The sequence below is a fragment of the Lactuca sativa genome, chromosome 9 (genome assembly GCF_002870075.4).
Source record: "Lactuca sativa cultivar Salinas chromosome 9, Lsat_Salinas_v11, whole genome shotgun sequence".
Taxonomy (NCBI): domain Eukaryota; kingdom Viridiplantae; phylum Streptophyta; class Magnoliopsida; order Asterales; family Asteraceae; genus Lactuca; species Lactuca sativa.
In genome coordinates this window covers 164,433,497-164,505,585 of record NC_056631.2, presented here as the reverse complement: position 1 = coordinate 164,505,585, position 72,089 = coordinate 164,433,497, and the positions used below count along the sequence as shown (strand labels likewise).

The window sequence follows — 72,089 nt, the reverse complement described above, 5'->3', positions numbered from 1 at the left end:
CTCCCATCCAGCCAGATCTGCGGCTTCTTTTAGAGTCTCTTTCCATTTCCCAGCAGCCTCATCATTTTCATGTTTAGCAAAAGCTTTTCCGACTGCCCCGCTTTGTTTCCGGACCTCTGTCGGTTCCACATCATAGAAGATGGGGTATGCAGTATGCTCAGTCGTCTTGTGACACCCCATTATCATCACAAGCTCATCCAAGCACCAAGCTGAAGATGCATAGTTCTTCGAGAAAACAATTATATAGAATTTTGAGTCTTTAATGGAACTGATGAGCTCATCACTGATCCTTTTCCCTTTTCTAATTGCCTCATCATCCTTGTAAGTATAAATGCCTTGCTGCTGAAGAGCATTGTAAAGATGATCAATGAAATTGGTGCGTGTGTCTTCACCTCTAAAACTCAAAAATACATCATATGTAAAGCTTTTCTGAATGGATGCAATCGAAGAAGAGGCCATTGAAGGTTAAGGCTTGAAGGATCTCCTATTCAGATCTTTGTTGCGTAAAGTTTATGTGAAATTTGGATGAGGTGACTAACCCTACCAAGAAGATAGTTGTGTGGTAATGCCAACGCCGAGATGTTGAAAAAGTGGTATTCTGGATAAAGGAACTAGGAAGGCCACTTTTTTGTAACTTCATCAGGACAAAATTAATTACATCGACCACGGGGAAATTGAGTTTTTTTTTAATATCATTAATTATTTATTTTTGAAAAATAACACTTGCTTCGGAATAGATCATTCGGGACTAGGGATAGCACAAAAACTCGAACCGACGGGGAAACCCGAAACCTAATTATTTCGGATCGGGTAACAGGTTGTTATCAGGTTCGGGGCAGGAAGTGGGTTATCCCCGCCCCGATTATATATATATATATATATATATATATATATATATATATATATATATATATATATATATATATATATATATATATATATATATAGAGGGTTAGGATTAAATGTGAATGATATATATTGTGTGAGTGTATGATAAGTTTTGGACCATTAGATTTAAATGTGTATGTAGCTAAGATTATATGGTATACCATAATTACAATGGAACACAACATACATAAACATATATTTATAATAAGAAATTAAAAATAATTATTATAAAGACATAATTTATATTTTGTTTAATTCTCAATAAGGAATGTATTGAATGAATTTTTGTAACCGATTGCAACCACATTTAATTTTTGTAAAAAGAGAAGTTTAATATTATCTGTGCGTTCTTTAAAAATACGATATAATATATTCTGCATATTTAAATTCTTTAAGAATAATTTCATCATTTAGCATGATTAAATTTTTTAATACCATCAATTGGAGTATATTCTTTTAGAATGAGTGCTACCTTCGTTATTGTATTTCAATTTTGTTTATTATTGTTTGTGTATTCTTTATGAATATGGTATAGTACAACATATATTATCGAAAATAATACTTTGAATAAAAAAGTCTGTAACATGATTACTTTGTTATAATTGAAGAATTCTTTGAGAATTCAATAACTCTTGAAGAATACAAGACCTAAAATTCTTTATGTTTCAACTTTTTTGGATCAACATCCATTAACAGTGACCACAACTAATATTCTTTAAGAATAATATTAACATTCTAGGAAAAAAAATTAACTGCAAATGGTTTGAAGAATAATTTAACATGGTCTATACAATCAAAAACAGTAGTTAATAAATAACAAAAAAGTAATTAGTATTCTTGCATGCTTGTAACCGAAACCATGATTTAAGGAAAATATACGACTTCATTTTTTGGTTAGTAAATAATTATATTTAAACTTCCAAAATTACCTTTTACTTATTTAATTAATCATTTATTGTTTTTCTAAATTCTCATTGGTTCACACATTCACACAATAATTAAGGTTTATATATGAACCTAACTCTATAAATAGAATAATTAAATGGTTAGTGGAGTGTTGTAACACCCCGTTTTAAATAGAATAATTAAATGGTTAGTAGAGTGTTGGTTTCGGGGTGCCCAATGATATACTTTTGATTTCTGAGGGATTAAAAGTGTAAATCCTGGACTTAAGTTGAAATGAATTATCATGGAAGGGCCATTTAGTAACAATTGGATATAAATTGAAAGAATTTGAAGGCTTAGGGGATTGATTGGTAATTTCGGGACTTGATTTGTAAGGATTTTCAGAAGGAGGGGTTAAATGGAAATTTATGGGTCTTAATTAAGAATAATTTGTAGAGGAGGGTTTGTTTTGTAAATGTTGGACTGGTATTGAAAAGAATTATGGGAGCAAGGGTTTAAAGGGTAAATTAAGGATTTGTTTTGTAAGAAAAGGGAGGAGGATGGACTATTTCCGTCAATATGGATCCTTGTTTTTATGGAACGGATACAACTGCTCCATCATTCACACCCTGACCCTAAATCATAAGCACCCATCACCCCTTCCCCTTATACCTCCCGTTCCCTCTTCCAGCCGCTGCACTACTCGTTAACCTCGGTTCTCCGCAACCTCCTCCGAGCTTCTCTGATGTTCCAACCTCCAACTGACTGTCGTCGCTGCTTCACCCTCCAAACGTCACAGTCGCTGCTGGTGACATCGTAGGCAGCCAAGGGAGAGTCGTCAAAGACCATTGGTGCCACCTCCTTGCCGTGTTTTTCTTTTTCATTTCCATTTCTATTCCGGCATGGTTGCACCGCCGTTGTGCCCAATCGTGAGGAGCGAAGCCACCGCCGCCATTGGTTGAAGACCACCATTTCGCTATTGTATTCGCTGCCACCAGCTATCACCGCTCCTATGGTGGCTGAGGAAGAAAAAGACCAACGTTGGGATGCCGGGAGTAAAGAGGGACAACCCTTGCTGTCGTTGTTGCCCGCCTCTTGGGTTTCCGCTGCCGCCTCACGCCACCAGGTGGGTGGCTGGGGTCATTTTGTGAACAGATAGGGTGTACGTGATCTTCTAGCCGGAACTCGCAAGAGTTGCCACCTCTGACCACCGCCTGTAGCCATGGGTGGTTGTGTGGGTGTGTGTGTATTAGTGTATGTAGTTATATTAGTATGTGTGTGTGTTTTGGATAGTGTTGTAACTTGTAAATGGTGCTGAAATAATAATAGGAAATCCATAACCACCACCATGAGGTGGTGGCTGCCGCTTCCTGCTGCCACCGGCCGCCGTGCTGAGTGGTGTGTGCTTGCTTCGTTAAGTTTGATACGTTTAGGGTGCTTGAAACCCTAATGGGCCTTGTAAACCCTAGTGGACTCTAATGAACCCCAATAAAACCTTAATGGGTTTAATGATATTTTAGTGGGCCTTATAGGCCCAATAAAGCCCTAATTGACCTAAAAGCCCACCCATTTGATTAATAGGCTAGTATTTGGTTGGAAACCCTAATGCCAATAAAACTCAATTTTTGGGAATTAATCGGGTCATTCACGAGAATTATTTAAGCTTGAAATATCAAATAATAATCATTGGCAAACTAACTTAAGGCAATAATGGACTTAATGGATTACGTCCTTAAAGGGTTAAGTAAGAAACACTTTACCCTAATCATCATTTCATTTGGAAACCCTAATTTTGGGATTATGAGCTTGGACTTATCGGGACCCACATTTGGGTCATTGGGATGGAATTGTGTATTAAACCTAATCCTAACATATAACTTATTTACTAAAGTAAGGGACTTAATGTATTAAGTCCTTAATGGGTTAAGTGAGAAACAATTAACCCTAATTGTCACTTTATATGAAACCCTAATTTCTTTTGGGCCTTCTATTGGGCTTTGGTAATTGGATTATAAATGGGCCATCCAAGAATAATCATAAGGACTAGAATATGTTGATAGGCTTAGGGTAAGGCCCATATGAGGGTATGGGCCCAATTTGGAAAATTGGGCCATATGTTGTACTTTGGAGCATTACTTGACTTTTGGGTCTTTGGAGTGTGAGTTGGATCGTGGACCTGGAACCAATTATTTATTGGGTATTGTTTGATGTTGACAGTTCGGGAAGCTGTCAACCAGCAGCTAGAGTTTTATCTGCGGGACTTCAGCAGTGCCATGTGAGTTATCATCACTATATTAACAGGGTCTACGACACCAAGGCCGGCCCTTTATGATTTACATCCTGGTTTAGGATGGTTGCTATGTTATTGATATGCTAGATTACATCCTGGTTTAGGATGGTTGCTATCTTATTGATATGATAGATTACATCATGGTTTAAGATGGTTGCTATGTTATTGATATGCTAGATTTCATCCTGGTTTAGGATGGTTTCTATGTTAGATTTTGGATAGATCGGTATCCTGGTTATAGTATGCTTTGTATGCTGTTATGATTTGTTAGATCGGCATCCTGGTAGATAGGATGTTGTTATGTTATTATGATTGTTATATCGATATCCTGGTATATAGGATGATGCTATGTTAGTGACCTGTTTAGGTCGGTATCCTGGTTATAGGATGTTGCTATGATTGGTGATCTGTTAGATTGGTATGACTGTTATGTATGCAAGTGTATGATATTTGTGTACACGTGCTTGTTTGATTTGGGGTTGGGTTGAGGCAGTCCTGCTTTGTGTGGGAGGCTAACATACCCAGGGCGGTTCGGATAACCTGAAGGCCCTGTAAAGGGATTCAGTCAGACCGAAGGCCCGACGAGCAGTCCGGATAGGCTGTAGGCCCTGCGAGGCAGTCCAGACGCGCCGAAGGCTCGGAGAACAGTCCATATAGACCGAAGGCCTGTGACGCGGTCCAGTCAGGCTAACGACTTATTATGCATGCTGTTTAATATTGGTTATATGATATGGTTATGTTGTATGGTGTTGGTATTTTGGGGTAACTCACTAAGCTCTCGGGCTTACAGTTTCAGTTTATTGTTTCAGGTACATCAGATGATCGCAGAAAGGCAAAGGCGTGATTGTACAAATCCTCATATTTTATAGTCTTATGAATTGATTCTGGGGATAGTCTAATGTCTAAACTATTTTGAAAAACAAACTATAATAACTTCATGGTTTTGAAATGTATTAAAAAGTTTTAATTTGGCTCAAATTTAATGGGTGTTTCAAGTTGGTATCAGAGCCTTGGTTTGAGTGAATTAAAGGAACATTCGTGTGAATCCAATCTCAAATCAAGGAAAGATTTTCGAAATGATTTTAAATGATTTTCAAAATAAGTAAAAGATGATGTGAAGTGTACGATCAGCCGGAGCCAGTAAGTTGACCCCAAAATATGATACTGATATTTGATATTGTGATATGCTAGAACAGCATGCTAGTACTAGGCTAGGGATCTTCAGGAATTGCATGATAGAATTGTGTGATTACATGATGCCTGTTAGCCTAGGGTTTCCTTATATGAGATTGACATCATTACTATAGATGTTTAGTGTATGCATCACGACTATACATAACTAAGATCTTATAGCCCAAGAATGTTTGATTCGGCCTTATGCTCTGTTCTTATTGATTGGGGCTTAGGGTAAGATTGGATATTCAAAAGTCTATAGGGTCCAGCATTATGTATGGCTAGCATACACTAGTGTTGTGGGGTTGGTGGAAGTTTCATGGATGGGTGGGTTGTGTAAGGCCGGGAGGCCAGTTATGTGATATTTAGCATTCCTCCAGGAGTGAGGATTGAGCGCTCGCTATGATTACATATATTTTTAGGGCGTTGTGATGATACTTGAGACAAATATGGGTAGGTGTGGAAGGTACTATGGGCCCGTACTGCTGATAGCACATGACCCATACGCGTAGCAAGGAAGACACAACCCCTAGGGTTTAGTTTGGAATTGGTTCTTTGTCATTATATGGGTTATCAGAGATCTTCCTGGTGTCTTACCAGAATGGTGGTTACGAGACGTCTAGAGACCAGATCCAGGTTAGGATCGGGAGCTGCCTGCCAGGATAGGCCAGCATTGTCAAAGGACCGTGTCAGTGAGATCATCCGGGAGGAGGTGATCGAGTTTGTCTGGGGACAGTTAACGGAGATGTGTGGGTCTATTAAGACCTCCATGGTTGAGTATTTCGACGAACGCTATGCAGCCATTGTTGAGACGGCTGCCGCAACAGCTTCAACAGTTGTAACGTCGGTAGGGGAGGAGCTGGTCGAGCTTTCCAGTACCGGGACTCGTTACTGGGGCATATTTTGATGAGCAGAAGAGGCTAGTACATGAGTTTCTAGATTTTAGGCTCAGGGGTTTGCTCAAGGCCGGAATGAGAGTCGTGAGGACTCCGGAAAGGAGTGATGACTAGGTTCAGTTGGGGTTTCGCAGCTGGAAGTAGAATGATTAATTGGTGGATTGGAATATCGTTTTATAGGGTAAGGATTATTCCCTTTCACTTTATGAGCCCGAAGGACTGAGCAGGCTAGTGACCCTAGGATCAGGCTGTATTCCAGCTCGGGGTCAGCTAGTCGTAGGGGTTGGCGACAATATTTCAGCATTGGTGAACGCGGGTGTGTTGATGTGGCATAAGTATCTTGTGAGATCCGATTCACCTTGGATCTCTTGCATCAAACGGTAAGGATTGATTGTGCGATTCTTTGCACTTTCGGGATCGGAGATTATGTCTTGGGAGCAGTTGTAGCCCAGTTTAGGATAGAGGTTGTTTCAGCTACTGCAGTTCAGCTGTGGATGATCGAGCTGGCGAGTGAGTCAGGGTGCGAGACCCTGAATGATATGATTTCTAGAGCCGAGAGCGGGAGATTTTTTGGAGCACTTTGGGGAAGAAGGGTATTATGTGGGAGGCCTGCGGATAGGATCCCACAGGATGGGTATTCTGTTGGATTAGTGTCTAAGTCTATAACTATTTTGGTATGTACTTGACCCGATGGTGCATGGTCCTTTTGGGTTGCCTTCACCAAGGCAACTTGCTAAGATGAATTATGGAGAGAAAGGATTAATTATGATTTATTAATATATTATGAGAATAATATATTAAAGGAGAAATCATATTGTTTAATTAGTATTAGTCAAGAATTAATTGATAATTAGTTTTGTGGCTAAAAGAGATTAATTAAACTTAAGGGACTGGAATTGTAGTTATAAGATAATTGCATTTCGGCTATGGATCACCTTGGAATAATAGGTTGGACAAATTCTATGGGGAAACCCATTAGAAATCGTCCAAGGGATATTCTAAAAGGGTCCATGGGCTGCTTAGGGCTTAAGCAATCAAATTAGGGTTTCCTAGTTGAAAACCCTAATAGCCTACATGTATATATAGTACCCTTAAGCCCCAAAAACGTGGCTAACAATTCATCTAGGTTTTCAAACCAGATCTTCACAAGACTTAACTGATCACTGCCACTTCTCAGCGTTTATGTCATCCGTCGAACCCCGATCAATCAAAGAAGCATTACTAGAGCCCGACTGGATTGCTGCGATGCAGGAAGAGCTAGCAGAATTCGAACGAAACAGTGTGTGGCAACTCATACCAAAACCGCAAGGTCACACCATTGTTGCCACCAGATGGGTGTACAAGAACAAGCTCGATGAAGTCGGATCCGTAGTCAGAAACAAGGCAAGGCTAGTTGTAAAGGGCTACAGTCAACTTGAAGATGTTGACTATGATGAAACGTATGCTCCGGTAGCTCAAATGGAAACCATCTGAATCTTTCTAGCATATGCAGCCTACAAAAACGTCAAAGTTCATCAAATGGATGTTAAGAGTGCTTTTCTAAATGTCGAATTAAAGGAAGAGGTCTATCTTCAGCAACCTCCTGGTTTCGAAAGTATTGAATTCCCTGACCACTGCTATAAACTTAAGAAGGTAGTCTACAGTCTGAAGCAAGCCCCAAGAGCGTGGTACGAGACTCTTTCTGAATTCCTTGTCTCGTCAGGATATAAAAGAGGAGTAATTGATCCCACTTTATTTAGAAAAGCAAATGGTGATCACCTTATGCTAGTACAAATATATGTGGATAATATCATCTTCAGATCCACAGATCAGAGGATGATGGATGATTTTGCTAAGCTCATGAGTAACACATTTTCAGATGATCTTGAATAGAGAGATTAACTTCTTTCTAGGACTTCAAATTAAATAGATTCCTCAAGGGATCTTCATCCATCAAGAAAAATATACCTCTGAGCTGCTAAAGAAATACTCAATGGATAACTACTCTTCAGCTAAGGTCCCCATGGCCTTTGGTTATAAGATTTATGTTGATCCCTCAGGAGAACCTGTTGATCACAAAACTTATAGAGGCATCATTGGCTCTCTCATGTATCTCACTGCCAATCGACCAGATATAGTTTTTGCAACGGGTGTATGTGCAAGGTATCAGGCTGATCCAAAAGTATCTCATATGACCGCAGCCAAACAAATACTACCGTACCTTAAAGGAAGCAAGTCTCTTGGCCTATGGTATCCTGCATGCAACGAATTTAGTCTGCAAGCGTTTACCGATGCGGATCATGCCGGATGCAAACTTGATCGAAAGAGTACATACGGTGGATGTCAATTTTTGGGAGGAAGACTTGTCAGCTGGTCCTCAAGGAAACAGAGTTGTGTTTCATTGTCTACCGCAGAAGCTGAATACGTGGCCGCAACCAGCTGTTGTTCTCAGGTGTTATGGATGAAAACACAACTGTTAGACTACGGATACAGAATGTTGCGGATACCAATTTACTATGATTCTGAAAGTGCTATAGCGATTTCCCACAATCCTATCCATCACTCGAAGACCAAGCATATTGAACTATGGTATCATTTCATCAAACACCACATTATGAAAGGTAACATTGAACTCATCTTTGTCTCTATTGCGGTTCTAAATAAAAGTTATTTATAATGTATGGTTTGGCATATCCTGTGTACCGCAGTCCATGTACTGCAACCACATATTATACTTATCTTTTATTGGTCCCTCATGTTTGTTATTACTAATCTATCTTACAAGTGCTCTTCTCAATTTCTTCTGCTATGATCATCAACAATGGCAAAGGATCCATCCACAATGATGTGTCCATCCGCAGTCTCATTTTTTTTTCAGATTAAAAAAAAAACAAAAAAAGATTCTTTTTCAAACCTTTAAAAAAAACAACAAAAACAACCTTTTAAAATTTTAAAAAACAAAAATAGTATGCTATTTAATGATAATTCATTAAATAAAACATTAAATAAAAACATTCTTTGAAGAAACTGTCACATTCTCCTTTTCTAAAACAATGTGTCGGATCTATTTTAGGTATGATGACAAAAAGATCGTTTTCCACAAACACAACCTTAATCTGTCCTTTCCTTATACCCAGCATGTCCCATCCGTTCCAACTTCTTCTCCCTATCCACATGATATCCAGACGTGATAACGCACGTCTGACTCTTCATTAAATGCACACCCCATTTGGAAAATCTCCCAAATCTTTTTAAAATCGTTTCATCATGTGTGGCTGAGATTTAATCCCAATTTCAAAGATTCCCTCCAAACAACCTTTTGCTCTTATCCCCGTTTTACCTAGGGTAAAATCCAGTTACCGTTCATCACCTCTCCTATATAAACTCTTCTTCTTCCCCATTACCACTTTACGCTTTCTGAACCTTGAACCTTCAAAGATCTCAGTGCATTCACAAATTCCTGTATCCTTCTTGCTTTCTCAAAATTTCTACAATGGTGAAATCAGGTGTTTCAAAGAAACACTCAAAAGCTTCTGGATCAGTAAACCCAACTGGTTCAGATTCTCCCACAATCGCATCGAGTAACTTCAGATCCATATTCGAAGAACACCCTTCTTACAATGCTCCCACAAAACTCATCATCAAATATCTGAAAAATCACCTTTTGTTTGGTCCCTTTGATGCATTCACAGATGTTATTCCACTCTCAACCCTATACAAATGTGCCTTCTCCGCATATTGCCCAATCGATAACCCTCAAGAGGTTCATCTGAACCTGATCAATGATTCCTTGGTTATCTTGACCAAAGAAAAATTTCTCAACGCCATTAACCTGCTTGTCCATCCCTCTATTAAGTTTTTCTCTCCTTCCATGGCGGACATCACTACAGCTCTATATCAGATGGGTTACCAGAAAAGGATCAAAGGTATTGGCGAATTCAAAAAGAACTAATTGCTTGCGGTCTGACAATTTGTATGCCATTTCATTATCCGCAGGCTATCCGGCAGAACCGGAGGAACGGATAACATAGGTCTCAAGCTTTTGGAATTATTATGGAGCATCTTCACCGGCCGAGATGTAAACTACGGAAAAATTCTTTGGGATGATTTTCTACAATATATTCCCAAAGAAAGTCCGAAGCAGAACCCAACTGAACTTACTTTTGCTAGATTCCGGTCTCTTTACATATCAGACCTACATGCGGATGCTGGAATAGACATAGGGAGTGACATCAAATTCTTTGTCACAAAGGATCTCAAAAGGTACACTCCTTCTTTTGATCAAACTATTTTTGGCCCAATCCGTAGACTTCCCACTCATATTCTTTCTACCCTCGGTCTTGAGACTGCTGATGTCTCAGACCACATTGAGGCTACAGAGGGTATTGGCCCATACCTTCCTACCCCGCCTCTTCCATCCGATGCTCTAAACCCTGAAGGTACCACAATCCCTTCTTCTACCACTCTTTCTAATGTCTCTCAAAGACGAAAGCACAAAGTTTCCTCTCTCCATGGTCCCCGAAACACAAATAAATCAGAAACTTCCAAAAAGGATGCACCCAAACCCTCCAAGAAAATGAAGACCCCACCTGTAATCATTACTGAGGAACCAAGTCATCATGACTCCAGCAGTCCCTCTGAAGAGGATAACCAACCCATATCAATCCTCAAGAAATGAAAACCTGATCCTTCTAGCTAAATGCATGCCCGGACCGATACCTCAGCCTCTCAACAGGCTCTGGTAGTCCTTGGAATGCCTGCGCATCCATTTGATACTACCATCCTTTTCCTTTCAGACTCAGAAAGTGAGTTTGATTCACAACAAAGAGGAGACTCCCCCCATTGTTATCCCAAGAGGATGATACTGGTTCTCACCCTAAAGTCTCTAGGGCCTCCCGACTACATATTTTTTCTCCTGAGGAGTTGAACTTTATCCTGTTGAGCGTCACCCAAACACTACAAACACCTTCCCAACTGCAGGGAACTTCTTCTGCCCATGCCAGAACTGAGCCAAGGCCATACTTGACCACGGGTCAAGGAGACCAAGGAGGCTCAGGAAATCCTACTCTGCTTACATTAGTAACAAGTGGTTTAGGAACAGTGAGCACAATTGTACAAGGATCCGTGAACCCAAGGGACACCTTGGTGTTGTCACAACTAGAAATTTTGTGTCATGTAATCTATACACTCAAGTTAATGTGAATCAAAACTTAAGAGCATGTGTGATACCTACTATTATCACATCAAAAACTTCAATCAAATACATCCTACAAGTGCTACAAATGGTCATCAAACAATTAGAAACCCTAGAAGTTCTTGTTTAGATCCACTTTGGACTAGGACTTCCTTATTGGACCCAAATGGACCAATAAGCTTCCAATTTGACTATCATGGGCATAGAACCCTAATTGGGCTCTATTTGGACCCACATTAATTTATTTCAACATTTTGGGCCATATTGGGCCTAGAATGAAATGAATTAAAAGCTATGATCCATGAATAACCTAAACTAGTCCAACAAATATGTAAAAATCATATTATATTCTTTTATGTTAAAACTCACCCAAACTAACTCTAATATTGGGCTTAGGGGCAAAAAGCCCAAATTTTCCTTTTCCTTCAAGATTCTCAGCCCAAGGCCCAAGTCCAAGAAGAAGTGGTGAGGAGTTGACTTTGGGTTGCCACCTCATTATTGTCTTTTGGATTTCCATGCAACATATCACATACCTCCATGCAAGTATCACTTCAAAGATCACTTCTTCTTTCCTCTTTCCCCCTCTCGGCCGAATCCCAAACACACACATAAACATTTCACTCATCTTTTCTCTCAAGGAGCTCTCTCCATTTCTTTCCAAATTTTCGAAGATCTAAGAGGAATTCAAGGGAGTTCTTCCACAAAAATCATCATCTAAGGTAAGGTTTTGCTTGGATCTATGACTTATATTCTTTGTTTTATCAAAAACCTCTTCCTAATCCATGCAAAAATCGTGATCTTGCACCCTAGAAAACTCCATAAACTCGAAAACTTCATCAAGGGGTGCTAAGGCCAAAAATCACTTCATTTCTTCCATCCTTTCTTCAAAAACCGAATCAACACCCAAGGTGAGCTTCATACCCCCTATTTTCCGTTTTTATGAGTTTTGTGGGGGGGGGGGGGGGGGGAATACAAGTGAAAGTGTAGATCTATATATGTTTTGTATGCCTTGTATGATTTCCATGCTTATATGTGTGTTTTTGTGTGTTATAATGTTGGATCTAGCCATAAAACCCCTCAAGACCGAGATATATCTTATGTTAAATGATACTAGCATCAAGTATATTCCTACATACAAAGTGTTCCAAGAAAAATAGCTAAATGGCTTAGTAACATTTTCTTTGGGCTAAAAACTAAATTTTTGGACATAAAATGCTAAAAATATAAAGTTAAAGGGCCCAAATTGAAATATTTCGAAATCTGATGGGGGAGATGAGCCAAAACAGTTTCCATAATGTATTTTCTGAAAAAATGCTTGTTGGAGGATTAAAAACATAAATTTCAAGCTTAATGGGCTAAAAATGACATTTTCGGCCCAATAAGGCCCATTATGCGAAATTTTCTGTTTTGGAGGGCCAAAACTGTGTTTTTCTGTAAAACAGTGGACTATTAGTGTTCCAAGTCCTTTTCCAAGGTTTAAAATGCTTTTTAAATTTAAAAAGGACCAAAGTTGCAAAATTTTTCCAATTTGGGCCAAAATTGTCAAAATTGCGAAAAAGAGGGGTTATAACCGAGAAAACTGCATTTTCAGGGACTTAAACTGTTTTCAATGAAAAATATGCTGAAAAATATTAATTTAAATAATTTTTGGTGTTAAAATGTCAAGAAAAATGATTTAAGGACCAAACCGGAAAGTTATTTAATTAAAGAGTTGAAAAATGTAAATTTTACAAACAATGAGGGGCTGAAAACAGAAAACTTCCAAGGCTAATTCAATACACGCAATTTGATCAAATAATGGCACTGCGACTATCGACGAAATACAATACACAACAATACCAAAAGTCGTTGCTAAACGAATTGGTTCGGTCTCGAACCAATAAAAACCCGAAACTACTAACGCGACGATATCTCGATTCATACAAGTAACGTTTGGGAATTCAATATACATGCGAGTGTGCACAGACGTCTACGCACCATCTTTGGGCCCCAAAGTGTAAAATCTTGCTTGTTGGGCCTAGCTAGCCCAATGACCTGATCTTAAGGCCCGAAGACTTCTATCTTACGAGGTGTTGGGTTTTACCGATCTAACACAATGTAAAAGGACTTTCAATGGCTTGTATACTATCGGCCCCAAGGGTCCTTTGGTATTGCTAGTAAAGTCGATATTTCATGCGAGGCGGGTCAGGGACCCCTCGTACTTTTTTTATCCCCAACCGGTTAATGGAGTCATCGGGGCCTTCGTGTCCTCTTTCTCTTCGGATGTGGGACTACACGTAGTCAGGGCGGTTGGATAACGTGATTAGTACGGACGACGCCTACGGGATCGTTAGTATAGCTATAAACTGGTCGTTTGTGTAATGCGTGTTTGTAGCGATTAATCATGCTCAAAAATAATCCAACGTCGCCTGGGATTGATACTTCACGTATTGCAATGGTCTCAATGTAAATTCATGGAATTCAAAGAATTAGGAAAACATCGGGTTTTCCTAGGGTTTTTCAATACATACGGATTCGAAATGTATACAAGTTTAATGAACAATTTTTTTTACAAGTATAGAAACAAACAAGCATACCTATAGATCTTCACAAACGTTTTCAAAAGCTTTTCTTTTCAGAAAATATCGGATTTTCTGGTGGTTTTCAAACGACACGAAACATTGTTTATCAAATACCGCTTATGAACTCACCAACATTTCACATGTTGACGTTTTTCAAAATACTTGTATTCTCAGGTAACCAATGAACCAAAGGAAAATGTACTCAGTGATGGCTTGTAGTTTACTTGTTAACGAACCGAACAATTTATTTTTGGGAATGTAATGTTCGAGACAATGTACTTCATGTAAACTTTATTGGTTGTATTATATTAATGCATGGTGACGAATGTTGTTACGTTTCATATATATTCAATGTTATGGTATTCAATTGAGTCACATTAGCCCCCGGACGTTTCCGCCGTCTGGTTCGGGGGTGTGACAGGTGTGAACTCAAGGAATTGACGGTGATGATTCAAGTGATTCTTGGAGAAAGTTTCAACCATCTACCGAAGCTGAAGCCAAAAAGTATGCTGCTTTCCGAAGGGCTTTCCAAGCCCGTAAAGATCAACAAGTCAAGCAGCAGCAACAAAAAGAACAAGAAATACAAGCCGTGGCCAAGTATTGGGCAAATGCTACTAGCAATGCCAATACCGTAGCCACCATCCTTAAAGTTCAAGACCGGATGACTCAGATGGCTGAAACTCTACAAAAGCATCAAGAAAAAGTTGTTGCCCAACAAACATCCAAAGTTCCTCATACTCCGGTTTTTGAAGGATCACAAGACGAAGGACCCGAAATCGAACTCAACTCTGCTCCCACCTTCGGTCTTGATGATGATGACCTTCAAGAGGTAAACAAACCCTCTCCTTCTGATGACGACCTAATGATGTTTGATGAAGGTGAAGAATCCAGTGGTTCTCATCACTCCACCTCTAAACCCAAAAAGAAGAAGAAGAATGTTGTGACCAGGAAAGAATTCTTAAATCTCCAAGCCAAGGTCAATCAAATCCTGGCTGCGTTCAAGCCAACTCAACCGTAACCCGATGATATTCCTGGACCGCAGTCGTTGATTGAAAGGATTGAGCGACTGGAAGCGCATGAGAGAATGGCTGCGGAGCGCATCTCTTTGAAAGTTGAAATGGGGATCAGGTCCCTTGACAATAATCGCCAAGCTGGCCACAAGGAATTTCTGGCTACTGCTAAACGCCTCATCACTGAGGTAACCGCAGTCAAGACAAATCTTCAGGCAACCATTACAGATCAAGTCTCCAATTCTACAAAACTGATTATTGAGACTCACACAGCTTATGAGTCTGCAATCTTTGTTCTTCACTCTACTATCAACCGGCTGCAACGTTCTTTAACTTCAAACTTCCATGGTCCTGAGATTCTTCATCTCATTAAGGACATTCACAAGCTTCTCTTCAATCCCTCTATCCCCAACAATCAACAACTGGCCGAAGCTGTCAATGACAAATTCCAAGAAGTATGTGCCAAAGTTGATGGACTTCGCAAATGGCTTGAGGAGTCTCCAGGTCTGGACTCCTCAAGAGGGGGAAGTGAAAAAGAAGTCCACTCTGACCAATCAATCTCACAACATCAAACTCCCCCTTTTTCCACATAAAAAATCCCTACACCGTAACCTACACCGCAACATCAAACTCCCCCTATTCCTACTGGAAAAATTCCCACACCACAGCCTTCACCGCAACCATCCTATCACACTCCACCTCACAACTCCCCACCACACATTGAAATCACCCCGGAAAAACCAAAGACTCCCCCACATTTTAAAAACCTTGCGGAGTATATGTCATCTCCAAGCTCAACCGACTCCCATACCACCTCCCAAAGGAAAAGAGACTGGAAGGCAGCCAAACTTGCAGAAGAAGTCTGGAGACTATGTGGCTTCGACACTGTCATGGACGAATCCCTGATCAACTCTTGGGTCAATCCCCACCGAATGTTGCAGGATGACGATTACACTATCCACCTCACCTATGCAGAACCTCCTCCAGATAGATATTGGGATGTCCCAATCTCTCCCAATGCCAAATACTTCACTGTATTTGAGCAGTTCGACCGAAGCCTTCCCGGTGCTAAAAGACTGCCTATGGAATTTGAGAGACTTAGTTAATTATATGTTAAGCATGCCTCTCCCATAGAGCACATATGGTCCAATGACAGACCATCTGCAGTCATAAACTACAAGGTTCGAAAGTTCATGAAGGCAGAGTTCTTCCGGTATACCCTCACCCGAAGGGGACATGACTATGTTCGCTCCCAAGCGGACTTCCCCTACATGAATCCGGAAGAAGTTTTTCTCATCGCTAAGGTGTTTCAGAATAAGGCAGAGAAACACCCGAAGATGAAGATTACACTTGATAGGGCCAACAACTTCTTGAAAGAAATTGTCTATGATTTTGTCAAGATTGATGCGGACATCCATCCCATCATTTCCATGAAGATTGATCTACCACCGCTCGACCCCGCACCAATGCCCACCGAAGGCTTTGAAGACAGATCTTTAGGTGCAACCAACATCCCTGATCTTGGCATCATTTTCAAAAGGAAGACCAACAATGTCAAATATTTTATTCCTATAAATGCCATGCATCGGCTCACCAGGAAGCAGCTTGACATCTGCCGAATCGCAGTAGAAAAATCCAAATTCACTACCGCAGAGGTCAAGTTGAAATTTTGAGAAGAATCACCTGGTTGGAGAACGTCAGGAAGTTTTGGTGGATTTTGATCAAGTATCTTCATCTTGATAAATGATATGAACTTAAAGAGGTCACTTAGGGGGAAATTGTTGAATCATAAAAGTGACCATCTTGAACTTTTTGCTACCGCAGTCAGCACCGCACCCGCAGTTAAGTCTCTCTTACAAGCCACCGCAGTCGAAGCCAGACCAAACCACAATCTCTCTTTATTATTCAGTCTATTTTGTCTTATTTCAATTCTCTCTATTGTCCAATATGCCTTGCATGGCTACTCTTAGAGAGTAAATCTGATGTAACTTTTGAGTCTCTATAAATAGAGCTCATTCTCGTTGTAACAGATACGCATCTACCACTTTCTAATACACTTCTCTGGATTTATCTTTTTTTATCTCTTTCTTACTCGCTCATACTACTTACTCTTTCATAGCTGATTACAATCTCTCTTCGGAGCAAGTCTTTGTGACTTAATCACTAAGTTTGATCACCCTTATTAACTTGGTTTGAATGCATTCCTCGTTATGAATCAACTTATGTGTATAATTGATATAACAATTGTTGTCATTTTTATTTCTTTATTTTCCGCAACTAACTCTCTAGCCATCTAACTTAAATATTATTGTTGAGCTCTTAGATCCTTCGAGATTAACTATTCCGCATTATACTTGTTCTAACTTTTGTTCAAGTGTGTCTCAAAGTTTTTCTCTCAACATCTCATTTGTACCACCACCTTGCTTTGACCATTACTTCCATGGAGAATGGATCCAAAACATCAAAATGCTCTCAAGAGGCCTTGGATAATTACCGAGAGTTACATGACTGATGGTTATTTCAAGTTTAAAACCCATATTCCAGCTTTAGACATTTTGCTGAAATTTGTAATTTTCAAATAATCTTATTATTTAAGCATATTCAGTAGCTTAGTATAACACCAGTAAACACTCACATATATTGTTCCATACAATTTCATGAATAAAATCAGTAAATGATGAAAGTTATAGTCAGACTCAAAAGTCAAACATCTTTTGTTCATACCAATTCCCAACAAATTTTTGTAAACAAAAACTTGTTTATGATTTTAAGTTAGGGTAAATAGCACAAAAGACATTAAGTTTACACGAAAATTCTCATTTGACTATGTGTTGTTTTTATCTCAAATTTAACACTGTATTTTCATTTTTTTTACAATTGTGACCAGTTGACCAGTCAATCAAGTTACCGATGTAACATTATGATGTGTCAGTTTTGATGACGTGTCAAAATTGAATTTTTTTTCACATGAGACACTAAGTTTTTACCTTTTTTTTTACACTAAGTTGAATTTTTTCTTTCAATTTTGACACTCTATTTTTTGTCCAAATCGAACATTATTTTTCTCCAATTTAGTTCAATGTTCACCATTTTCCATTTAAAACCCTATAAATATTTTTTTAATACATTTTAAACCGTATAGATACTTTTTTTTCATTTAAAACCCATATTTTTGTATAAATACAAGGGTTTTTTTTTACATTCAAACCATAACTTTATGTATAAATATGTATTAGTTATATAAAAACCGTATTTTATATTAAATACACAACTTTAAAACGAGTTTGGAGATTTTGACGCGTGTAGTCGATCAAAGTAAGAGGTCAGGTTAATCTGTGAAATTTTTACATCTTATTCAAAACTTATGGTTAGTGTGATTCTCATAATATAACTGATGCATATTTCACAGGTTAGTAACCTGTGAAATTTTTACATCTTATTCAAAACTTATGATTAGTGTGATTCTCATAATATAACTGATGCATATTTATGCATAACATTATCTTTTGAAAGTAAAAAAAAAGACTTTGTATTTATATAAAATGTGGTTTTTAAACGAAAAAATGTATTTATATGATTAAAAATGTAATAAAAAATATATTTATGCGGTTTCAAATGAAAAATTATTAACATTGAACAAAATTGGAAAAAATGATGTTCAATTTGGAATAAAAAAAATAGAATGTCAAAATTGCAAAAATAAATAAATAAATAAACTTAATGTCAAAATCAGAAAAAAGTGAAAACTTAGTGTCTTTTGTGGGAAAAAATTTCAATTTTAACCCGTTCGCATGTCATGTTAACATGCCACGTCATTAAAACTGATATGTTATCATGTCACATCAACAACTTGATTGACACGTCGTCATATCACATCAACGGGTAACCTGATTGATCAGTCAAATTGTCAGAAATGTAAAAAAAAATTGGATAACCGAGTGTTAAATTTGATTAAAAAAAAAAGCACACTGTCAAATTAGACTTTTGGAGTAAACTTAATGTGTTTTATGCTATTTACCCTTTAAATTATCCAAAAACTGTTCCTTCACATATTATTAACATGACCATTTAAAAATTCATATCAAAGTTCCCACCAATTTCATCAAAACTTTCTACAGAAGTCGTTGTAATTTGACTTATTCAATTCCCACTCAAAACCCTGTGATGTTTCCTTCTCTACCCAATAGCTTCACAAAGTCTTCGCATGTGTTCCAATTGCTTTCTGGACATCAAATTCCAAATTGCAAGAAATGATTTAAATGTTAGGATCAATAGCAACACAAATACAATAATGATGCAAAAAAATGGGAAATAGAAGGGAATACAAGTTTTGCTTGTTAAGTACAATTTGCATGAAATCCACATCTGTTGCTCGGATTTTTTTGATTAAGTTCTTGATAAATTCTGACATTGTATTTGGATCTGTGAAGACATTGATGGTTTTAACTCAGTAAGACTCTAAATTTAACACAAACGGTGAATAAGCCACTCTATAAAACCAAGCTAAAACTATAACAGGGATTTTTCTTTTATGCAAGTACTAGTATTTTTTTAAAGTATAATTACTGAATTTTGCTAAGAGAATTAATTATTGTCACTGATTTTAAAATTCAAATCAAAATAAGATGATCAAATAGAAAGCAAAAAAAAGTACCTATCAGAATGGTTCTTTGTGAATTCCTAGGCCTTTGGAGCATCACAAAATCATATACCCTCCAAAAGAGCTATATATACTCCATATATAGTCCTGATTTTCTCTCTAGAAGAGCCCTTATGGATGTAGGGTAGACTCCATCATAAATAGAGACATAATAGACTGTTATTCACACATCTACAAAGAAGGTATCTTCGTACGAGACGGTTTGTATCTCGGATGTAAAACCACAGGATTCAAGAAGGCCTCTCGACCCTGAAATACGCAGACCTTTCATAAAACAAATGTCCTGTGGAAGATGACTTATGCATGTACCTTCTACCCCTAAACTTTCTAAACGTTTTATCTTACAGATGCTGATTGGAAAATCTCGTAAAAGCTTGCACATCCTTAGGGATAGTCTCTGTAAACATTCTAATCGGTCAAGATCCTCTGGTAATTTCTCAAGTAATGAACAATGAATCAGATTGAGCTGTTTCAAATCTTTCAACATACAAATAGAATCCGGAAGATGCTTGATCAATGAGGATGACAGATATAGCGTCTCTAAACATTCTAGTTGGCCAAGATCCTTTGGTAATGTCTTAAGTGAAGAACAATGAAGAGCGAGTGTTCTCAGATTTTTCAACATACAGATGCTATCTGGAAGATGTTCAATCTTTGCATGCAACAAATATAGCGTCTCTAAACATTCTAGTTGGCCAAGATCCTCGGGCAACTTCTCAAGAAAGGAACAATCACGAAGCTCAAGAAATACCAGATGTTTCAACATACAAATGCTATCAGGAAGATGTTTAATCTTTGTATCTGATAAAGTCAGATTTGTTAAACATTCTAATTGGCCAATATCCTCAGGTAACTTCTCAAGACTCCAACAATGTTTAAGTTGAAGAACTTCCAGATGTTTCAACATACAAATGCTATCAGGAAGATGTTTAATCTTTGTATCTGATAAAGTCAGATTTTTTAAACATTCTAATTGGCCAATATCCTCAGGTAACTTCTCAAGACTCCAACAATGTTTAAGTTGAAGAACTTCCAGATGTTTCAACATACAAATGCTATCCGGAAGATGTTTCATATTTGTCATAGAAAAACTTAGCTCTTCTAGACATTCTTCGTGGTCAAGTTCCTTGGGAGCCTCCGGATAGGCTTCGAGTTTAAGTTTAAGCTTTCTTAAACATCGTAACCCAAAAATGCTTTCTGAAAGTGTCTCAAGGTTAGTGCAGGCACACAGACCTTCATAAATAAGCTGCTTAAGATTTCTAGTCACACGGTCCTTGGGATCATCAATGTAAAAGCATTCAAACTGAAACTGCTGCAAAGTATTGTCCGGGTGAAGTGGACATCTTTCAAGGGACTTGGCAATCAGATGTGACTCAGCTGAAGGATCAATCTCAAGTGATTCATCCTTTCTACTAGAAGCAACATTCCTTTTGTCAAACATAAAATATGTAAACCCCAAACAGCCTCTTAAGTTCAAGTAGACAAGATTTTCTAGACATCCAATGGGAACATGAAGTTGTACCAAATTCTTACATTCTTTTAGATATAACTTCTTCAGATTTGGAGTCAACCCAAGGTCAAGGGTTTTCAACTTTGAATGACTAATGTTGAGGGATGTGAGCTTTTGACATTTATCGGCCATGTGAAGGTCTTCCAAATCATAACAGCTGTTAAGATCTAAATCCTCTAGATTCGGAGTCCACCCAATGTCTAGGGTCCTCAACTGTGAATTAGTGAGTGTCAAGGATCTGAGATTCAGACATTTACCAGGCATGTGAAGTTCTACCAAAGCATTGCAGTCTTTAAGATGTAAGAGCTCGAGGTTCACAGCTGGGCGAAGGTCGATTGTCTTCAACTTTGACTCACTGAGGTTGATGGACTTGAGATTTGGATATCCATTGAGCATGTGAAGTTGTACCAAGTGACGGCATCCTCTTAGAGACAACGCCTCGAGATTTGGACTAGACCCAAGATCAAGGGTCGTCAACTTTGAATAACTGAGGTCAAGAATCTTGAGCTTGTTAAGAACCTAACATAAACAAATGAACAAGATCAATATTGGTTTAATTACAAAGCAATGGATGTATGGCATCATGTAAAACAATCAATTAACCATAATTCTACCTTTCTTTCTCCCCCTTCCCAAAGTTGTTTGATATTGCTCCATTCCATCTTAAGTGTAACAAGATCATTAGCTTGAAATGTGTTGGGTAAAGACCAGAAAGGGTACCAGGACCACTGCAGATATTGTAAAGCATTTGGAAAGTATTGGCTGACATTATCATATTTCCTTTCTTCCGCAAAATTATTCTCAAATATGTGAAGAAATCTAAGTTCCTTCATCTTTCTAAGACCCTTCATAACCATTTCAAAATTGCCTCCCATTAACTGGAATTGTATGTATCTTGTTGCTTTAGTACCCTGTAATGCAAAAGCAGTCACCATGAAACTTGTGTCATAAGAAATGCATAATAGGCTAGTTTCATATAAATTACAAATAAACTTGACCTTACCAAGTCATTAGCCAATATATCTTTAATTTCATCATCAATCCACAATCGGCTGTGTTTCTCAGGCTTATCTGGGTGCAAACGACGAACAATATTTCTGCCCATTTCTTCAATATGGTCATGCATGTGCACAAACTCAAAAGGTTTTCTAGTAATAGTTATAAGAGATTTTTGCTCAAGAACTTTTAAACCATTTGTGGCATGAAATCCACAACTTTCAAGCGCTTCGATTGCCAACCTTTTCCACCACCCTTTCAGTAAGCATGCAACATTGAGGAATATTTCTTTGTAATCTTCCTCTAGATTGATGTAGCTTAATTCCAATTTCTGAAGAGTTTCCTTTAACGGAATTGTTTTCAATCTTTCTAGTGCATCTATCCATTCACTCTTATTTTTACCACAAAGAAATGAACCCAAAACTTTTATCGTTAAGGGAAGACCAGCAGCATACCGTACAACTTGTTCCGATAGCTCTTCATACCCTTGAATTGGAATATCTCCCCCAAATGCGTACCTACTGAAGAGCCCAATCGCTTCCTTATTTGATAACAGATTGACATCAAGAATCAACTTCACCCGGTGTGCCACGAGCACCTGCTCATCTCTTGTTGTAATGATAATTCTACTTCCCGACTTGAACCAATTAAGATCACCAGCTAACGCCTCAAGCTGGTCAATATGGTCCACATCATCTAGAACAAGAAGAGTCTTTTTATTACGCATCTTCTTCTTCATCATGATTTTCCCATCATGAACACTACTCACATTGATGCCTTGATCAAATAAGGCATCTTTAAGGACTTGATTTTGCAACGATTTCAAACCAGACAAAGAAGTATTTGAATTTTCCCTAACATTCTCAACAAAGCTTTTAGCTTCAAACCGAAAGGATATTTAATTTGATCAAAAACCGCTCTGGCCAAAGTTGTCTTCCCAGCACCTCCCATCCCCTTGATACCGATTACACGAACATCATCAGTACCAATTTCTAAAGATGATACAGCATCCTTTACCCTGGTCTCCATGCCTATTAGTTTTTCATCAGCATTGAAATCAATGGAACGTAACTGTAGTGAAATTTCTTCAATAATTTTTTGGATAAGTTTGGCTTCATGCCTATATATTAAAGAAGATTCAGTTAGTTTGCTCAAAATCCCACGTGAACTATAATAAAATATACATGAAATAATAACATAACCATACAACATGAGATGTCTTGGATGACTAACAAACAAAATGAAGGAATATTGCAGAGATATGATAATAGAATAGTGATAACCGTGCAGACTGGAAATTAAACTAATAGATATGCTCAAATAACTTCTTTTTTCCTTAGTGTTGAATTATGGAAGAAAAAAAACAGAGACCTCTTTTGTGAAATTATTAGAATATTGAAATTGGAAACTGAGTTGCAATGGACATTATTAGGAATTATTCGTAAGTCGTAAGTTTGGTTAAAATTGATAAGAAAAAAGGGGTCCCGGCAGGTCAAAATCGGGTCAGGTATAACAACCGGGTCCAAACTATATCGACCAAAATTGGATCTTGTGATCAAAATTAAAGATTAATTATACAAAGATATGATGATCGATGAAGGAAGGATTACCCATTTGCAGTGTTCTTCAACTCCCATCCAGCCAGATCTGCCGCTTCTTTTAGAACCTCTTTCCATTTCCCAGCAGCTTCATCATTTTCATGTTTAGCAAAAGCTTTTCCCACTGCCCCGCTTTGTTTCCGGACCTCTGTCGGTTCCACATCATAGAAGATGGGGTATGCAGTATGCTCACTCGTCTTGTGACACTCCATTATCATCACAAGCTCATCCAAGCACCAAGCTGAAGATGCATAGTTCTTGGAGAAAACAATGATATAGAATTTTGAGTCTTTAATGGAACTGATGAGCTCATCATTGATCCTTTTCCCTTTTCTAATTGCCTCATCATCCTTGTAAGTATAAATGCCTTGCTGCTGAAGAGCATTATAAAGATGATCGATGAAATTGGTGCGTGTGTCTTCACCTCTAAAACTCAAAAATACATCATATGTAAAGCTTTTCTGAATGGATGCAATCGAAGAAGAGGCCATTGAAGGTTAAGGCTTGAAGGATCTCCTATTTCAGATCTTTGTTGTGTAAAGTTTATGTGAAATTTGGAAGAGGTGACTAACCCTATCAAGAAGATTGGTTGTTTGATAATGCCAACGCTGGTGATTGAAAAAGTAGTATTGTGGAGAAGGAACTGGGAAGGCCACTTTTTTTTGAACTTTATAAGTGTTCTTAAAAAAAACCCACCGTTCTTAAATTTAAAAAAAAATGTCATTTCATTCGAACAAAAACAAAAGCTATAATGATTATGTTTGCTTTTAATAAATTAGTAAAAAAAAAAAAGTATAATGGATATAATAATTTTGTTTATTTTATTTTTTCATTTTAAGATAAATTAAATTAAAATTTTTATTATTAGCTATTGATGAGTGGGAAATCAAATCCCCGTTTCATATGAAATCAATTACACATTTTATATAATAAAATAAAGATGAGTGGGAAATTTTTATGAGAAGGTTTAGATTACGTTTGTAAATTTTTAAAATCATGGTGGGCGTTCAACAAAGACTTCGTTTATACATGTTGGTTAAAGTTTTCTCAATGAATTGGAAGAAAAAAAATAAAAGTAGGGGTGTTATGGGTATTCCAAATTTTTTTATGAGTATTTTACATATTGTTAAAGTTATACCAATACAAATTCCAATAAATAATTATAAAGGGGTATATACAAAATTCTTCTGATATAAAAATGCAAAACTTATATAATTAACTATAAAAATTAGATGTGATACCTTATTGGTGGAGATTTCAGATATATCTTCATTTTCATAACTTTTACTTGGATTTTCATCCTAAACAAAACATATATAATTAACTATGCTTAAACAAAATATCGTGATATGTTGAGAGTAAAATATACCTCATCATTTGAATTTCTAAATGACCGGAAATTTTCTCTCCAACTTGTCGTGAAGAAAGATTAAAAGAAGTCCACTATTCTCTTCCTGCTTTACCATCTAGAGAGCCTAGTACGTAGTCTAGAAACAAAAGTTTAAATATGTAAGAATATCAATTCGTTCATATCATAATATATAAGAATATGTCATCTAAAAAAGAGAATGAAACTATGTATATTTACTCTTTGATATAGATATTATTTCAAAGTAGTTTGTCTCTTATAATCACCGAAGGAATCAAATCTACCAAAATAAATCCCCTCTCGTGGGCTTGAGGGCTGGGGTTTCACAGCGGGACATGCTGCTTTAAAAGCAGCCACATGCAAAATCACAAAACATGAGAGATCGTGCCTGGAAAATCAACACGTGTTCATACCATTTGTATTTGATACGTTTGGTTTCCTCGCACTGGATGCGGTAGAGCTTCTTAAAAGAGTACAATGAATCATGCATAGTAATGTTATATCCCCTAGATTTTCGGATGTAGTTTTTAAAAGAACTAGATTATAACCCGCGTTAAACGCGGGAAACACATATCACTTGTAGTAAGGAGCACCCAAGATTTATATTGGTTCTATTCGGTGTTGTTTTAATACAAGTTTTTTACTCTTTCATTTGTTTAACCCCCATCCATCTATTGAACCTCCTTTGCATCCTCACTCAAGATGCAAAAGCACTAAATATTAGTGTTTATTTGCGACACCAGAAAAATAACATAAACAGTTAAGAAGGTATACAATTGACAAAGTAAAATAACCTAAACAATAGAATGTACATCAATAATTTTGAAAATGGAAAAAATGAAGTTAGTGTCCATCTAAAAAATCACTACATGAATGGTCAGGTTACTAATTATAATCTTCCTAAATTCAAAAAGAAAGAAAGTAAGTTGCCATTAACATGCATATTAATTCAAAAGTAGCAATAAGATCACCCCCACCCCACAAAAAAAAAACCTCAACCATAGTAACATACACATTAAAACATTAACATAAGCACACCATGTTTAATAAAAGGGAAGAAAATGACATTATTTAAAAGAAAAAATACGTATCGACAATCATGTTTTAACTTTTTAGCATATTTAGAATACGGTTAAAATAATCAATTTCAACATTTTCAACAACTTAGAGTTAAATTGCTAAACAAATTCCATTTTCCTTCTAATAGCATCATACTTTTAAAGTACATTGTTAGAATTGGGTAAAACAATGTCATTTTATTCAAAGTATAATTGTTATTTTAAGATTATCTTACAAAATTAAAAAAATAATAATAATAAAATAAAAAAAAAAACTTATTTTTGTTTTATAGCAAGAAACAGTAAAATTCGATGTATTTTTTTTCAAAACAATAGCAACATGAACCATTCACATCAATTATAAGTTTATAACAATGAATTTTCAAAGTATTCCGGGTCATGCTAAGTGGGATTCATCACAGAGATATAGCTAAAGAAGAAAGTGGTATAATAACATATGATGCCATAATAAAGAAAAAATGAAAGTACAATTAGTATAAAAGAAAATGGTAAAATTGTCATTAACCATAATTAAGACTATTCAAGGAAAGAACATTTGTTCATTTGATACAATATATCATCGGATGACTGTGTCATGAAATCTAGTACCTCATGATTCCTAAAAGTAAAAACAGAAAGAAGCAAATCTCATGGCCACAAACTCTACAAATATATCAACACCATCTTTAATAGTCATCACTTTCTTCCCGTTGCGATCTTTTACATCCTCTACACAACACAAGAAAATACACATTCACCATCTTTAATCATTACATTTTACTTACTACTCTTGAAATGTAAAACATTTTTATATTGAAATATATGTATAATGAGGGTATTTTAGTCGACATGAAATTAAATAATATTGAATTGAAATGTAGGCTTAAATTTAATTACATCCATTTGGCAACCAAAAACGCATGAAATTCCACCTACCCTTAGAAATGTTGAAATCCATCCTCTATGAAAATCGTAGCGGTGACATAACTGAATTCTATCGATTTGGCAACAAAAACCAACCATGAAATGGAATCCATCATTCCCATTCCATTGGATTATGCCGGTAATCAACGAACCAAACATGTGCATGCCTGATCCAAGACAAAAAAGTAACATCTTAAAACAAATTATAACATCTCTCCAAATACCACATAACAATTAGTAATATCGACCCATATACCTAATATCTACAACAATTTAGTCATAGTAGAACGGTGTAAATGCATAATCCTTAAATAATCATATTGCTTGCACATCTGGTAAAAAGAGTAGAAATGAAAGCATATTGCTTAAGTAATTACATGCAAAGTCACCATGTATAACATGAGTTCATACTGATTTGTATTACCATTTGAATCCCTACTGAGTACTATACAGAAGATTTTATGTCAAAGTTGGAACCACCAACTATAAGGCTCATTTCCTCTTATATTTGTATGAATTTTGACCCATTTCAAGTGTTCCCTAGTGTGATTATAAAAACATAGTAAAAGAAGAGACTTTTACTACCTGAGATAAAATAAATGTAAAAGTCTTTGGGATTACAACAATTGCTTTGAAGTTGTCTGGAGCAACGTTTGGACTTTTGTCATGCTTCTTTTTTAATGATGTTGCCTGCTAGTCCTACTTGTGGAATACAACGACCTACAATTAAACCGAAATCATGATTAGATAAAATAAGAAAAATATTGATTTTAAGAAATTTACAAAGGATAATTCTACAGTGTTTTTTGAGTTTCCAAGAAGCTCATTATAAACAAAAATAGTCAAAGAAGTCATGGATTAAAAATTCGAATATATACTGCCTTTTATAAAATTATCTTTCTTATTTTCAACTTTAAGTTAATTTACATGTCAAAGTGAGACAATAGTAATATAACAAATATAAAAGAAACAAATATCACTCCAGTTTAAGTTAATTAACCTATATATTACGTATAATTAAGGTATGGAAATCAATAATTCTATCATAGAATACAAACCTGTTCTTGGTTCTTACATGCAGGTTTTCCGATTTTCCTTGAAATCAAATCGAAAACCGAAGGACCGAAATTCATTATATTAAAGAACCATCATCGGACCTACTAACGGTATGTGGTTTGGTTCGTCCCCGGTCCAGGATTGATTCTGAGTGCTTAATGCTTCATATTGTAAACACTTTTATTACCTTCTTGCTTTTCCATCACCAACCCAACAATGGACCACATGTTGGCCAATATAAACCCACAGAATATGATTGAACCCAAAATCATCCAAGCAAAAAGAAAATTAAATTATAGTAATTTAATATAAAAATATGATACTACATGGAATTAATATCATTTGTAACACCGTAAATTTCAAAACAATTTTTCGCAATTTATAAAAGCATAATTCATTTAATTTTTATAAAAACATCAATGTTTGAAACTCAAATCCATGACATATAATAATCCCAAGATCTCATAGCATAAAAATCACGTGTGTGTACTGACCAAGCCGGCGCCTTCCCACGGTCATCACTAGTACCTGAAACAAATAACACAAAACACTGTAAGCACAAAGCTTAGTGAGTTTCCCAAAATACCATACATAACACATATTAGCCACTCGAGGCTATAACTCTGTGGGTCCGTGCACCCAAACTCTGTGAACCCTCAGGTTCTAACTCTAATAACATGCATAATATAAATCACATAGAAATAATGCAGTGCAACACATAACATACATAGCATACAAATACTCTATCACATAACTCTAGTTACCTACTCAAGGTAAAGTATAGTGAGAAGACTCACCTCGCATATCTTGGTAATTCGCAAATCCCTGAAATCACTCTCCCGAGCTATAGTCCTCCTATAACACAATATATCTCTAATTAACACTTTCACAACTAATGAAACGCCCCAAAAATACGACCCAAAAATTTCATTTTTTTAATATAACCAAAAACCATAATCTGAGTGTCATGTCATAAAAACCATACGTGATGTATCCCAAACATAATAAAAACACTGTGCGGAAAACTGTATCATATCCATGTCATATCAAAATCAAAAACTAAATCAACTCCCAGGATAAAAGCTGAAGCTGTGGTGTGTGCGATGCCATCATCCCGAGCTCTTCCCTCTGCTAGCGGAAGTACTTGAAACCCAAAACTGAAACTGTAAGCACGAAGCTTAGTGAGCTCCCCCAAATTACCACATACCATACAGTAACATATCAAGCACATACTGGGGCCTCGCCCCCTCCATCGGACCGAAGTCCGAAGCTGACTAACTGGGACCTTGTCCCCTACATCGAACCGAAGTCCGAAGCTGACATCGGACCGAAGTCCGAAGCTGACATCGGACCGAAGTCCAAAGCTGACTGGGACCTTGTCCCCTACATCAAACCGAAGTCCGAAGCAGACTGATCATAGCATAAACATATCACTAACATGAACACACATAATCCTGTCTGAGCCACGAAGGCATCAAACATACTAACTACTGCATCGAATCAAAATCCGGATACTACTGCTAGCTAAACGGGCCGACATTGTGGCCTTAGACCCGTTCCTACTGAAAGGAAACTCACCTCGTGAACTGGCTGCTGAGTGAATAGCTCTGAGGGCTAACTGCTGCTGCTCCGGTATCTCCCCGGCTACAAGTCCATAAGCACATTCAATCAAATACTAAACACTGCACTGGGTAAAATGACTCTTTTACCCTTGGTCAAAGTCAACTCTCAGTCAAGGTCAACTCTCGGTCAAAGTCAACCCACAGTTGACCTGACTCGCCGAGTTGGGCCGCCAACTCGTCGAGTCCTTATTCTCACTCCTCGACTCTACTCGCTGCTACTCGTCGAGTATGGCATCGACTCGACGGGTACTCTCCCCATCCAAGAATTCAGACAATCTTCATCCGACTCGCCGAGTCCTATGAACAACTCGACGAGTTGTTCTTGAGCTTAAGAAGATTGCCTTGGACTCGCCGAGTTGTATGAACAACTCGCCGAGTCCCCCCATTACTGAGTCTACCCTCAAACTTGCTGAGTCCACTCCACTACTCACTGGTCCCACTCGACACCGCTCAAAAAGGAAGAAATCGGGGACTCGCGACTCGACTCGCTGAGTCGTTCTTCCGACTCGCCGAGTCACCGCCATGCAACTATTCTACACTCGATTCTGCTCGAATCCAATACATACAAATGATAAATCTGAGTCCAATAAGCTAATTTACCACGTAAAGTTTCCAACTTTACGTGTACAAACACATGAACAAGGGAATAAAGGCTAAAAGATGCTTAAAAGGGGTAGATCTAGGGTTAAAATGCAAAATAGCTCCATAAAGGCAATAGATCTGGGCTCTACAACTCCTAAATGAACAGATCTAAGGATATCTCGGCATAATAGAGCTTCCATATCAACATAAGGCTTGAGAAAAGCACCAACAAGATCTAGAAAGGGTTTTAAAGCATAAAAGGGAAGGAAATCTGAAGAATACCTCAAAGAGCTCCTGCTTTCCCTTGAATCCCTGCTCTGCAATCCTTCTCCTTGCTCCTTTCTTCTTCTCCTTCTTCAAGCCTTCACAATTGCACACAAAATCACTTAGAATCACTCAAGAACGAATTAGGGTTTTCTCACAGCTTTTGAGGGTGAAGGAGGGGAGATTGGGGGCTATAAGGTGGCTTAAATAGTGGGCAACCCAGGGATTTAGGGTTTCTCCCAGACGGACAGACTCGCCGAGTCGCCAGCTAACACGTGCTCGAAATCCCGACCCTACTCGGCGAGTCAGGCTATGAACTCGTCGAGTCCCTCTTGCAAAAATTCAAAATAAATACCAAGGAATTATCATACCGGAGACGGGTCGTTACAACTAAGGTTGACTAACTCTATCACGTCAACATAGCTCAACTCTGGTCAATGGTCAACGGTCAATCTTTGATCGGACTCGGCGAGTACACTCGAGCGACTCGGCGAGTCTATGCGTGTCCACGGACTCCCTTGGATCCTCTCTCGACACGTCGAGTATTTTCCTAACTCGACGGGTTCCACCTGGCATGAGTTGCGGGGCCACCGCGACTCAACTCGCCGAGTCTTAAGAACAACTCGGCGAGTTCCTATTTGAGTCAGTCCACCCGTCATCCCACTCTGACTCCCCCTGACTCACTGAGTCAATCCCTTAACTCGGCAAGACCACTCGCTGAGTGGTTCTGGGCAATCTTCATGCTACTCGCCGAGTCTGTTCTTCAGACTCGGCGAGTCCATGCCATGCATCAACTCAAACTCACTTCTGAGGTCAGATCCGTTCCATACAATCATAGATCTGGCCTTCCCAAGCATGATAATCACGTAAAGTCCAAACCTTGGGGCTTAAATAACAACTATTTGCTCATAAATGATGTTTTAGCCCCATGTCTCATAACCCTAGGTCAATACCCTCATGAACCCTCAAAAAGCTTAAGGAATACAGCTCTTCTGGACCTCTATGGGTCTCATCTCAAGCCTCATCACAAATAGGGACGAAATGGACATCAAATCTAACCAACAAAGGGGTCAAGAAACCCTAAACCCCCATGTTTAACATAATAACAGAGAAGGAAACCAAGATATACCTCCAAGATGATGTTCTGAACTCCAAAATCGAAGGATGTCCACTCCACTTGCCTCCTCTAAGCTGAAAACTCCTTAGCCTTGCCAAACCAAGCTTCAAATGTCAACAATGGCCTCTTATCTCTCCTAAAACGCTCAAATCTCTTTAGGGTCTCTCTCTAGGAGTTGGTGGCCGCAAATGACGGCCATAAGCCCCCTTAAATAGGTCTCAAACCCTGGAAATTAGGGTTTCATTAAACAGCGTGGACTCGTCGAGTCCACTCTTGGAGTCGCCGAGTCCGGACGCGAACCCGTGTCCATATCCGCGATCATACTCGGCGAGTTTGGGCTCCAACTCGCCTAGTCTCCTCACAAAAGCCAAAAAGAACACAATTAACTAATACCTGGGAATCCGAACTGTTACAATTCTCCCCCACTAGAACTAGACTTCGCCCTCGAAGTCTCGCTCTACAAATAACTCCGGATGCTGCTCACGCATCTCACGCTCCGGTTCCCAAGTCATTTCAGACCCCTTCCGATGTTGCCACTGAACCAAAACCAAGGGTATCTCCTTGTTCCTCAGAACCTTGACCTTCCGATCTCTGATTGCCACTGGTCTCTCAGCATAATTCAGGCTCGCATCCACTGCTGACTCATCGGCTATGCACTTTTGCAATTACGACACATGGAAAGTGTCGTGAATCTGTCCCAACTCTGCTGGCAAATCCAAACGATAGGCTACCCTGCCTACCCTCGCGACTACCCGGAATGGACCAATATATCGGGGCCCCAATTTGCCCCTCTTCCTGAATCGAATCACTCATTTCCAAGGAGAGACCTTCAGGAGCACCAAGTCGCCGACCTGAAACTCAAGCTCTGACCGGCGTCTGTCCGCATAACTCTTCTGGCGACTCTGAGCGGTCAACAACCTCTGTCTGACCTGCTGGATCTACTCTGCCGTCTGAATCACGATCTCTGTATTGCCCATCACACGCTGTCTAACCTCTCCCCAGCAAATGGGGGTCCGACACCTCCTCCCATACAACAGCTCAAAGGGCGGCATACCAATGCTCGAATGATGGTTGTTGTTGTAGGAAAACTCTGACAAGGGCAAGTACGTATCCCAACTTCCCCTGAAATCCAACACACATGCCCGAAGCATATCCTTGAGCACCTGAATCGTCCGCTCACTCTGTTCGTCTGTCTGGGGGTAATATGCAGTACTAAAATGCAGTCTAGTACCCAACTCCTCGTGAAACTTCTTCCAGAATCTAGAAGTGAAACGCACATCACGGTCTGAAACGATCAAGATCGGCACTCCGTGCCGTGACACCACTTCCTTCACATATACCTCTGCCAATTTCTCAGCTGAAGAACTCTCGCTGATAGCAAGGAAGTGAACGCTCTTCGTCAACCTGTTCACAATCACCCAAATTGCATCGACTCCCCTGGCAGTCCTTAGCAATTTGGTGATAAAATCCATGGTGATTTGTTCCCACTTCCACTCGGGAACCTCCAACGGCTGCAACTTACCATGCGGTCTCTGGTGCTCGGCCTTAACCCTACGGCAAGTCAAGCACCTCTCAACAAACCACGCAACATCCCTCTTCATACAGGGCCACCAATACTCTTTCCTCAGGTCCAAATACATCTTAGTGGCTCCAGGATGAATCGAGAATTTCGACCGCTGAGCCTCTTCCATCAAAATGGTATGCGTTCCTCCCACAAACGGCACCCAGACACGCCCCTGGAATGTCATAAGTCCCCGACCATCGGTAACAAACTCTGAAATCAATCCAACAACTCGCTCTTTCTTCTGCATCTCAGGCTGCACAGCCTCGGCCTGTGCCCCACGAATGGCGTCCAACACTGGAGCTATCACGGTCAACCTCAAACATACATCCCGCAGTGGGGTGCTCTCCGCCCTGCGGCTCAGTGCATCGGCTACAACATTAGCCTTGCCTGGGTGGTACAGGATCTCACAATCATAATCCTTGACCACATCCAACCATCTCCTCTGACGCATGTTTAGGTTGGGCTGATCCATCAAATACTTCAAACTCTTATGGTTCGTGTATATCGTACACCGAACCCCATACAGATAGTGACGCCAAAATTTGAGGGCGAACACCACTGCCCCCAGTCCCAAAATCGATGCATCACAGAAGACAACAAAGTCCTCCATCCCTTCCAGGAGGGCCAACACTGGGGCTTCGCATAGCCTTTGGCGAAGCGTCTCAAAGGAGGCCTGCTGCTCGGGACCCCATGAAAAAGCGACACCCTTTCAGGTCAACCTGGTGAGTGGCACTGCGATCTTGGAGAAGTCCCTGATAAATCTCCGATAATAACCCGCCAACCCTAAGAAACTCCTGATCTCGGAGGGTGACCTCGGCACTTCCCAACTCATCACTGCCTCGACTTTGGCCAGGTCGACCAATATCACAATCATAATCCTTGACCACATCCAACCATCTCCTCTGACGCATGTTTAGGTTGGGCTGATCCATCAAATACTTCAAACTCTTATGGTTCGTGTATATCGTACACCGAACCCCATACAGATAGTGACGCCAAAATTTGAGGGCGAACACCACTGCCCCCAGTCCCAAAATCGATGCATCACAGAAGACAACAAAGTCCTCCATCCCTTCCAGGAGGGCCAACACTGGGGCTTCGCATAGCCTTTGGCGAAGCGTCTCAAAGGAGGCCTGCTGCTCGGGACCCCATGAAAAAGCGACACCCTTTCAGGTCAACCTGGTGAGTGGCACTGCGATCTTGGAGAAGTCCCTGATAAATCTCCGATAATAACCCGCCAACCCTAAGAAACTCCTGATCTCGGAGGGTGACCTCGGCACTTCCCAACTCATCACTGCCTCGACTTTGGCCGGGTCGACCAATATCCCTTTCTGATTAACGAGATATCCTAGGAACTGGACCTCTCATAACCAGAAATCACACTTGGAGAATTTGGCATAAAGCCTCTCCGATCTCAGAACTCCGAGGATCTCCCGCAAATGCTCCTCATGCTGCTCTCCAGATCTCGAATATACCAAAATGTCGTCGATGAATACAATCACCGACCGATCCAACATCAGCCTGCACACTCGGTTCATGAGATCCATGAACACTACGGGGGCATTGGTGAGCCCGAAAGGCATCACCACAAACTCGTAATGCCCATAACGCGTCCTAAATGTTGTCTTCTGGACGTCCTTATCTCAAAACATCACCTGATGATATCCAGACCTCAAATCAATCTTGGAGAACCAAGATGCTCCCTGTAACCGGTCGAACAAATCATCGATCCTTGGCAACGGATAACGGTTCTTGACCGTCAGCTTGTTCAACTCCCGGTAATCAATGCACATCCGGTGTGAACCATCCTTCTTCTTGACAAAAAGGATAGGCGCTCCCCATGGCGAGTTGCTCGGCCGAATAAACCCCTTTCCCAACAGCTCCTGAAGCTGCGAGGATAACTCTTGCATCTCTGGAGGTGCAAGGCGATAAGGCACCTTGGCGATAGGCGCGGCTCCCGGAACCAAATCGATACTGAACTCCACTTGCCTCACGGGAGGCTCACCAGGCAACTCCTCTGGAAATACATCCGGAAACTCGCGCACTATTGGAACCTCCTCAACTGACCTCGGCCTCTCTGAATCAACCCTCGAGTCCATCACATATGCCACAAAACCCTTACAACCCTGCTGTAGACACTGCCTCGCCCTAGCGGCCGAACAAAACGCTGACCCAGAACGGGTACCCTCATCGTACACTGTAAGAACTCCCCCACTAGGGTCTCGTATAGTCACCGACTGTTGCTCGCAATAGATAACTGCACTGAATCTGCTCAACCAGTCCATGCCCACAATGACACAGACATCGCCCATTACAATAGGAACCAGATCAATCGGGAACTCGACTCCGAAGATCTCGAATACGCACTCGCGGATTACCTCCGTGGCATATATCACTCTCTCGTCAGCTATGGAAACTCTCAGAGGACAACTCAACGCCTCACAACTAAGACTGATATGCTGACTAAAAGCCAAAGACACAAAAGACAGACTCGCAACCGAGTCAAATAACACCAAGGCAGGTACAGAATTCACAAGAAAAGTACCTACGCATAACATAATATAAGCATGATATCTCAATATCAAAATAAATACACGAAAGAATACATACCAGCCACGACATCGGGCGATGCGCGGACCTCCTCCGCGGTCAACTGAAAAGCTCTCCCTCGTGCTCTCGGCGCCTCGGTCTTCACTGGCCGACTTTCGGTAGCTCTGATGGCGGCAGGGGCAGATCCCTGAGCTGATCCTCGCAATTGCGGACACTCTGCCTTCCGGTGTTCGGTCTGGTTGCAGTGAAAACACACTGCAAACCCCTTGGGGCAGTCCATGGCCATGTGCCCCTCCTTGCCACACTTGTAGCAAGATCCAGCCCTGCAAACTCCATCATGACCATTGCCACACTTCCCACAAGTGCGGCCCTTCTGGCTCCCCGATTTGGGATCAGCAGGCCTGGCCCGCTTGGCTGTCGGCTGAGATTGTGCCGGTCGCCGATCCCTCCCCTGAGACTCCGCCTCCTCCCTAGCCTGAGTCTCCAGCTCAATCTCCCTCTTCCGGGCATTTTCCTGAAGCTCGGAAAATGTCCGGTACGAGGAGTTCGCCACGAACTCCCGGATGTCTTGTCTCAAAATACTCAAATATTGGCTCATATGTGCCTGCTCAGTAGACACGTGCTCAGGGCAGAACATCGTCCTCTCGTGGAACATCTTGGTAATCACCGTAACAGACTCAGTACCCTGCTTGAGGGTCAGAAACTCCTGGGCCAAACGCTCCCTCTCCACCTGGGGAACGTACTCGTCTCGGAACATGGCAGTGAACCTCTCCCAGGTCACTGCCGTAAGCTCAGCAGGCGTAAAGTGTGCCGTCACAAGCTTCCACCAATCCTTCGCTCCCAAGCGAAGCTGGTTTAACGCAAACCAAACTCTCAGAGCTCAGGAGATGAGCAAGTGAAGAAGCACCCATCTATGTCTGAAATCCATCTCATAGCCGCCACCGGGTCCTGTGTCCCATCAAACTCTGGTGGCTTCGTGTTGCTGAACTCCCTGAATAACAACGAGTCACCACCCTGCGGCCTCGTGGCAGCAATAGCTACTGTGGCTGCCGCAACAGCAGCCTCAGAAAGAGCGGCGTAACGCTCGTCAAAAGTCTCAATCAACGTGGTCTTAATAGACCCAAACACCTCCGGTATCTCTGCCCTGATGGCCGCAGCCACCTCCTCATGGATGATATGGTGGATCTCCTCATCACTGGTCCCACTGCTCTCTGGCGCTTTACGTGTCCTCACCATGATCTCCCACTGAAAAACAACATACGATACATCAGAGACCTCCTCGGGTATAACCACACTCGATAACTCCACCCTACTTACTCCTTAGTGCCCTAAGGATTCTTACTTGGTCTGTACACCAATCCGGTACCTCCAGTAGTACGGGCCCAATACTACCGTCAATACCGCATCGGCATTCATTCCAAGTCCTCCTCCTTGAGCCCCAAAACCCAAGTACTCTACCCTCTCTCTATCATGTGCTACTCACTAGCAAATCCCTCATAAGCATCTCACTGCTATCCATGTCACTCTCTAGCATCCCTAGCAGCAAAACCCCTAGACTAAGGCATCATAATTCATTTAATTTTTATAAAAACATCAAGGTTTGAAGCTCAAATCCATAACATATAATAATCTCAAGATCTCATAGCATAAAAATCCCGTGTGTGTACTGATCAAGCCGGCGCCTTCCCACAGTCATCACTAGTACCTGAAACAAATAACACCAAACACTGTAAGCACAAAGCTTAGTGAGTTTTCCAAAATACCATACATAACACATATTAGCCACTCGAGGCTATAACTATAGGTCCGTGCACCCAAACTCTGTGAACCCTCAGGTTCTAACTTTGATAACATGCATAGCATAAATCACATAGAAATAATGCACTGCAACACATAACATACATAGCATACAAATACTCTATCACATAACTCTAGTTACCTACTCAAGGTAAAATATAGTGAAAAGACTCACCTCGCGTATCTTGGTAATTCGCAAATCCCTGAAATCACTCTCCCGAGCTATAGTCCTCCTATAACACAATATATCTCTAATTAACACTTTCACAACTAAGGTTGACTAACTCTATCAAGTCAACATAGGTCAACTCTGGTCAATGGTCAACGGTCAATCTTTGACCGGACTCAGCGAGTGCACTCGAGCGACTCGGCGAGTCTATGTGTGTCCACGGACTCCCTTGGATCCTCTCTCGACACGTCGAGTATTTTCCTAACTCGACGAGTTCCACCTGGCATGAGTTGCGGGGCCATCGCGACTCAACTCACCGAGTCTCAAGAACAACTCGGCGAGTTCCAGTTTGACTCAGTCCACCCATCATCCCACTCTGACTCTCCCTGACTCACTGAGTCAATCCCTTTACTCGGCAAGACCACTCGCTGAGTGGTTCCGGGCAATCTTCATGCTACTCGCCGAGTCTGTTCTTCAGACTCGGCGAGTCCATGCCATGCATCAACTCAAACTCACTTCTGAGGTCAGATCCGCTCCATACAATCATAGATCTGGCCTTCCCAAGCATGATAATCACGTAAAGTCCAAACCTTGGGGCTCAAATAACAACTATTTGCTCATAAATGATGTTTTAGCCCCATGTATCATAACCCTAGGTCAATACCCTCATGAACCCTCAAAAAGCTTAAGGAATACAGCTCTTCTGGACCTCTATGGGTCTCATCTCAAGCCTCATCACAAATAGGGACGAAATGGACATCAAATCTAACCAAAAAAGAGGTCAAGAAACCCTAAACCCCCATGTTTAACATAATAACAGAGAAGGAAACCAAGATATACCTCCAAGATGATGTTCTGAACTCCAAAATCGAAGGATGTCCACTCCACTTGCCTCCTCTTAGCTGAAAACTCCTTAGCCTTGCCAAACCAAGCTTCAAATGTCAATAATGGCCTCTTATCTCTCCCAAAACGCTCAAATCTCTTTAGGGTCTCTCTCTAGGGGTCGGTGGCCGCAAATGACGGCCATAAGCCCCCTTAAATAGGTCTCAAACCCTGGAAATTTGGGTTTCATTAAATAGCGTGGACTCGCCGAGTCCACTCTTGGACTCGCTGAGTCCGGACGCGAACCCGCGTCCATATCCGGGATCATACTCGGCGAGTTTGGGCTCCAACTCGCCGAGTCTCCTCACAAAAGCCAAAAAGAACAAAATTAACTAATACCTGGAAATCCGGGCTGTTACATCATTTACCCAACATACTTTGATTAAAAATAACCATTTTGACCCTTGGTCATACAGAAATAGCCACACACACACACACACAGATGGTGTCAATGATGTAAGAACATAGGAAAACTCTACTGAAAATTGAAGGAATGGTTTCAAATTTACATTAGGTATGAATGTTAAGTGCAATTTTTTTCACATGGAAATCCAAATATGAATACCACAAGGATTTAATTGCATTATAATTGGTATAAATACATATTGTAATTAATCAACTATTCTTTCATTTACTGTTAGTCAATTGAAAAAATAATTATAAAGAAAGAGCAGTGGATTGACTTTTAGAAAGAAAAGGATTCTTTTGAACAACAACTTGACTTTAAGAAAGAAGTGTCTAATGAAAGAAAACTTGAGATTCTGTAATCAATTGTTGAGAACAATGGAGAAATAATAATAATGTTGAAAATGTGAAATGTTAAAATGTATGAAATGAAATCAATACATGGAGAATTTGGCTTTGGTGTTTTCAAATACTTGTTCAGCAATAACTGCTCCATTTCCATTTGCCTTTTTAATCTCCATATGAGCCTTTTGATAAATCCAGTGCCTCTTAATGCATCTGCAATGAAATCATCAAACCCAATTGCAAGTGCTGCTTATGCTTTTGCCCCATAAACCAACCTTTGCATTCACATAAATAAACTAAATAACGGATCTTTTTTTGGATTTTAGGGGTAAAATGGTCATTTACACTCTTTGTTAAAGCAGAACATAAAAGGTTGTAGTGTTGTAACTTTACTCTCAATTTTAGACAAAAGGCAAAGATGTCATTTGGATTAGAGAGGAAAATGCACCTTGATTCTTGAAAGATGAATGTCACCGAAGCATATAGGACAGGGCTCACAAGAGGCATAAATCTCACAATAAGAGAGCTCAATTTGGTTGAGTTTTTTACGTGCCTGGAATACATGGTGTAAAAATAATAATTAGTAAAAAACTACCTAGCAATGATAAAAAAAAATACTAAATTCACCCACTGTGAAAGTCTGACCTTTGAAAGTAATATTTATCAGCCACACATTAATAAAAGAGGGTTATTCAATAAATGACTTAAAGGGTATATTTGTCATTTTGTAAAAATTGAAATTTCAGCGGTATAATCACAAGACACAAGACTAATCACAAGTATTTTGATATGAGTGATATTGATTTAAAGAAGATAAGGAATGCTGGAGCCTGTCATTTTAATTATGCGTATTTGTCCAAGGGGTATTTTGGTCACATTGTGGATGGTATTCTTTTCATTAAGCTTATCCGCTTCATGTCGTTATTCCGGACGCTCATACAGGGACATTTTCATCAGAATTTTAATAGAATTCTTTTATATTCTATTGCATTTTCTAGTTATATTCCTGGTTTTTGGAAATTAAAGATCACTGCTTATTCCCTTTGGTTTGCTTCTCTACTAATTTCGGAATCAAGCTTCTAGTCCAAAGCATGAAACCTATGACAATGAGCCAGAGACCTTGGAAGGGTATGCTAATGGACCTTATGAAGCTTTTCTAGTAGCCAATGCCCATAATGGTAGTGATAAAAGATATAAGAATTACTCTTTCTTCTTTGGAAATCTACCATTTTTCCATGTGCAGCTACAATTGCAGCTTCTCGGGCCTGCATCCAAATTTAACGATCAAACAAGCAATAATGGAATAAAAAGGGTACCCAAATAATCCTTCTTGAACTGAAAGTGAAACACATTAAGATTACAACATGATGTCTGTCGCTTTGCAAGTGACGACGTCGTTCTAGAAGCTTGTTGATTGTGTGTTGCCATCGACATCACTCAATACATCAAGAAACCCAGAAAAGAAAAGAACGAAGAAAGGAACCCTAGAAACAAAACCCTAAAATTCAACGGCGCTTTGTGAATGCCCCAAGCTTCATCATCAAAAGGAGGATCATGACTGGAGAAATCAATCCATTGAGGAGCGTTAATGTCTTCATAAAGTATGTCCTTTTCGAACTGTGAATCCTTCCAATCGATCACAGCTACATCCATTGATGGATTAGAGAAAGAAAGAGAAAAAGAAGAAGAAAATGACTTCATGTCGATATACACTCTTGATTATAATGAAATTAGGATTCGGAATGAAAAGTAAGAAGGAAGTTACCGTGCGTATTTTGGTCTATATGTCAGCAAAACGTATTTTGGTCTAAGATGATGTCATCAAAATAATCCAAAGGTGGAGATCAAAGAGTGAAATATAATCAAGGGTCTTTGTTTCTTCATTTTAGAATTTAAGGTTCTCTTTTAATAATATTTAGAGATAATCAAGGATTAAGATATAAATAATACAAAACCAATTTCACATAATTTATATATTGTAAATGAAAGTGATATATATAAACCTAATGTACTTGTTGGAGATCAGCAATACTGTGGAAATCAGACAGTGGTATTGTTGGGGAAGAGTTGCTGGGTAAAACATTAGTAACAGACCTTGTAGGTTTTTTCTTTCTCGAAGCATTTGAAATGTCACTCATTTCAATATGTTTGATAAGTTTTACGTGCTTGGCTATATATATATATATATATATATATATATATATATATATATATATATATATATATATATATATATATATATATATATATATATATATATATATATATATTGATATTGATGATTTCTAGCACTTTAAATAAGTGAATTGGATATTTGAAGGGTTTAAATTAGGTAAAAAAAAAAAAAATTTGTATATAACTAAATAAAGGTATGTTACCGTAAATCACATGGACTAATGGAATAACAATCATTTTAGTTATGGTAGAGTATAAACTTGAAACAAAATCATACAACAATGTTAAAAAAATAAAGACCAAACATGCAAATTACCTCACATGGACTAATAATGTAATTTATTCTCTGTTTTATTTACATACTTGGTTGATTATACTTTATAACATCCTGAAATAGCAAAAAAGATAAAATTATAAGTATTTTGGTCATTTTACTTATACTTAAAGGTTTCATTTTTGACAGAGTTCGACAAAATGACCAATCATGCAAAGCTTTGAAACCATAAGAATCAAGCATGTGATGGTTTTCATAGTTATCCTCAACATGATATATTTTTCAAACCATATGGACCAATCGTGAATATTATAAATAGTTTATAAATAAAAAAAAATAAAATTGGTATACTTGATTAAAAAAAGATTGCTTTATTGTAGGGTTTAATATTGAAGCGATATATGAATTTTATTGTTATTTGTTAATTGGTATTACAAATATTAAAAATTTGTAAAACACTCGAACAACTATCATTTGCACCATGTTTTATTAATTATTAAAGTGTATTATTTTATTTTAAATATGAATATAATATCACTGTTATCATTTGCACCATGTCTATTGGAGGCTTTTTCAAACTGCATAAAAAAAAAATTTCATCAAAAAATCAAAAAAAATTCATTGAAAAGATAAAATACCTGCAAAAATAGATCAACAGACTCGTGGTCATTTAGTGAAAAAGCCACATCATCCCTTTTCTTCTGCACAAACTCAACATTCTGCTCCACCTAAATTCAAGAAATAGCAACAATGAAGAATGTTTTCATATTTCAATGACATTGCTATATTTAGGTATATATGTTTTTATAAGCTCTATTTATTACAAAAATCTGACATATTTTTCAAAATACCTGATCCATAAGTCGCTTCACTACACACATCAAACTTTCAACTGTAGTTCTTTCATAAAACTTTTTTAGTCTGATGAGTGGAATTGTAGCTAACTCAGGAACAGAAATGTGAAAACTCCATTGAAGAAAGTGAGCTGAAAGCAGTTCAACAGCTGTATAAACACATTGGTCCAAGAAGTTTTGTGATTTCAACCAAAATTTCGGAAGCTACAACAAACAAATAAACTTGTTACAATACAAAAAAACATGAAGATACTGTAACAAATTATTAAAGTAATAACGAACAACTAACCTTTAAATTTGATGCTAACTTAACAGATTTTCTTGATTTACTACCCTCTTTGTTGACTTTATATTCAAGCATGTCTAAGATCAATGAAGCAACAGGGATAAAAATCCCACAAGAATTCGAGAGTTTGTTTAACCACTGAATGCATCTTGTTCTCAAAGGAATATATCTTGATCTAGGAAAGAGATTGGAGATTCCATTTATAAGCTCTATTATCAAGTGCAACAATGGCTGAATATCAGATTCATTTGCATTTGTTGAAATGAAAAGAACTCAAATCTCAATGCACTGAGCATATTGCCAACTGTATATCTTCTTGATTGCTTCCTGTGAACAAAAAAAAAACAAGAATTGTAAACATTCCGGATTGGAATTCAAGATTCCATTCCTTCGACAGATTCCATACCTTATTCTCCTTCTGCTTTGCATGTCGCGGTATATAAGCAAGTTGCTGAATTGAAACAAGTGCCTTGTTACAAGACTTTTCAACATCAAGAGAGCATAAATTGACAAAATTGTCCCTCAAATACTCAATATGTTTTGCATCAACAGTTTCCATACTCCTGCATCGGGCAATATAGGCATTGCATGTTTTAATAAAACATGTGTCAAAGTGATTAGATCCAAACACAGAAATCACATCTTGAATCACAAGGAAAGAATTAGCAGAAAGTGTCCCCCTCCTGTTGCCCATAAATGAACTATAATCTGCATAATACATACAAAAATCAGAACCTATGGAAAAGTTTATTTACTCAAAAAGAAACATTTAAGTTTAGTTACCAAATTACCTGAATAACCCTGTTCAGCAAAGAAGGGAAAAGCAGCAAAAAAATATAAAGGCTCTCAATCGAGTAATTGAGAAAGCCAAAATATCCAAATCAGTGACCTGTTTTAAGGTCTGTTACCGTAAATCCCACAAAAATCTATTTTTGAAAAGTGAAAAAGTACAATTAGAAAACTCAAGAAAAACCCATTCGGTTATAGAATCAAAATCGTCAACGATCATAATTACAGGACTTACAGGCAAGATTCTATCGTCCTAGGAAGAACACATAGTAGTGGGGAAGAAGACTAATCTTGGATCGATTTGATGTATGAAATCGATTGGGTAACCCTTTCTGATGTCGATTGAAAGAAGCATTAGGTTTAGAGAAAAAGGGAGGGAGAAAAGTAAGAAGATGCATGATTGAAGTAAAATTAGGTTACAATTGAAAAAGAGAGAATGAGGATAGACGACGAAGGAAAGAAAAATAACCGTGTAAAGGTTCATGAGCATGAGCATGTGTCAGCAAACAAACAATCTAAGGGTTAGAAATTAAGGATTGAAATGTAACGAAGGTCCTGATTTCTTAAGATTAGAATTTAAGGGCTCTCTTTTAATAATATTTAGAAATTAGATTTATCATTCAAAAAGGCTTAGCGGCACAACTTATTGTCCGTTTTTCATCTCACTTACTGTACGATGACAATTAAAAAGATAAAAAAAAATAAACCCAAAAAAAAATTAAGAATATATTTGAATTTACAAATCCCCCCATCATCTTACTTGTTTAGTTCTTTCTCACCCCTTTTAATATGTAGGAATATCATTCCATTTAAATTATAATAACATACTAAAAATCCTATGTATAGAAAAGTTATAATAAAATGGTCCATACGGATTATATATAATAATCTTGGAAAATAATAGTGAAAAAAACTACAAAATATCTTTTAATTATCGCATGATGAATTATCATTTATCAAAATATTAAACGACTTCAACATAATATATGATATGACTTTCAACATAATATATGATATGTAGGAATATCATTTCATTTATATTATAATGACATCTAATATTTTTTGGTTTTTTTTACTAAAATATAATCAATTTTCTTTTTTTTTAAAAAATAACCCTTTGTTCCAGAATAGGTCATTTCGGACCCGAAAACTAGCCCTAGCCCAATAGTGTGTGTGTGTGTATAGGTCCCACACAAAAAAAATCCGGAATATACGTTTAAGCACCATCTACCTATATTTCAGACCAAATTTTCAGCATGGATTCATCAAACCAAGTTGTAAGTACTTTGTAATATGTTTCTGATCGGTTGTTTTAGTCTGAAATTAAGTATTGTAGGGGTTCCGGGATGGTATTCTATTTTATATAGACCTCACTTACTGTACGTCGATTTACTGTTAGGAATTTTTAGTAGTAATCACTCTCAAATAAGATTTCTTGATTCGATTTACTGTTATTAGTTGCGACAGAAAAGGCGATAAGCCTAACACATAGGGTGAGTAGTGTAATCACCAACTCACTAGGTTATATTAATTATTAGTTGTTAGCATGACGCATCAGGTACTCTACCACCTCGCATGTCTCACGAGTGGTTTCCTCTGTTCTCTATCATACTCTTGGTGGTAGTGATTTGTTATCTCCTGGTATCTATATGGTGTCCTTGATCTTCGTAGGCATGTTGAATCTCCGCTCTGTCATGCTTAGGGTTTTAACACTGATCCCCATTACTTCATAATGGGGAGTTTGAACCTAAATGTTTGAGTGAGCTTCTCATATGTGTTCTTGATAGGTTAAAGGTCCTTGATGATTTCTCTAGTTCCTTATTACTCGTCTGTTTCCTTCTTAGAATCCTCCTTATGAATCTCTTCTTGATCTTCCTTGACTCCTCTATTGTTGTTGTAAAGGAGTGGTTACATCTATCTATGAGGTTTGTGCGAGAATGGGAATATCTAAAGAATCTATATGATTAATAAAACATTTTTATTTAAAAATATTTTTTTATGAGGATGATCCTTACCGGTCTTCCTATAATCACGTAGTGTATACAGATTATATATAATCCAGATCAAACAGGCCTTCGAATAAGTGATCCTACTCTAAAACCACAACCAGACAAGGAACAGGAAGTAGAGTGAAAATCACAAATTTTAAGTCTATAAAATCTCAACTATATATAACCTTAATGTATACACTCAAGAATTGTAGGCCTACCAGTAAGGGTCTTTAGTTTTCACATAAGTTATTTATAGTACCTAAAATATTCCTATAGTATTTTAGTTTCATGTTTGATTCTAGAGTTTTCTTGGTATAAGAATTTGGTAAACTTTTAGACTTGTTGTTATTGTATAGTATCATAAAATACTCCTATAGTATTTTAACTTTGTGTTTTGTTCTAGATATCCGTTGTATATTGGCTTTTGGTAAGTTTTAGGCTCGCTGCAACACTACCATCACTCCCAAATGCATGTTGTTCGTATCTCAAATAAATATAGTTGATCATGCTATATTTATCCCAGATATGATTACATAATTGTCTAGGTTTGACTGTAGTGTCCAACATCTAAATACTTTTGTTTTGTTCTTCTTGTAATACTTCTTCTAGTATATGTATATGTATATATGTGTATACTTTCATAAAAGTATAAATCTTGGTCAGAGTGTTTTTATCACATTGTATTTGTAGTTATATATCTTTTATGGGTTGATATACTGAGTTCACTATAAACAATGCTCTGATACCAATCTGTCACACCCCCAAACTTGAACGGCGGAAACATTCGGGGCCCGACGACATCATGTACAGTATCACAACCATTGTATAATAGTAATCAAAGCAAGAACAACCATTGTATTCATAATATAAAATTGACATTGTGTTTAAAGCATTGATTGATTTACATTAAAACTATAGCCAAAAGATAAGACGTAATACTAATATGCTCCGTCTTCATAACGCCCAAGAGAGTACCTGCTACTAACTTTCCTGAGAATACAAGTGGTTTGAAAAGAGAGTATCAACATTTAAGTTGGTGAGTTCATAAGTGATTTTGTTATAAAAAGTATGTTCTTTGTTCTTTGGAAAAGTTCGCATGTTCCTCAAGAAAATCCTATATTTTCTTAATGAGTAAGATGACCATACATGTTCCTTCTATGATTACTTAGTTTATACTAATTATATATAAACTAATATCGTATTTGTAAAACATTGTTTTCAGTAATTAATCGTATTTGTTTTCAGCAAGTTAAATCATGAACTGTTACTATGAACTGAACTGTGATCTAATATGAACCATGACCGAAAACTACATGTATAATTACCATACTTAGTTTAACGATACCTAGTTTTATTTAAATATAAAACTAGCTGAAATTGTGTTTACCCTAAAAAGCTCATTACAACGATACCACCCTCCTATGATTAGCTAGTACATATGAGTTGTATATGACCGAGATCAAACAGACAGTTAAATGGGTGAATCTGCCCTAAGCCCACAACCAAAAAAGGAACAGGAAGTAAGGCGGACATCACAAATTCCACTGTCTACCGGACATCAATTTTATCTAACATTATTGTATATACTGAGTCATCATATAGTTAATATCCTTTAAGATTGTTTAAGGAAAGTATATTAATACGTAAATATATCATTGTTTTCTCCTTGTGATTTCTCATAACCATACTTGATGACCTAAGATGGCCTGAAACGACGTTCTTCAGGCGTTGGAATCGGTATGACATTTGTCACCACAGGTCTGCCGACCTAGCTATTGCAAGCAGCTCTGGTACGGGATTGTCAGTCCCGTATAGATATATACACAAACTCATGCTCTCCCTCCGGGAGACTTTGGTTATAAGTCAGGAATTTAATGGGTACTTAGATAAGTACATGAAGGCGTCTCACAAATTGTTTCAACGAATTTACTAGTAATAAAGCAGAAAATCTTTTTGTAAATAACAAGTAGTTTTGAAAAAAGATCCTTTTATTCCATAAACTATACCTATTATAGCTTATAAGTTTATTTCCATGTTTTTAACATGGACTTCGTAAAATAGTTCATAAGTTCCATAAACTGTACCCATTATAGTTTATACGTGTGTAATTTACGTAACATGAGCCTATTATATTTTAACAACCTGGAGAGTTTATAAGTTTGGTAACAAAAAGATTTAGTTAGTATTTTTGCGTACAATGTTTATAATATATATATAAAAGAGCGAAATAAACAATTTGTATTTTAAACACAATATTACTTGTGTTTTTACTTGTATTCCCCCCTAAAAACATAGAAAATTTCGGAATAGTATAGGGGTATGAAATCACCTGATAAATGGTGATTTGGGCAGTGTTTCATTTCTATAGATGATCTTTCTCGAAGAAACCGTGAGTTTCTGATGAAAAACCGGGCTATATGCGGGTAGAGTTTCAACAGGAAAATATTATTTTCTCAAGGACTTCGGGGCTTCGGGCTTTCTTCGGGTGTTAGGGGTGTTCTCGAGGCTTCGGGGTGGTTTAGAGTGGTTAGAGAGGGCTTTAGGGTGAAAGAATAAGAAATTTTGTAACATAAATCTGGAGACCTCACATTCCTTTTATAGTTGGCTGAAACCTCGAAGTACGTTGGGCATAACTTTGGTACGATGGGCGTACTCGTTACGCTGGGCGTACAAGCGACATGGCGCGTGTTCGGTATTTGAGCTTCGAACGTGGCTGATATGTGTCAATAAGAGAAGGAAGGACGACATGGCCGACTCCGGACCTTGTTTCTGAGTACGCTGGGCGTACATACGAACTACGTTGGGCGTACGGCTTCGATTACACCTCGTATTTTGTGCCCAGAACATCAAAATTTCATATCTTTTGCATATAAGCTCCGTTTTTGACGCTCTTTATATCCACGCATATGTAAGATTATACTCTATAACTTTCATTTAGACTCCATCGGCTAAGTTTGACTTTATTTTTAATGTTATATTTTTAACGGGCCGGGACAGGAAAAGTCCATTAAAAATTCATAAAATTTTCATTCGACATCTGTTTTTGTCTGTCTTTTTACCATTTCACTACTATTGACGAGATCTTCAATTGTTGTTTAGGTTGTGTTGCCTAAAAATAGCTCGATCTTTAGTTTGATTTTTGGGATGTACAATGCTGTCTCGAATCTTAAAAAAATCATAACTTCCTCATACGAAGTCAGATTTAGACGTTCTTTTTATGTAAACTCTTGGTTCAACGTATTCTGTGAATTTCATTTAGATTGTTCAGGCTAAAAAGCATTTTATTGAAAACTCACTCTTTACGCTACATAGTGTTTTGCCGGTTTTGTCACGGATCTTCGATAGGTCATATCTTCTTCGTTATAGCTCATATTTCTATGTTCTTTATATCTTCGGCAACCGTGTTACGATCTCTACCACTTTATTCATTCAAATCAGGTTTATTTAACATTTTTAAGGTTAATTTTCTTTATTACTTTAAAACGAGTCACAATTTGACCTAAACTATTATATTGACTTAAAATATCAGGTTGTTACAAAAAGCCACCAATAACCATCATTGTTTAAAAAAAGAACTATTGTTTCAAAAGTATTATTCAAAATAAGAGATTTCCCAAGATCCCATAACACAAAATAGGAAGATGTGCACGATGATGTCTTCGCTTTCCTACGATCATCAGAAGTACCTAAAATAATAAATTGAAACTGTAAGCCAAATCTTAGTGAGTTCCCCCAAAGTACCATCACACAAGATATAAAATACATAGGTTACCGTATTGGGTCCACAACCTCCCGGTTGGATTACCCTGGCCCACAACCTGCCGGTTGGATTGCCTGGCATACCACATATTGGGTCCACAACATCCTGGTAGGATTATCCTTGGCCCACAATCTCTCGGTTGGAATGCCCTGGTCCACAACCTCCTGGTTGGATTCCACCAGTCTGTTAACTGACAGCACAACACAGTAGTCTCAAATCCAATGTAATATGTCGACATATAACAAATAATGTACATGTTCAACAAGCATATAAGTATACCGTCATTAATCACAGGTAGTCCTACAGATCTACCAGTCTAACAGATATCCATAACTATCAGGTAATCGAATAGATCTATCACATGTTCAACATATCTTAACTCGGTATCTAACAGGATATCAATCCATTGGGACGGCCTTAGTGCCTTCGACCTGTAATTACTGTTAGGATAACTCACCTCTCAGTCTGCAAGATGTCTGGCAGATCACAACTCCAAATAACAAGCCAACCGATCACCTAAACACAAAACAATGTCTGATCTCAAATACCACTCAATTGACCTAAAATACCCTCAGGTTATACTTGGTTAAAACTCAAAATAAATAAACCATCCGACTCAACCCAGCCGAGCCAACCCAGTCGAGTATGTTGGGCGTACTCCTCAGTACGTTGGGCATACTCGCTTGTTAACCAAAAGACATGGCTTTGACCGCGTACGCATTGCGTACCATTTGGTACACCCAGCGTATGCACATGGTTAATCTCTTTTCTCATGAAGAGATTAATACATCAAGACCTTACGTCGAAAGTATGATACAAGCCCCAAAAGACGTATTTGACCATAAAGTTTGCAACTTTATGGTCTTGCATGTCCAAAAAGCGCTCAATACTAAAAACCTTAATTACTTAACCCATTAAGACCTTGTAGAACATGCATGGAAGGGAAGAAATGATCAAGACCACATTTTTATGCTTATAAACAACTCTAGACGTTTGAAAGGACAACTTAAATGGATTGGAATAACTCATACTCAAAATACCAAATTAATGGGACCAAGAGAACCCATATTCTTGGCTAACTTAGATCTATGTGTAACTTCATCACGTTTAAATAATTTTACCACCAGTTGATGCCCAAAGGTGATGAGATCCTGGATCCAAAGACTTCTACTTCTCTAAGCTAACCTTCTCTTCTTCCTTTATCCTTCAAGGTGACCAAAACACAAATACAAAGCTCAATAATGCTCAAAAGTGTATTAGGGGTTTGCAAATGACGAAATGAGGGTTGGAGGCTGGCGAGGGAGTGAGCACCTGAAGGTTAATGATGTTTATATAGGGTCCAAACCCTAAAAATTAGGGTTTGTGGCTCACCCATGTATGCCCTACGTACGCTGGGAGTACGCCCTGTGTACTTGAGCCTGCCACCATAATTACAAAAATGCCATTATGGACCATTTTGCAATCTTTCTCATGCACAAGGGCTAAAATGCAATATTTCTTTATATATAGGGTTAGAATTAAAAATACCTCATCAACGAGATGTTACAATTCTCTCCCACTTGAACTAGACTAAGTCCTCGAAGTCCCCTACTGTGAACAAATACGGGTAATGCTCCCCCACCTTGTTACGTAGAACCTTTCACACCCCCAAACCAGAACGGCGGAAACGTTCGGGGGCGGAGGACGTCATATTCAGTATCATAACAGTTCATAGAAAGGAAAGTACACACCACCATACATATATAAGGGTTTTAAAAATGTTTACATAATGGTATTCATTACATGTTCAAAAGATAAATACATAAACATCTTTTCAAAAGAAATAATTAACGCCAGCGCGTTAATCCCCAAAAGTTGATTTCCAACCTGCTTAGCGGTTCCCTGAGAATACAAGTTATTTCAAAGAGAAAGTGTCAACAATTAAGTTGGTGAGTTCATAAGTGGTTTGGAAAAATTGAATGTCATTCCAAAATGAGTGTATGTTTTCCAAGAAAATCCCTTATTTTCTTATAAAAGTATGAAATGCATGAGAGTAATTGTGTTGAAAAATGCGGATAGTTGAACCAAGAAAATCCCTTATTTTCCTATTAGTTGTTTGGTTTGTATACAGGAAAATCCCATATTTTCCTAAAGTAATAGTTTGTCTAGTGTCCAAGACTAAAAACCGAAATCAAAGCACATACTTTAGAAGATTGAAGCATAGATTTATATAATAAAACCTATAAGGAGATTTCAGTTTGTTAGATAAAGAATAGTTTTAATAGCTATTCATTCATCATTCAGAAGTACTATAATAATTGTATATCCGATGAGTTTTATAACCATATTGAACATAATATATCTGTAGCGACGTTCTTCAGGCGTCGTAGCGTTATGACAAACTGTCACCCCAAAGGACGGACTGTAGCTAACAGTCAGGGTGCGGGATCATGACTTCCCGTATAGATCTATACACATTTGACACGTTCTCCTAACGGGAGACTCTGGTTATAGACAGGACTTGTAGTATTACCTTTTAACAAGAAGGTAGTATTTGAAGATATACACGTCTCATGGATTCTCAACTAAGTCTGTATTAAAGTAGTAGTTTTGTTTACAAAGTTTATCCTTTTCCACCATATTTGACACAACATAAATCATAAGTTCTTAGAATGTATAAAACTGTTTAGCAACGAAAGATACTTTGAAATTACTAAATACTTTATATAAATCTAGTGCATGCAAAGTATGTCAAGAGTTTTCCATAGTAGTAATGAATCACAAGTGATTCATTTGATAAAAACGAGTAAAGTGAAACTTTATGAAATAAATGATAATAACCGTATGTTTACTTGTATTCCTCCCCTAAAAGAGTATAAAAAGCATTTAAAGTGTATTTGTAGGGGTATGAACTCACTTGATAGATTGAAGAAGGTGTGACGAAAACCGAGCAGAACTTTGACTTGAAAAGGCAGATTTTCTCGGGATTCTTGGGAATCTCGGGAGCGTAAAACTTCCTTCAGGGCTTGAGTATGAGAACCGGGGCTTCGGGATAAATATTGCACGGAAAGAGAGGCAAAACGCAAGAAAAACGAGAGAAAATGAGTAAGTTTCCCTAGAACCCTCGCATCCCTTTTATAGGGGCTGAGAGGCCTCGGTACGCTGGGCGTATGGGTGTACGCGGGGCGTACTCATGTGTCATGCGTGACCGAGTCCTCGACTGCCTCGGCTTCGGATGGGACGGGGCATAGCCTCGCATAGGGGCGACGTGGACGAACCGGAGCCTAGCCCTTGAGTACGCTGGGCATACGGGGGTACGCTGGGCGTAACTCGGATGGACCCGGTGACTCCCCCTTCGGATAATACCAAATTTTGAATTAAATTTATATATTAATTATTTATCAAACTTCAAAAATTCATATCTCCTTCATACAAACTCCGTTTTCGACGTTCTTTATATCCACGCGTAGGTGAAACTATGATCTACAACTTTCGTTTAGATTCCGTTGGCAAATTCCGAAATTATTTTTATTATTTATTTTTAAAAGGTCGGGGTAAGAAAAGTTCGTTAATAATTCATAACTTTTTCATACGGTGTCAGTTTTGGGCGTTCTTTTTAAGTACATTTACAGTTTAAAGATATCTATGACTTTCATTTAGACAACTAAGGTCAAAAAGTATTTTATTGAAACTTCGCGTTTTTACGTAACTTCGCATTGCCGGTTTTCGTCGGAAAACTTAGAATGGTCATAACTTCTTCATTATAACTCGGATTTTAGTGTTCTTTATATGTTTGGAAACCTTAAGACGATATCTACTACATAGTGCACTCCAAACAGAGCTTTTGAATATTTCATTTTTCGATGATATTCTAATTACTTTTCAAAGAGGTTACAAGACTCAATTTTTAATGACCTGAAATAACGGGTTGTTACATCATCCCCCCGTTAGAGGGAATTTCGTCCCCAAATTTTAATACAAAAGAAAAGTTTTAGGGGCTGAGGAAGAGATGCGGATACTTCTGTTGCATTTGATCTTCTCGTTCCCACGTGAACTCAAGTCTCCTCTTAGCATTCAATCGGACCTTTACTATTGGAATGCGACTCTGTTTAGTTCGTTTAACTTCCCTATCCATGATCTCGACGGGTTCTTCCACAAAGTTAAGATTTTCATTTAGTTCGATTTCATCGAGTGGAATTACAAGTGTTTCGTCGGACAAACACTTTTTCAGGTTCGATACGTGGAATACTGGATGTACTTTGTTAAGCTCGATTGGAAGTTGGAGTTTGTAAGCCACTGGACCAATTCTTGAAATGATTTCGAAGGGTCCAATGTACCTAGGATTTAGCTTCCCTCGCTTTCCAAAGCGTATCATGCCCCTCCAGGGCGAGACCTTTAGCAGTACACGGTCACCAATCTGAAATTCCAAGGGTTTTCGTCTTTTGTCGACATAACTCTTTTGCCTATCCCTTGAGGATTTCAGTCGCTCTCGTATTTGCATGATCTTTTCAGTCGTTTCTCTGACGATCTCTGGACCAGTGAGGGTGCTATCAGGGACTAGACCTTTTGCCAAGTGCGTGTCGTCCACTTCCGTCCAGCACAGAGGTGATCTGCACTTACGGCCGTAAAGGGCTTCAAATGGAGCAGTCTTGATACTAGTATGATAACTATTATTATAAGAGAACTCGAACAAAGGTAAGTGAGCATCCCATGCTTTACCAAAGTCGATTACACATGCTCGCAACATGTCTTCCAAGGTTTGGATCGTCCTCTCACTCTGTTCGTCAGTTTGTGGGTGATAGGCTGTACTCATATCCAACCTTGTTCCCATGGATTTTTGCAATGATTGCCAGAATTTGGAAGTGAATATGCTGTCTCTGTCTGAGATGATAGACATTTGCACTCCATGAAGTCGTACGATCTCTCGGATGTAGGTTCTCGATAGTTTTTCCATCTTATTAGTTTCCTTGATCGGTAAGAAATGAGCGGACTTGGTTAGTCTGTCGACAATCACCCAAATAGTATCTTGGCCACCTTGAGTTTTGGGTAGTTTTGTTATGAAGTCCATGGAAATCTGCTCCCATTTCCACTCAGGTATTTCAGGTTGTTGGAGTAGACCTGAGGGTTTCTGGTGTTCTATTTTTATCTTGGCGCAAGTCAAGCACTTGCTCACATAGGTAGCAATCTATGCTTTCATTTTTGGCCACTAGTAGAGTTGCTTGAGATCTAGATACATCTTATCTGACCCTGGGTGCACGGAGTATGGAGTCTTGTGTGCTTCGCTCATAACTACCTCTCTGAATCCACCAAACTTGGGTGTCCAGATTCGGTTCATGAGGTAGCATACTCCGTCACTCTTGATTTCTAAGTTCTTGTCCATTCCCCTAAGGGTCTCACCTGTCACATTTTCGGGTTTCAAGGCCTCTATTTGAGCTTCCTTGACTTGTGCTGACAGGTACGAATGGATCGACATGGCTAATGACTTCACTCTTCGGCCAGAGTACTCCTTACGACTAAGGGCGTCGGCCACGACGTTTGCCTTTCTCGGATGATAGCGAACCTCACATTCGTAGTCGTTGAGCAATTCGACCCAACGTCGCTGTCTCATGTTTAACTCCTTCTGGTCGAAGATTCTTTGAAGGCTCTTGTGGTCTGTAAAGATGGTGCACTTGGTACCGTATAGGTAGTGCCTCCAGATTTTAAGAGCGAAGACCACCGCTCCAAGTTCTAGGTCATGAGTGGTGTAGTTGACTTCATGCATTTTCAGTTGTCGTGAGGCATATGTAATAACATTTCCCCTCTGCATTAGTACACAACCCAGCCCTTGCTTCGAAGCGTCGCAATACACCACAAAATCTTCGGTCCCTTCTGGAAGAGAAAGGATGGGTGCACTGCAAAGGGCCTGTTTCAAAGTCTGAAATGCAGCATCTTGCTTTTCTCCCTAGTTTTAGGTCACACCCTTCTGGGTTAAAGCGGTAAGAGGCTTTGCGATGCTGGAGAAGTTCTGAATGAACCTTCGATAATAACCAGCAAGACCTAGAAATTGGGGAATCTCTATTGGTGTAGTTGGTGCAAACCAACTTTTGATAGCCTTGATTTTTGATGGGTCCACGTGGATTCCTTCCTTGCTGACCACGTGACCGAGGAAGTCCACCTTTCTAATCCAAAACTCGCATTTTGAGAATTTTGCATAAAGTCTCTCAGTTCGTAACGTCTCTAAGACTTGTCTCAGATGTTGACTATGCTCTTCTTTATTCTTTGAATAAATGAGTATGTCGTCTATGAATACTATCACAAATTTATCCAAGAATGGACGACATACCCGATTCATTAGATCCATGAATACGGTCGGGCATTGGTTAGTCCGAACAACATCACTACGAACTCGTAATGTCCGTATCTCGTTCGGAAGGCCGTCTTGGGAACATCACTCTCTAGGACTCGCAGCTGGTGATATCCCGATCTCAGATCGATCTTGGAAAAGTAGTTGACTCCTTGGAGTTGGTCGAATAAGTCGTCGATTCGGGGTAGGGGGTATCAGTTCTTGATGGTAAGTTTGTTGAGTTCTTGGTAGTCGATGCACATCCTGAATGATCCATCCTTCTTTTTCACGAATAACACAGGTGCTCCCCATGGCGAGAAGCTCGGCCTGATGAATCCTTTTCCAAGTAGCTCATTCAGTTGGCTGGATAGCTCCTGCATCTCCGCCGGGGCTAATCGATAGGGCGCTTTGGCTACTGGGGTAGCTCCGGGAACTAGATCGATTCTGAACTCGACTAGTCTCGCGGGTGGTATTCCCGGAAGGTCCTCGGGAAAATCGCATACGTCGGGCACATTCTTGACGTCTTGGACTTCGCGTTTCACATCTACGACATGTGCCAAAAACGCGTGATACTCCTTGCATAGGCACTTCTGAGCTTGGATACTTGAGATGATACGAAGAGTGGTACTGGGTTTGTCGCCCAAGACAATGAAAGTTTCGCCGGTTGGCAGATTAAGGCGAACGGCCTTATCGTAACATAAAATGTCCGTATGATGAGAACTCAGCCAATCCATGCCAATGATGACATCGAAACTCTTAATCGAGACTGGCATGAGGTTGATTGGAAAGGGATTATCATTTAGAGTTAGGGTACAGTTTAAGTATATCTCCTTAGTGCCTTCGGTTTTCCCGTTGTCCATTTCTACTATGAATGGTTCACTTAATGATTGTGGTATTGGTTTTAGTAGGCCTTTAAAGTCGTGACTCACAAAACTCCTTTCCGCTCCCCTATCAAACAAAATGCATGCATACGAGTTATCGAGAAGAAACGTACCTGTAACAACAGTGGGGTCTGCAACAGCTTCATCTTGTCCCATTGCGAAAACTCGGCCCCTTCCGCTGGTATTCCTGTTGTTTGCCTTCGGGCAGTCCCTGCGGTAGTGTCCCGCGTCTCCGCACTCAAAGCAGGCGCGACTTACTCCGATATTAGCAGTGGGGGCGGATTGTTAGGTTGGCTCTTTGCAGTAGCGGGCTGTATGCCCCTTCTTATTGCACCTAGTGCATTGAAGATCACGGCACAGACCGTGGTGGTGGAAGTTGCATTGGTTGCATTTCGGAAGTTTCCCATTGTATGAGCTTGTGGGGGCAGTGTTGGTAGGTACAGTAATAGCGTGGGTCGCTACTACTTGTTTTTTCTTGGGGTTCTCCTGAAGGGTTTGTCCCCTCCTCTTGTTCCAAGGCCTACTCTGGCCCTGTGCCTCCTTAGATGGATTTGCGGTAGCTGCAATGGTACCCTGTTTTACCCCGTGGTCGATGAGTCGCTGAGCCAGACGTTTAGCGCCGTTGTAGGTAATAGGGTTGGAAGCTAGGACATGCCCTTGAATCTGGGGTGACAACCCCCAAATGTACCTTTCAACCTTCTTTGATTATGGGTTGACCATGGTAGGGCACAATGCAGCAAGGTCGTTGAACCTAGTTGTGTAAGCGACTAGATCAGACCCAGTCATCTTCAGATTCCAGAGCTCCTGCTCAAGCTTTTGCACTTCGCCCCTTGGGCAGTATTCTTCTAGTAATAGAACCTTCAGATCCTCCCAACTCATAGCGTTGGCGACAGTGAGCGTCACCGAATTCACATGGCTTTTCCACCAAGTGAGGACTCGATCTATGAAGGTGCAAGTAGCGAACTTAACCTTGCTTGTTTCTTGGCATGAGCAGATCTCGAAGACTGTTTCGGTCTTTTCGAACCATTGCATTAGTGCAATGACTCCTCCAATGCCGTTAAAAGTCTTTGGCTTTGAGTTGGAAAACTCCTTGTAAGTACATTCCCTTACTTGACCATGGCCAGTGCCCCGATTGGAATGATTCGTGCTGCTTCCTATACCTCCATTTGCATTGGAGTTTATTTGCGATAGAGCTGCTATTACTGCTGCTGTGATAGCAGCCTGGACCATGGCCAGATCATACGGTGGTGGTGGAGGTGGTGGTGTCGTGCCCGGTCTGGGTCTTAGGTTTGGACGATGAGGCATCGCGCTGCCAAAAGAAAATGAGAGATTATAAGTTTTGGTGGTTGAGAGTTGAATGATATTGAGTTAACTTCCTTTAATAGTTCAAGAATTTGGATTGACCAACACAGGGTTTTGAGCTTGATTTACAAATGAAGTTTGAATAGATATACTTACGAATTGAATGAACTACACATAATTAAAACATGAAAGAGGTATGCCCTATATATATTAAACATATAGTTGTGTTACATCCGAGTTTAGACAAAAGTTTTTGACCTTTCTAAAGGTCTCCGATTATAGAAAGTTTAAAGAAAATAGTACTTTTATCCGAAGTCCTAATTTATAACAAAATTTGAGAGTCGGGCAAGTACTACTTGCGGAGTGGCTTGCGCTTGGAGCTTGACTCCGTGTCGGACTGCTTTGACTCCATGAGGTGCCTATCAAACACGGCTTCTTGTTCCCTTATCTCCGCTATTGCTGCGATCGCTGCATTCTTTTGTTCTTGGAGGGCATTAGTGCGGTCTAGGCCATACCCTTGCAACTTGTCCAAACGGCGGATGTCAGAAGTGTACACTTGCACTTCGACATTGACCTCGCGAATCCGGTTGGCTTGAACTCCGGATTGATAGCACTGGTTGGCTAATTTGCCAACCATGACCCGGAGTGCTCGGTCTGCCGAACCCCCGCCTCTGACATCATAGAAGTCTCGGCACATGCCGTAGGGAGGGAGTAAGATCTGTTGTTGGCTCCAATGGTGGAGGTGACTCCCCCACACAGGAGTGGGTCCTTGGAAGTTCCTCACATGGGCAGGAGGTTGTGGGACCGGTGGATTGATAGTCTCTAGCTTCGAATCTGTACCAGAGTCATCTCCTTCCTCCAACTCTATAGGCTCTTCGTCTTCTTCAGGATCTTCTTCGATCCATCCTCCATTACCTTGGTTGGGGTAGTAAGGGTCATTGGGGTGATGGAATCCAGCCATTGAGTCTGTACGAGAATAGGGTTAAGAATTTACTATAAGCTAGAGCACATGAAATTTACCCTTAAGTTTAATGGTTGCTGATACTCAAATACTCCCTTAGTATTATTTAATGATATGCTTTTGGTAAGTTTTAAATTTGTTGTCCACTGCAGACACTCCTTGGCATACGTTAGTCGGCTCTCGGACAAATATAGTTGATCAGGCTATATTCTTCCCAGTTCCGATTATATGTCCCAAGGCGTACCTACACTGCACAACTTATTTATAATACTTCTAAAATGATCCGATTATGAAACTGTTATTAGTATGAATGAGTGCATGCCTACTTTATAAAAACTAAATAAATTTAATTTCAAAAGTATGACTCCTCTCAGAGTGTTTTTGCCCAGTTGATTTTATAGTTGTATACCAAAAAGAAATGGTTTTGATATACTTAATTCCCTATAAACAATGCTCTGATACCAATCTATCACACCCCCAAACCAGAACGGCGGAAACGTTCGGGGGCGGAGGACGTCATATTCAGTATCATAACAGTTCATAGAAACGAATGTACACACCACCATACATATATAAGGGTTTTAAAAATGTTTACATAATGGTATTCAGTACATGTTCAAAAGATAAATACATAAACATCTTTTCAAAAGAAATAATTAACGCCAGCGCGTTAATCCCCAAAAGTTGATTTCCAACCTGCTTAGCGGTTCCCTGAGAATACAAGTTATTTCAAAGAGAAAGTGTCAACAATTAAGTTGGTGAGTTCATAAGTGGTTTGGAAAAATTGAATGTCATTCCAAAATGAGTGTATGTTTTCCAAGAAAATCCCTTATTTTCTTATAAAAGTATGAAATGCATGAGAGTAATTGTGTTGAAAAATGCGGATAGTTGAACCAAGAAAATCCCTTATTTTCCTATTAGTTGTTTGGTTTGTATACAGGAAAATCCCATATTTTCCTAAAGTAATAGTTTGTCTAGTGTCCAAGACTAAAAAGCGAAAGCAAACCACATGCTTTAGAAGATTGAAGCATAGATTTATATAATAAAACCTATAAGGAGATTTCAGTTTGTTAGATAAAGAATAGTTTTAATAGCTATTCATTCATCATTTAGAAGTACTATAATAATTGTATATCCGATGAGTTTTATAACCATATTGAACATAATATATCTGTAGCGACGTTCTTCAGGCATCGTAGCGTTATGACAAACTGTCACCCCAAAGGACGGACTGTAGCTAACAGTCAGGGTGCGGGATCATGACTTCCCGTATAGATCTATACACATTTGACACGTTCTCCTAACGGGAGACTCTGGTTATAGACAGGACTTGTAGTATTACCTTTTAACAAGAAGGTAGTATTTGAAGATATACACGTCTCATGGATTCTCAACTAAGTCTGTATTAAAGTAGTAGTTTTGTTTACAAAGTTTATCCTTTTCCACCATATTTGACACAACATAAATCATAAGTTCTTAGAATGTATAAAACTGTTTAGCAACGAAAGATACTTTGAAATTACTAAATACTTTGTATAAATCTAGTGCATGCAAAGTATGTCAAGAGTTTTCCATAGTAGTAATGAATCACAAGTGATTCATTTGATAAAAACGAGTAAAGTGAAACTTTATGAAATAAATGATAATAACCGTATGTTTACTTGTATTCCTCCCCTAAAAGAGTATAAAAAGCATTTAAAAACGTATTTAAAGTGTGTTTGTAGGGGTATCAACTCACTTGATAGATCAAAGAAGGTGTGACGAAAACCGAGCAGAACTTTGACTTGAAAAGGCGGATTTTCTCGGATTCTCGGGAATCTTGGGAGCGTAAAACTTCCTTCGGGGCTTGAGTATGAGAATCGGGGCTTCGGGATAAATATTGCACGGAAAACGAGGCAAAACATAAGAAAAACGAGAGAAAATGAGGAAATTTCCCCGGAACCCTCGCATCCCTTTTATAGGGGCTGAGAGGCCTCGGTACGCTGGGCGTACGGGTGTACCCGGGGCGTACTCGTGCGTCATGCGTGACCGAGTCCTCGACTGCCTCCGCTTCGGATGGGACGGGGCATAGCCTCGCATAGGGGCGACGTGGACGAACCGGAGCCTAGCCCTTGAGTACACTGGGCGTACGGGGGTACGTTGGGCGTAACTCGGATGGACCCGGTGACTCCCGCTTCGGTTAATACCGAATTTTGAATTAAATTTATATATTAATTATTTATCAAACTTCAAAAATTCATATCTCCTTCATACGAACTCTGTTTTCAACGTTGTTTATATCTACGCGTAGGTAAGACTATGATCTACAACTTTCGTTTAGATTCCGTTGGCAAATTCCGAAATTATTTTTATTATTTATTTTTAAAAGGTCGGGGTAAGACAAGTTCGTTAATAATTCATAACTTTTTCATACGGTGTCAGTTTTGGGCGTTCTTTTTATGTACGTTTGTAGTTTAAAGATATCTATGACTTTCATTTAGACACCTAAGGTCAAAAAGTATTTTATTGAAACTTCGCGTTTTTACGTAACTTCGCATTGCCGGTTTTCGTCGAAAAACTTAGAATGGTCATAACTTCTTTGTTATAACTCGGATTTTATTGTTCTTTATATGTTTGGAAACCTTAAGACGATATCTACTACATAGTGCACTCCAAAAAGAGCTTTTGAATATTTCATTTTTCGATGATATTCTAATTACTTTTCAAAGAGGTTACAAGACTCGATTTTTAATGACCTGAAATAACGGGTTGTTACAGAGCCTTCATCTTCTGATACAAGATCGCCACCGACCTCCCAATGTAATTAAGGTGATCATCAACCTGAACGTCCTCTAAAGGAACAACCACTGAATCATCAACTACACAGTTCCAAAGTTTAGATATATGGAAGGTGTTATAGATCTGGCTAAGCTCCTTAGGCAAATCCAATATGTATGATACCTTGCCAACCATGGATATCACCCAAAATGGCACAATATATCGGGGCCCCAACTTTCCCCTCTTCCTTTAGCGTATTACACCCTTCCAGGGTAATACCTTCAATGAAACCATATCTGTGACTTGGAACTCCAACTCGGATCATCAATTGTCAGCATAACTCTTCTGCCGACTCTGAGCTATTTGAAGTCTCTATCTGATCTGTTGGATAAGCTGTATCGCCTGAAAGACTACTTCGGTCCTTTCCATGACCTTATGTCCAATCTCTCCCCAACACACTGGGGTGTGACACTTCCTCTATAGATGAGCTTGAAAGGCAGTGTACCGATATTATAGTGGTAGCTGATATTGTACGAGAACTCAGCTAAATAAAGGTAGGTGTCCAAAATCCCACCAAAATCAATGACACAGGCTCTCAACATGTACCTAAGTGTCTGAATGGTCCGCTCACTCTGACCGTCCGTCTGCGGATGATAAGTCGTCCTAAGATGAAGTGTTGTACCCAGTTCCTCATGGAACTTCTGTCAGAAACAAGATGTGCCTACCATATTGATCAGATAAGATAGAGACTAGAATACCATGTCGAGCAACGATCTCGAGCACGTACAAGTTGGCCAATTTCTCGGCTAATGAGCTCTTGCAGATAGCTAATAAATTGACGTTCTTGGTCAATTGATCCACTATGATCCAAATTAATTATGCCTCTTAGCCATCCGAGGTAGCTTGTTAACGAAATCCATAGTAATATGTTTCCACTTCCACATGGGAACTCTATTGGATGCAACTTGCCATGCGGTCTCAGGAGTTCGGCCTTGACCATTCAACATGTCAAGCACCTCTCGACATACCAAGTTATCTTCCTCTTCATGTACGACCACCAGTAGCTAAGTCTCAAATACCTGTACATCTTGGTGGCCTCAGGGTGTATCGAAAACCTGGACTTGTGCGCCTCCTCCAGCACAGTCTTTCTAATGCCACTGAAATTTGGCACCTAAAACCGTCCATATCGGGTCAATAAATCGTGGCTGTCAGTAGTAAACCTGTCAATCTTACCTCTAAGTCTCTCTTACTTCAAATTTCCTCCTTGACTCCCTCGGCTTTAGTCTCTCTGATAAAATCCAACAATGTCGAATCAATCGAAATCCTCATACACAGACCTCCAATCGCAGAACTAGCTGCCTTGCGGCTCAAAGCTTCAGCCACCACATTGGATTTCAGGGATGATATCGGATCTCATAGTCATGATCCTTTACCACATCAAGCCACATACAATGTCTCATGTTCAGATTCGTTTGCTTCATAAGATATCGCAAACTCTTGTGATCCGTGTAGATAGTACATCATACCCCATAAAAGTAGTGCCGCCAAATCTTGAGAGAAAATACTACTGCCCCCAATCCAGATCATGAGTCAGATAATGGAGCTCATGCGACTTTAGCTGCCGTGAAGCATAAGTAATAACTATCCCACGTTGCATATGCATTGCGCCTAAACCTATGATAGATGCACCACAAAGCATGAAAAAATCCTCAACACCCTCAGGGAGGGTCAACCTTGGGGTTTCACACAATCTCCGTCTCATAGTCTCAAATCCCACCTGCTGCTTAGGACCCCATTAAATATTCATGCCCTTCCTCGTCAGACGGATAAGGGGTACTGCAATGTTGGGGAAATCCTAAATAAATCTCTGATATTATCCTACTAAACTCAAGAAACTCTTGATCTCCGAGGAAGACTTCAGAACCTCCCACTGCATCACGGCCTAAGTCCTAGGTGGATCGACCAAAATCCCTTTTGGTTAATGAGACATCGTAGGAATTGGACCTCTCATAACCAAAACTCAGACTTCTAGAACTTAGCATACAATCGTTATCACCTCAACACTCCTATAAGCTCTTAAAGGTTCTCCTCATGCTACTCCCTGGTCTTGGAATACACCAATATATCATCAATAAAAACAATGATTGATCTATCAAGCATCGACTTGCATACCCAATTCATCAAATCCATGAAAGATGCATGCATATTGGAGAGCCCAAATGGCATCACCACAAACTCGTAATGACTATAACGATTCTGGAATGCGATCTTCTCCACATCCTCTTCTCTGAACCACATCAAATGATACCCTTACCTCAAGTCGATCTTGGAGAACCAAGATGCACCATGAAATTGATCGAAGAGGTCATCAATCTGCGGTTTTTCACCGTAAACTTGTTCAAATCCCGGTAATCAATGCACATCCGGTGTTAACCATCCTTCTTCTTGATAAACAAAATCGGTGCTCCCTACGGCGAATTGCTCCGTCTGATAAATTGCTTGACCAAGAGTTCTTGAAGCTGAGAGGACAACTCTTGCATCTCAGGTGGTGCCAAATGGTACGACTCCTTAGAAATAGGGGCCGCACCCAGAATCAAGTCAACCTTGAACTTGACCTACCTCTCCGGAGGCACACCACGAAACTCCTATGGGAACACATAAGCAAATTCTCTAACCACTTGCACATCTAAAATCGAAACCTGCTTCTTAACTTGGGTATCAACCACATAATTATGATAACCCATACATTTGTGCTAAATATACTGTTGAGCTCTGGCAACAGAACAAAAGGCCGATCCTAATCTGGTACCCTCTCTATAAACAACCAAATCTCCCCCAATTAGGATTCAAACTATCACCTATTGACCTTAGCAATTGATCATAGCCCCAAATTTGCTCACCTAATCCATCCCTAAGATCACACACACGTCTCCCATGGGGATTGGGATCAAATCAATTGAGTAAGGTACCACAAAATTCTCCAAAACACAATCCCAGAAAACACCTGATGTAAGAATCTCATGTTCGTTAGCGATAGAAACCTGCAACGGACACTTCAACTCTCCAAGGGTCATATAAAATCCCTACTAAAAGACTGGGATACAAAGGACCGACTTGCACCCGAGTCGACTAACACAAGAGAAGGAAAAGAGTTCACTAAGAAGATACCTACCAGAAACATAAACATATGCATACCATAACATAACTGGCAAAAAAGTAAATAGAAGCATACTAGTAACAAAGTCCGATGCCACCCTGGCCTCCTCTATAGTGAGCTGGAAAGCACGACCTCGAGCCCTCGGGGGCTCCACCATACCCTGGCGTCCATCTGTAATCACGTGACCCTAATGATTACAATGATAGCAGATCCTACTACTCAGTGAAGGAGCCTACTGATGACAGTCCTTCACAAAATGTCCCTCTCGACCACAATTCCGGCATGCAGATGAAGAAGACCGACAAACACCTTCATGAACCTTGTCAAACTATGTGACTAAAGTACCCCTACAACGCTTCATTGGACATTGTAGAAATGAATAAGATATTTATCACCCGTTTCGATTGATTGGTCGAGGTTGTAGCTAACAACCACAGGTGGGGATGTGAACGCGCATAGATCTATACATACGTATCTCACTTCGAAGATTAATGGTTATAGTCGTGTGGGTCTTCTAAGTATTTTTGAACTTAGGTAATGAATAATGTCTCACTCATAAGGCCCTTAACTAATTTTTATCATGAAAAGTCGTGTATGCTCGATAAGAAATTCATAAAAGTGTATAATACTCTCTCAAATAAGTAGGAAATCCCATGGTAGTGTACACAAGTAGATAAATGATTTCAAAATATGAGTTTGATAACTTATATATATATATATATATATATATATATATATATATATATGATGTGAACTTGAAATACTACAAAGGTGGTAAGTTTTATGACATAAGTTTTATAACATATTTTGTCATAAAATCAAAATATATTTGTAGTAGAATAATATGTTGTCTTGACTAGTTGCATTATTTAAAAATAACTATAACATATATACATAGAACATACTTATCACTAGTTTATCTATAAATGAAGTATTATTTACCAAAATAATATTTATAAACTAGTTTTTAAATCGGTAAGTGTTTATCACGAACAATAAATATATACAACACATGTATTCTTCCCCAAAGCATACAAATATTAAAAAGGGGTCATACACTTACCCTTGATGCGTGAACGAAGTTCGTGGTGTGAAACTTGTCGTGGAAATTGCTATGTGACGTTCCTTGCTCTTAAAACGAACCATCGGGTCCATTTATATTACCTAATAAGCCAAGGGTAGTTTTGGTATTAATTATTAAGTATAGGGTGGTCCTTGTTATAATAAACAAGTTCTAGGGATCAATTTGTTAAATTCATCCCCAAAGGACTAATATTGTAATATATTTCCGAAACAGGGGCTGAAGTGAATATTTTTAAACCCAAGTTTGAGAATGGGATCAGTTCTGAGGATAATTGTCCATTGATGGGCAGTTTCTGATTAAATGAAAGAAAGTTTGGCCTCGTTAAGAACTATTTCTAAGGGAGGGACCTTTTCCGTACAAATCAGCAAACTTAAGGGTTACATTTGATTATTTTGCTTTTTCGTTCATAACATGACTTACAGCGAGGAATGAAAACGAAACCCATATACCAAGCTTCATCGTCGACTGGTCAATTTCAGACTCCACCAAATCAAGACAATTAAAACAAGAATGATGGTGATTGGTTACTCACAGTGGTGGTGAGGATGATTTGTGGTGGTCAAAATATCAATACAAGTGGCGGTAGTGGAGTAAGTCGGCGATGACATGAGGATGGTGGAGCTCAGACGGCCTATCTGTTGAAAATAATTAAGAGTTTATTTATTTATTTCTGCACGCTTTATTTTTCTAAAAGAATAAATCAAAGGCGTATGGAAGGTGGTTCCTGGTTTTTGGCCATTAGTTCCTGTTATTATGCTACTTTTCCTTTTAAATAGATAGGCAAATGTGACGTTGTAATGATATTCTCTATGTTATTTTTCTCTCTGAATAAACGTATAAGCATTTGCCTCATTGTCTCTCTTCTTTATCTGTCAATTTCACCATCACAAGAAGTAAAACAGCCATTTTACAAACAATATTTGGTATCAGAGCATTCCTGGTGTATGCCAAAATATCAATCTTGTGAGGAGATGACTATTGGCATCAGTGGCAAAAATGGAAACGGTGAGAAGGACGGACAAGTAACACTTCATTATCACATGTTGAACAGGTCGAATTATAGTGCCTTAGCCTATTGTCCTAAAATATTTCTTCAGCCCATTAGCCCAAATTATAGGTGGTCCACCTCGACCCAAGCCACTATTCCATGGAAATGGCCCAAACTGAGGCCCAACAACAAAAAGCCCACTCTGACTGACTACACAGGGCGTACTCATTTGTACGCAAAGTGTACAGGTTGCATGGCTTGTACGTTGTGCGTACGGGATTGTACGCTAAGCGTACTCCTCTGTTAAGACATAATCTCAAAAAGAGCTTAACCACTTAAGACCTAAAGCTCCAGACACATATATGAGTCCATTAAAGCATCTTAACCCATAAAGTCGATTACTTGGTGGCTTGCAAACCACCAAATGGGTCCAAACTTGGAATATGACAATCTACTTTTATGAAAATGGCCAAAACTCATGCATAAACTCTCCAAGACCTTCAAGATAACAACTTTCTGACTTAGGGACTCAAATAGCACCAAGGGTGGCAACCCTAAGCCTAGGAATCGGTTTTGAGCAATAAAGCTTCATCCTTGGGACCAAAAAGGTCCAAAAACTCAACATAAGAGATCTAAGCACTCATGGATTAAGTTCAAGACTTCATACCTTGAAAAGGTCTGAAATGAAGCAACAATCCCAAATCTACAACTTCTCATTTGTACCACCACCTTGCTTTGACCTCTACATCTGTGGAGAGTGGATCCAAAACATCAAAATGCTCTCAAGAGGCCTTGGAGAATTACCAAGCGTTACATGACCGATGGTTATTTCAAGTTTAAAACCCCTGTTCCAGCTTTAGACATTTTGCTGGAATTTGTAATTTTCAAATAATCTTATTATTTAAGCATATTCATTAGCTTAGTATAATACCAGTAAACACCCACATAGTTTACTCACATATATTGTTCCATACAATTTCATGAATAAAATCAGTAAATGACGAAAGTTATAGTCCAACTCAAAAGTCAAACATCTTTAGTTTAATGAATCCATACCGATTCCCAACAAATTTTTGTAAACAAAAACTTGTTTATGATTTTAAGTTAGGGTAAATAGCACAAAAGACATTAAGTTTGCACTAAAATTCTCATTTGACACTATGTTGTTTTTGTCTCAAATTTGACACTGTATTTTCAAAAAAAAAATACAATTCTGGCCACTTGACCAGTCAATCAAGTTACCGATGTGACATTATGATGTGTCAGTTTTGATGACGTGTAATGCTGACTTGTCAAAATTGAATTTTTTTTCCACATGAAACACTAAGTTTTTACTTTTTTTGACACTAAGTTGAATTTTTTCTTTCAATTTTGACACTCTATTTTTTGTTCCAAATCGAACATTATTTTTTTTTTCCAATTTTGTTTGATGTTCACCATTTTCCATTTAAAATCCTATAAATATTTTTTTAATACATTTTAAAACTTATAGATACAATTTTTTTTCATTTAAAACCCATATTTTTGTATAAATACAAGGGTTTTTTTACATTCAAACCATAACTTTATGTATAAATATGTATTAGTTATATAAAAACCGTATTTTATATTAAATACACAACTTTAAAATGAATTTGGAGGTTTTGAGGCGTGTAGTCGATCACGGTACAAAAGTCATGTTAGTAACGTGTGAAATTTTTACATCTTATTCAAAACTTATGGTTACTATGATTCTCATATTATAATTGATGCATATTTATCCATAACATTATCTTTTGAATGTAAAAAAAAAGACTTTGTATTTATATAAAATGTGGTTGTTAAACGAAAAAATGTATTTATATGATTAAAAATGTAATAAAATATATTTTTATGCGGTTTCAAATGAAAAATTGTCAACATTGAACAAAATTGGAAAAAATGATGTTCGATTTGGAATAAAAAAATAGAATGTCAAAATTGCAAAAATAAATAAATAAACTTAATGTCAAAATTAGAAAAAAATGAAAACTTAGTGTCTTTTGTGGGAAAAAATTTCAATTTTAACCTGTTCGCGTGTCATGTTAACATGTCACGTCATTAAAACTAATATGTCATCATGTCACATCAACAACTTGATTGACACGTCGTCATGTCACATCAACAGGTAACCTGATTGACCAGCCAAATTGTCATAACTTTAAAAAAATTGGATAACCCAGTGTTAAATTTGATAAAAAAAAAACACACTGTCCAATTAGAATTTTGGAGTAAACTTAATGTCTTTTATGCTATTTACTCTTTAAATTATGCAAAAACTGTTCCTTCACATATTATTAACATGACCATTTAAAAATTCATATCAAAGTTCCCACCAATTTCATCAAAACTTTCTACAGAAGTTGTAATTTGACTTATTCAATTCCCACTCAAAACCCTGTGATGTTTCCTTCTCTACCCAATAGCTTCACAAAGTCTTCGCATGTGTTACAATTGCTTTCTGGACATCAAATTCCAAATTGCAAGAAATGATTTAAATGTTAGGATCAATAGCAACACAAATACAATAATGATGCAAAAAAATGGGAAATAGAAGGGAATACAAGTTTTACTTGTTAAGTACAATTTGCATGAAATCCACATCTGTTGCTCGGATTTTTTTGATTAAGTTCTTGATAAATTCTGACATTGTATTTGGATCTGTCAAGACATTGATGATTTTAACTCAGTAAGACTCTAAATTTAACACAAACAGTGAATAAGCCACTATATAAAACCAAGCTAAAACTATAACAGGGATTTTTCTTTTATGCAAGTACTAGTATATTTTTTAAAGTATAATTACTGAATTTTGCTAAGAAAATGAATTATTGTCATTGATTTCAAAATTCAAATCAAAATAAGATGATCAAATAGAAAGCAAAAAAAGTACCTATCAGAATGGTTCTTTGTGAATTCCTAGGTCTTCAGAGCATCACAAAATCATATACCCTCCAAAAGAGCTATATATACTCCATATATAGTCCTGATTTTCTCTCCAGAAGAGCCCTTATGGATCTAGGGTAGAGTACTCCATCATAGATAGAGACAAATATCAATCATGTCGCACTGATTTGGGACTCTAATACACTGTTATTCACACATCTACAAAGCAGGTATCTTCGTACGAGACGGTTTGTATCTCGGATGTAAAACCACAGGATTCAAGAAGGCCTCTCGACCCTGAAATACGCAGACCTTTCATAAAACAAATGTCCTGTGGAAGATGACTTATGCATGTAACTTCTACCCCTAAAATTTCTAAACGTTTTATCTTACAGATGCTGATTGGAAAATCTCGTAAAAGCTTGCACTTCCTTAGGGATAGTCTCCGTAAACATTCTAATTGGTCAAGATCCTCTGGTAATTTCTCAAGCGATGAACAATGAATCAGATCGAGCTGTTTCAAATCTTTCAACATACAAATAGAATCCGGAAGATGCTTGATCACTGAGTATGACAGATATAGCGTCTCTAAACATTCTAGTTGGCCAAGATCCTTTGGTAATGTCTTAAGTGAAGAACAATGAACAGCGAGTGTTCTCAGATGTTTCAACATACAGATGCTATCTGGAAGATGTTCAATCTTTGCATGCAACAAATATAGCGTCTCTAAACATTCTAGTTGGCCAAGATCCTCGGGCAACTTCTCAAGAAAGGAACAATCACGAAGCTCAAGAAATACCAGATGTTTCAACATACAAATGCTATCAGGAAGATGTTTAATCTTTGTATCTGATAAAGTCAGATTTTTTAAACATTCTAATCGGCCAATATCCTCAGGTAACTTCTCAAGACTCCAACAATGTTTAAGTTGAAGAACTTCCAGATGTTTCAACATACAAATGCTATCCGGAAGATGTTTCATATTTGTCATAGAAAAACTTAGCTCTTCTAGACATTCTTCGTGGTCAAGTTTCTTGGGAGCCTCCGGATACGCTTCGAGTTTAAGCTTTCTTAAACATCGTGACCCACAAGTGCTTTCTGAAAGTGTCTCAAGGTTAGTGCAAGCACACAGACCTTCATAAATAAGCTGCTTAAGATTTCTAGTCACACGGTCCTTGGGATCATCAATGTAAAAGCATTCAAACTGAAACTGTCACAAAGTATTGTCCGGGTGAAGTGAACATCTTTCAAGGGACTTGGCAATCAGATGTGACTCAGCTGAAGGATCAATCTCAAGTGATTCATCCTTTCTACTAGAAGCAACATTCCTTTTGTCAAACATAAAAGATGTAAACCCCAAACAGCCTCTTAAGTTCAAGTAGACAAGATTTTCTAGACATCCAATGGGAACATGAAGTTGTAACAAATTCTTACATTCTTTTAGATCTAACTTCTTCAGATTTGGAGTCAACCCAAGGTCAAGGGTTTTCAACTTTGAATGACTAATGTTGAGGGATGTGAGCTTTTGACATTTATCGGCCATGTGAAGGTCTTCCAAATCATAACAGCTGTTAAGATCTAAATCCTCCAGATTCGGAGTCCACCCAATGTCTAGGGTCCTCAACTATGAATTAGTGAGTGTCAAGGATCTGAGATTCAGACATTTACCAGGCATGTGAAGTTCTACCAAAGCATTGCAGTCTTTAAGATGTAAGAGCTCGAGGTTCACAGCTGGGCGAAGGTCGATTGTCTTCAACTTTGACTCACTGAGGTTACTGGTGCGTTTACATTGATAATATGTAAATGTACCAGTAACTTGGTGTTATAAAACATATTGTTGTGTGTGATTCAGTAAGTGAGTGCAAGCGAGCATTGAGTCGAAGTTTATCCGTTCCTTTTATCCAAGGTAGGATAAAAACGATATCTTTGGTCCCCTCGATGATTTAGTGATGGCACATAAGTGCATGGCCAAACCGAGACTAATTTGATGTAATCAATTGTAGTCTGTTGTCAGTCTTCATAAATCAAAAGTCGGGAAACAGTATAGAGAGAATGATTTAAATCCATGTCTCAGTCTATACGATATCTAGAATTGAGGAATATACGATCCCTTATCTAAAGGACATGCTTCTGATAAGATCAGAGTTGACAGCGGCTTTGGAAATCTATGATTGCAGATCAGGATCTGAAGTCATACGCAGAATAGTTATTAGACTTATCCAAGTGGGAGACTGTTGGATTAGTGTCTAGTCCATAACTATTTTGGTATGTACTTGACCCG

At 38.7% G+C, this 72,089-nt stretch overlaps 4 protein-coding genes, 1 long non-coding RNA gene and 1 pseudogene across 27 annotated transcripts in view; all 6 read right to left on the bottom strand.

Moving 5' to 3' along the window:
- Positions 1-608, bottom strand: part of LOC111892837 (disease resistance protein RPV1) — a 5,182-nt gene extending 4,574 nt beyond the window's left edge. For all 8 annotated transcript variants that reach the window (XR_006186624.2, XR_006186629.2, XR_006186623.2 and 5 more), the window contains exon 1: positions 1-608. This exon is cut by the window's left edge and continues 20 nt beyond it. Coding sequence is in view for 1 of the 8 variants with exons in the window: in XM_023888884.3 (XP_023744652.2) it covers positions 1-459 (459 nt within the window). In the remaining 7 variants the exon portion in view is untranslated.
- Positions 609-18,866: 18,258 nt separating this feature from the next.
- Positions 18,867-24,298, bottom strand: LOC111892844 (disease resistance protein RPV1). Its single transcript, XM_023888901.3, is given in 7 exon segments — positions 18,867-19,098; positions 19,202-19,298; positions 19,531-21,565; positions 21,661-21,957; positions 22,050-22,943; positions 22,946-23,162; positions 23,653-24,298. Coding segments are annotated over 5 exon segments (3,753 nt in total). The 5' UTR covers positions 24,132-24,298; the 3' UTR covers positions 18,867-19,098; positions 19,202-19,298; positions 19,531-19,699.
- A 2,266-nt stretch (positions 24,299-26,564) lies between these two features.
- On the bottom strand, positions 26,565-36,620 carry LOC128128387 (uncharacterized). Of its 16 annotated transcripts, none has more exons than XM_052767214.1 (10): positions 35,807-36,618; positions 31,645-35,741; positions 30,534-30,613; positions 29,626-29,691; positions 29,033-29,210; positions 28,845-28,902; positions 28,050-28,575; positions 27,577-27,711; positions 27,004-27,158; positions 26,565-26,796 (listed from the first exon to the last, which is right to left on the bottom strand). In XM_052767214.1, the coding sequence occupies exons 1-2, from the start codon at positions 36,501-36,503 to the stop codon at positions 34,840-34,842; spliced, it is 1,599 nt and encodes a 532-aa protein (XP_052623174.1). In that variant the 5' UTR covers positions 36,504-36,618; the 3' UTR covers positions 26,565-26,796; positions 27,004-27,158; positions 27,577-27,711; positions 28,050-28,575; positions 28,845-28,902; positions 29,033-29,210; positions 29,626-29,691; positions 30,534-30,613; positions 31,645-34,839. The 16 variants fall into 16 exon arrangements, 9 of the variants coding, with proteins under 9 accessions (XP_052623174.1, XP_052623173.1, XP_052623181.1 ...); XM_052767213.1 differs by lacking the exon at positions 29,033-29,210 and having other exon boundaries at positions 31,645-31,722; positions 32,026-35,741; XM_052767221.1 differs by lacking the exon at positions 29,033-29,210 and having other exon boundaries at positions 35,807-36,620.
- A 2,713-nt stretch (positions 36,621-39,333) lies between these two features.
- Positions 39,334-58,594, bottom strand: LOC111892856 (protein REBELOTE-like; annotated as a pseudogene).
- Positions 58,595-69,173: 10,579 nt separating this feature from the next.
- LOC122196211 (uncharacterized) lies at positions 69,174-70,024 on the bottom strand. Its single transcript, XR_008226413.1, has 3 exons — positions 69,816-70,024; positions 69,496-69,583; positions 69,174-69,379 (listed from the first exon to the last, which is right to left on the bottom strand). It is a non-coding gene; the product is annotated as an uncharacterized LOC122196211 (long non-coding RNA).
- A 3-nt stretch (positions 70,025-70,027) lies between these two features.
- LOC111892855 (disease resistance protein RPV1-like) lies at positions 70,028-71,351 on the bottom strand. The gene is made up of 3 exons (XM_052767826.1): positions 71,133-71,351; positions 70,173-71,018; positions 70,028-70,105 (listed from the first exon to the last, which is right to left on the bottom strand). The coding sequence occupies exons 1-3, from the start codon at positions 71,349-71,351 to the stop codon at positions 70,028-70,030; spliced, it is 1,143 nt and encodes a 380-aa protein (XP_052623786.1).
- Between the last annotated feature and the right edge of the window lie 738 nt (positions 71,352-72,089).

What these genes read in the sequence shown, in the direction of transcription:
- LOC128128387 (XM_052767221.1), bottom strand. Translation starts at nt 36,503, where the DNA reads ATGTTCCGAGACGAGTACGTTCCCCAGGTGGAGAGGGAGCGTTTGGCC. An exon ending in ATCGCCCGATGTCGTGGCTG is followed by an intron (nt 35,742 to 35,806) that starts GTATGTATTCTT and finishes TGTTATGCGTAG; the next exon opens with GTACTTTTCTTGTGAATTCT.
- LOC111892855 (XM_052767826.1), bottom strand. Translation starts at nt 71,351, where the DNA reads ATGGCCGATAAATGTCAAAAGCTCACATCCCTCAACATTAGTCATTCA. An exon ending in TTATGTTTGACAAAAGGAAT is followed by an intron (nt 71,019 to 71,132) that starts GTTGCTTCTAGT and finishes ACTTTGTGACAG; the next exon opens with TTTCAGTTTGAATGCTTTTA. An exon ending in AACGTTTAGAAATTTTAGGG is followed by an intron (nt 70,106 to 70,172) that starts GTAGAAGTTACA and finishes TGCGTATTTCAG; the next exon opens with GGTCGAGAGGCCTTCTTGAA.